The sequence below is a fragment of the Apaloderma vittatum genome, unplaced genomic scaffold (assembly GCF_000703405.1).
Source record: "Apaloderma vittatum isolate BGI_N311 unplaced genomic scaffold, ASM70340v1 scaffold8315, whole genome shotgun sequence".
NCBI lineage: Eukaryota > Metazoa > Chordata > Aves > Trogoniformes > Trogonidae > Apaloderma > Apaloderma vittatum.
Window position 1 is genome coordinate 10,436 of NW_009716459.1, and position 61,794 is coordinate 72,229.

Sequence of the window (61,794 nt, forward strand, 5' to 3'; positions counted from 1 at the left end):
AAAGTATGCACCACAGGTTTTAGATTTTTTCCCCAGCTAAGAACAATCTGAGCACAAAGATTTCAAATGTTACAGTTTTTAGATTTGGAGAGGATTATTGATTTCTATTTAAGTGGGATCTATTCTGTTGGTGTCTGCTTTGAGACTGAAGCAACTATCTTGGCAGGAACTAACATCTTCGTGAACAGCTAATGTGATTTGCTTTGAATAAATCAAATAGATTGAGTTTGCAGCACCTTGACTTTTCCCAGAACCATCAAAATTTTTACTCCCCAAGGATTATAATTACTGCATTAATGCCCTATAGTATGACATTTTAATTAGCCATAACTGCAAAAAACAGCTAGAGAAGATTTGATTGTTTTTGATGTGAGTTTGTTGTTTGGGTTTTTTTTCAAGATAATGCTTCAGAAAAGCGTTGCCAGAGTAGCAACATCACAGACACAGTCCAGAAACATTTTTACATATGCCTGAATTTTGAAAGAAATTCTGTGGATAAGGTATACAGCTGGAAAGCCCAAGAGCTGCTGTATCATACAAGTCTCCTCAGGACATGTGCCAAGTCATTTAGCAGATTTTACAAAAAGACGAGAGAAGTCGACCTCAGGTCTTCTGAGGTTTAAAGGATTGATTTTTGTAGTGCAATATTTTTCTGGATTTACAGGGAATATGTAGCATAAATAACCCCAAAAGACATGACAGCAAAAGAAGAAAAGAGAATAATTCATCCACAAAGTATTTAGTCTTTGTCCTTCCCCCACAACTTAAACAAAACTAAGTAATCTTGTTAGCAGATATTGCTTCATTGATCTTGACTTAGTGACAATCAGGAATACTGTTCTTAGTAAGGAAAGAATTAGAAGAACCAAAGGTTTACCAAGCTGCTTACCCTGCGATAGAGGTTTTTCTCCAGTATTATAAGTTAACACATACATATATTAATTGGATAAATGAGAATTATGTTTGCTGAGAAGAGCTAAGTGCAAGTAAAGGATATTGGAACAATCACAACTTTTAGCGATTCTGTAACGCGGCTTTATAAATTCTCTCCTTTCTCATGCCAACTCAATGGGATTTTCACATTTTCCAAAATTTTGCTGAAAGGACTAAATCATTCAATGGCCATTCATCAACAGACAATGAGTTTGAGTTGCGATGTTACACTGATTGTCAAAACCTGGCTTTAGACACACTTGACAGAACATGGCTTGGGGGAAGGAAGTTTGTCACTACAGAGGGAGTACACGTTTTAAGCGAGAAAATAAGGGGCAGTTTTTCTTTAGCAAGCATGTGTACAAATACATAGCATTCAATCCTATTTATTTATGGCACACTATTATTTTTCATGAAACTGAACTCTTCATGGCCATCAAACTTTCACCAAATTTGTTCCGGTTCTGTGAAAAGGCCAGCTGAAATTGGAGACCTTTTCTGGTTTGTGGGCAGCAGTCCCTTCCCCTCAGACCTGCTACAATAAATGGTGCTTCTGATGGATTTCTGCTTATCTAAAAGATTTTCGTTGTGACCAAGTCATTCAGGAAAAGAACAGCTTAAAAAGAAGCACCTCTTCCTACTTCCCTCAATCCCATATCCAAGTTCTGCCTTGTAAACTTGAGAAATTAATTGCTGGAGGCATATGACTGGCATATGCCAGAATAACTCTGAGACAGAAGCTATGCAGTGAATTTAGCATTACCTTTTTTTTTAATTCCGTTGACATATGACTCTTACCATGAACATCTTGTTCACTCCACAGAAGTTGTAGACATCCTGAGAGGACCCTATATATAATCTAAAAAAAAAAAAGAGAAGTCCTATTTTTTCCTAATCCTTTGCTAAACAGAGTTAAACCTTACATCTAAAAGTCCTACTAGTCCGCCTTACACTCTTACTTCTATATTGATGCAGGAAAATGCAACAGATTAGCAAGATAACTGTCAGCTATTTCCAGGAATCTTTTGAAGAGAAAATGAACAGCTTTCCTAATGCCAGAATAACTCTGAGACAGAAGCTATGCAGTGAATTTAGCATTACCTTTTTTTTTAATTCCGTTGATCCTTGAGCCAACAAATACCCTTGATGTATTATCTTAAAAAAAAAATAGAATAACCAAATTTAAATAAATCCAAAGAAACATATTCTCTCTTAAAAACTTGCAGAAGAAACAGGTGAAAAATGGGAAGGGAGTGAACAAGTATTACATTTCACCTGAATTCAAGACATGACAAATAGAAAAAAATAAAAGTGTGGAAAATATACCACAGCTTCTTCAAAAGGAAAAAGATGATTTAAGAAAGAAATAGTAATAGGAAGAGAAGCAATAAGGCAATAGGAAATAAGGACTCAGAAAAAAACAAATATCTTCAAATAAGTGAAGAGCACAGGGTTACAGAATGGAAACACTTGAAATAACGAAAGCAGTTGGGCAACTAAAACAATCTTACACAGTTCTGCCAATTAATCCCAGTAAGTGCTGCTGTTTAGAAGAGCACAAGCATACAAGGATTAACACATCTTTGCTTTCAAGAGCGAGTTTAACAGAGGGCTAATTTTTAAGCAGTGTCAATGTGGCCAGTACACTTCTGGCATTTCCTGGGTTTGGATGGAGCCAAGCAAGTGTTCCATGGCTTTGATAAATCAGCTTGCTAGTGCAGGAAGCTCTTCAAAATGTGTATTTGTCATAATGCAGTATATATTGATGGTTTGTTGCTTGTGTTTATTTTTTAAATCTTTTTCTTCTCAAATCTTTTTTATGAGGTAGGTGGCCAGGAATTGAAGCCACCAGCATTTCTACCAGAGCTTCTTAACACACCTGAAAGAGTTTTAAGTAAGAATGGTTTAAGCTTTATTTTTACAATATTGCATGGCAGTGGGGAGTCACTCATGCTCCAAAAGAATTGCAGTGAATTGTGGTATTAGAAAATAGTAACTTACCTCAAAATGGTTTAACAAATGAAGCAAGACATGGGTCAGTCTAGGGACAGTTCTCATAATTTACTTTTTTGAAAAAAATGTGGTTTATTTTTTTCTTTTAGGCAATGCCACATTCTTCAATGGAGTCTTTCAAAATGTGGAAAGTGTTGCATTATTTTTTGGTAAGTATGTGTGCCAGTTGTACTCGAACACTGACTAGAAATCCCATGGAGTTTGCTCTTATAGATACTGAAAAGGACATGGATTTCTGAGGCTCTAGATTTCCCCAAAGACTACTATAATTCTAAATACTACTGAATGTCAACCATTGCTCAATATCACTGTGTTGCCTTCTTGTTTAAGCTCTGCGTTCACTTGAAGGTCACCCATGTGTGGTCCACACCTGGTTCACCTCCACTCCCCATGCACTTTACAGCTATTCTCTTTCCAGACTGCCTGGGTTCTCACTTCACCTGGTTACAGTCCATCTTCACCAGTTTCCCTGCCCTGCTCAACTTTGTGAACAAAATGAAGTGTGTTACTGGGTTTTGTCCCCGGGATTTTGAAGACTATGGTTGCTCTTGCCGCTTTGAGATGGAAGGGCTCCCTGTGGATGAAGCTGATGAGTAAGTCATACCCGTGAGATGTCCTCCTCTTCACTGACTGGCCGTCAGTGGCCTCATGCTCTGATGACCCAAAGCATAACACTTGCCTAAACAATTTAAGGACAGTTGTAAAAAAATAGATTTATTCAGAGGGTGAGTAAGTCCTGCACCATCTGGCTCTGTTTAATCTAGTCATTGCTCACTTGCAGCCTAAATATCTGATATGACCTACAAAAGATAACTTTATCTCTGGTTTATCAGCCCTGTTTTGTGTTACTTCTACCTGCAGGTGAGCACCATCTCTTTGCTCAGCCAGCACCCTGTATCTGTTGTCTTAGAGAATGGCTTGGAAACATGTGAAATTGAGGTGGTCTACAGCATGTGATGATCCACTTGCTTCTTGGAGCTCAGTGTCTCTATTTCCCCCCACTTCAATGTAGAGAAATACTCCCAACGTACAGATAAAAGCAGAGTCTCCCACACCTGCATTTCACAGAATCCACAGAATTTAATATAATAGAATTTAATTCCACCAGTGCAGCTCCAGTGACAGAGCTGGTTTAGACTGGTTCCACATAGGGGTAACTAATTCATCAGAATAAGTAAACACTGTACCCATCTCTGTGGACGTACCTTAACCAGAGGTATCTAAATTCTGAACAGATCTTTGTGAATGAAACTTCATTCACTTCTTTGTATTTCAGAATTCTGTCTCATGCTTAAATTGGTGCCAAAAAATGAACAATCTGTTAATAAGGTGAGAGCATTAACCTGAGCAGTTTAGTGGGTTTGCAATCTTACCAGACAGTTGGTATTGAAAGCTGTGCGCTACACCAGTAATGTAAGCTCATAGCGGACTATAATGGAAATTTGGCAACTGAGGGCGATTTTAGCACCAACAGAATCAGGTTACACCTAAGTATGACTTCAAGTGACAGAATGTTAAGTAAATCTTGTCCTGAATATCTGTGTATAGGCAGCGGCATCCAGACACAGAGAATACCAGTGTAGCAGGATAGCTCTTCCCAGTACCAGGAGTAAAACCATCCAAAACCCACCCCGTGCTTTGGAGGGATACTGCCCCAGACCCTGACTGGGCTAGTGAGAAAACTTGCAGTCTCAGGGAAGGACAATCAAATGGTTGTTCACCTATGCTAGCAGAAGGTGTGACAAGAAGTTAAAAGAGAATCAAAATCCATCCGTGTCTAAACAGAAAAAAGGTTATTTCAACAGTGTAATGTAACGTATTGAAACCTTTGGGGAAGACAGCAATGACTCAGAGATGGCTAATGCCTATAGATAGATGAAAATTAATCCACCCACTTTCCAGTATGGGATGGCTGGGAAGATCTAACCCTGCTACTGGAAAAAAAGCCATGGAACTTCTTCTGAAAGGTTTTCTGAACAATTGTGATGACATGCTGAAACCAGAGCTCGAGTCAGTTCAATGGATTGATACCTAAAGAGCTGAGCACCTGGGCTTTTGCTCCACTTAGCTTCATTTGAATGCAGAGCAGCAGAAATACAGAAGCAGCAGAATGATTTTTCAGGAGTTTTGTCCTGAGAAATGTCTACAGAATCATTTTGCTTCTCAGGACCACATCAAGGGCCTCTTTTTCCCTTCTGGTATCTTTTGCATTCTTGTGTAAAAGTGATATGAAAGCATTGCAGTCTAATCTTGATCAGAAACTAAATTGTGCAAACTTTGTGTTATTCCATTTTTAAGCTGCTGTTTCCAGCACCGCAAATGCTATGAGGAAGCAGTGGAGATGGAGTGCACATGGGATCCATCAAAGATTTCCACAGATGTCAGCTGCTTTGCTGAAAACTTGACCTGTGGTAAGGTTAACCTGTTGCAAAAGCAAAATACTGGAGCCTCACCATGACCGAGAAGTTCATTCTGGGCTATCTACCAAAAGTCTTATATAAATTAAGCAAAAACCACCTCCACATGTGGATTTTTAAGGGCTTCAGTGTTCTTCTCTAGCCCAACTAAGCAGGAAAACTGAAGTCCAATAACTAGGAACTTTCCAGGACTCCTCTCACAGGCAGCCTCTTGCTGAAGTTTCCCTGAGTTTGCAGGACCACTAAGCATTGCTTGAGATACCTCCACACATCAGAAATGCATCAGGTGCTGAGGAAAGACCTGAATAACAGTTCGTTTCTGAAGTTTCCAGGCCTGATTTTCATCTAGTTTGAGGTATCAGATTTTTTGTTCACAGAATCGCATACACTCTTCAGCTACAACAGCATCACCAATGAGGGCAGAGATCATGTCATTATAACAGGAGCTACTCCCTGAAATATGGGTACAGTGGGGCTTATTAATTCCTAATTATTTTTAATAAAATTTTTCAGCAAGTAATGGCTCTCAGAAAAGATTATTTACTAGAATATGATTTGAGGATACCAGCAAAGAGAAACAGAATCCCCAGATCAATACATATACAGCTGTTTAAGTATCAGTCTTAGCCAATTTCCTTTTCATGTTTGAAATTAAAACCCTTTTTGCTATTTAGGCCAGACTACAAAGGCTCAGGTGCATTTAAACATGAATAGTGCTTTTTTAGCTCTTTCCAAACTAATAATCATAAAAGTCCCCATCAAAAATATGTAACACAAGTGTAACAGCTCAGAAAGGTCAATGCTTTTTACTTTGAAACCCTGAAAGTTAGGTTTTGAAGTGGGAAAATACTATTTCCTGGGAAACTGTTTCATATTCTTTACAAACAGTAGAACACACCTTACATGAAAGGCTTGGCTTGTGGACTATGACTTCCTGAGGTTAATAGGAGTATTTTAACGAAGTCTGAAATGTCAGTATCGGCTGGTTTAGGTTTTCCCTGGAAAACAACGAGGCAGTAAAGCACTGCTCTGTAGTCCTCACTACTCTGCAGAGTGAACCATCCCAGGCAAGAAGTCTATCGCCAGCCATGCCAGGCTATATTGGATGGCATTTCGAAAGCAAACTCTGCTGGACTATGCAACTTGACTGTGTTAAATGTGAAGTATCACAGTATAAATAGGTTTGCATCAATGAGTTACAGACACAAATCTTATACGGAGGCAAAAGCAGGAGGAGGAAAAAAAGATATTTCAAAGGTGCTTTGTCTGGATTCTTATTTTATCTTCAGAGTCTGAGGATCCCTGTGAACAGTTCCTCTGCAGCTGCGACAAAGATGCCATTGAATGCTTTGGGAAGACACATATTAACTCTTCCTTGAATGGGCTGGATATCTCCTTCTGTCTGTCTCCAGTTACAGGTAATAATAAGGATCTAATCCACTGCCCCATCCTGCCAGTTCTTCTGCTGGCATCAAATTTGACCCAGCAAGAATAAAGCAGTAGCCGGGTGCTTTCCTGCATTAAATCCATCAGTCTGTCCTATTCTCTGATTCACATATCCTTTCCATTTAATGCTACTCAATTGAATACCAAGAGAGAAGAAGAAGATGGACTAATTGCTGTCCTGGAGCAAGTCCAGGAGAGGTTACCAAGTTGGTGAGGGGGCTGGAACACAAGATGAAAGAGAAGGAAGCTCAGGGGAGATGGATCTTTTTGCTGTCCTTAATACCTAGTGAGGTGTACAGAAAAGATGGATCCAGACTCCTCCTGAAGGTGTACAGAGACAGGACCAGAGGCAAGAGACACATTTTCTACAAAGAAATTCCAGTTAGATATGTAGAATTTTAATTTTCAGGAGGCTTCTGCCAAGCCTGTGAGACTCTTGCCAACCTGAACGAATGGGTGATGCTTGGGGTGATTAGTGATCCACTGAGGTCACTGGCAGGAATGCCAAACTAAAAAGAGTGCCAGCACACATCTACCTTTAAATCATGCAAAAACTACCTGGAAAGGCAAAAATAGAGCCCCTCTGCTCTGTTACTTGGTTGCCTTCTCAGAAGGAAAAATCCTCTGTAAGGATTAAGGGGATATTTATTTCCATTCTCATACTCTGTTCTGTGCTCTGTAGCTGAAATTACAGCCTTGTAAGAGTGAATATCTGTCCTATGAGAACGGGGCTGGATTAAAAACTTAATTCATATGGATTGCAATCAGAGCATGGCAGGGGGAGGACCTCTGAACACCCAGGCTGAGACAGACGTGAAAGAGCAGTACTAGTTTTTCTAATCCTTCGGCTCACTGACACAGCACAGTGCTAAGGACAGATACACACATCTGTATCATGCCCTGGATGTGTGCAACCCCTCTTGAACAGGTCAAGGGACAAGAAAACGCCACAGGAAAGCTGGCATCAAAGCCTAAAAATTGTTTCATGTAAGCCAGTAATCTTTCACTGGGATCAGATGGCTCTAATATAATGTACGACAATTCCAACACATTGCAAATAAAGGGGAAATTGTTAGGTGTTAACAGGAAAATCATGCTGGTTTTACCACTGCTGATGAAGATAGACTGCTTCAGTTCCCTGGATACCTCTGCTAATTTTAGGCTCCTGATTATATTTCTTAATGGAAGAAAAATCATTTGAATGAAACATTTTTATTTAGTGTTCACTCATGTTATCTTCTTTCTATATAGCTGTTCTGTCCAGTTCAGGCTTTGAAAAAATAATAATCCTATCTGACAAAATTCTAGGAAAAGGATTTTGGTAGATTCTTTTTTTGTAACAAAGAAAAAAAATGAATGAAATGCAGATCTATTTGCCTAAATCTGAGCTTCAGTAAGAACAAAATAAATGAATTCCTGGCTTATACTATTCAGATTAAATAGTGACAAACCCCCTTCTCACACTTGAGTCTATGAGAAAGATTTCTCCTTTTCAGAAACAACCAGCAAGAGAGAGATGACAGCATTTCACACAGAGGGTATGTCCTTATTTCTGTAATTCTTTGATGAGAGTATATTAAATCAAGACAAATTTATACTCTGAAAAAATATAATTTCTGGAAGTTATGAATTCCTTTTCAAAAAGCAAAGACAAGATTTAGCAAGATATCACAATATGAAAGGTTTTTAAAAAAAAACTCAAAAATCCAAAGCATCATTTTTATGTCAAGCTTTTACACAGGTGCACAGGAACATTTCAGCCAAGTAACTCTTTTTTCTAGAAAGAATAGAGACAAGAACACTGAATCTCATTTAGAAATAATATAAGAAGAAACACACTAAAACCATAAAATATTTTCAGATTAATCCTTTTGTGTCTGCATGCACACTTAAGACCCTCCCTGCTCCAAGAAGGTTCCTAGCCAAAAGCTTGGATTTAAACATTTTTCTGTTTAAGTGTTTAACTCTTACAGAATCATAGAATGGTTTGAACTGGAAGGGACCTTAAAGACCATCTGGTTTCAAGCCTCCTGCCATGGGCAGGGACATCTCTCACTGGCCCAGGTTGCTCCAAGCCCCATCCAGCCTGGCCTTGAACACTTCCAGGGAGGGGGATGCCACAAAAAAAAACAACCTGTGCCAATGCCTCACCATGCTCTTCATACCCTTATCTCACCACCCTTATCTTCATAACTTCACTGTAGGACACATATTGAAGTATCTAATGAAATGGGAATTTAAAGAATGCTGATTGCTATGCTATTTCTCTTGTTTAGGTTGAAACTATGATAGAGACTGATTTATATTTTTTTTATTATATTGTGTGTTGCTGAGTAAAATTTAATATCAGCAGTGAATAAATTATTAAAGCAGGCTTTTAATACTGTTACTGTAATTATCAATAATGAGGATGTTATTTACTATATTTATATAAAGTAATAACTGTACAAAAAACACTACAGTAGTAATTTTTATAAATAAGTTCCATTCTGATGACTCTCATCCTATTCTGCTGAGATCCACTCTAATGAGCATCCTAAGGCATGGCCCTCTGAGGTAAGAATCCTTTTATTTTTGCAGAGTTCCTTCATCACGGGACTGACAAAACACAGGCTGCAACAGCGTCCATGGAAGAAGGTTTGCAACTTACAGTGCAAGAAGCACTGTCTTCCAAAAAAGCTTCCAAAAGCTGAAAGAATAAAATACAAGAATAAGCCACTTGCTTTCTTACTGCCCTTCTAAAAGGACTGGTATAAAAGTAGATATAATGTTTTGGTGGTCCAAGACTGAATGAGAAGGTGCCATTTTTCAATTTGTGTATGTGATCTGCTCAGCTAGTGTTTACAGTAAGTTTCCCAAGGGCTGAGAATGAGCACTCTACGATAAAACCTGTTTTCATCCAAACAGATCCTTTTCTCCCTGGGAACACAGGCTGTAGCAGGTGAGCTGTTTTGCAAACACAGGCTGTGTGGGTGCCAGCCACCGGACCCACAACCAAGTGCACACTTACTATCTTTAAAGAGACATTTAATTATATAGGATCAACAGTGGCATGAGGAAAGGGTGAGCATGGTTTGTTGCAAATGAACCAGCAGTCCGATGGTTTATTTACTTGCAATGTAGAGACCCAGGTTAAATTCCTTTTTGCTCTGGTGCCTCCTGGGAGAGTTCCTAAATCATGAGACCCAATGGTTCTTCTGACAATCTTAATTTTTTTTTCTGCTACAATTGATAACTAACTTATTCAGGAATAGCCGCTTGCCAAACCTCATTGCTGCAGTGTAACTAAACCATTCTCTTTCTGTCTGCGTGGTGTGCACTACAACACAAAAGGCCGTGGGCAGAAGTCATCCAAAGCCCTGAGGGGCTCTGGAAGGGCATAAGTCAGTCATGCAGTAGTGAGACAGAGAGGACCAGTCTTGGACCATCCATTATCCAATTTAGCTGATGCATTCTTGTAATGTGGCCCCATCACAAGCAATGTCAGGTACAGATTCCCCAAATCTGCCAAGTTCACAAGTAATGTGCACTGGATGGGTGCGACCAAGCTGCTGCTCAGCACAGATAAACTTGGGAGTTATTTTGTGGGAGTGGAGATAGGGGGAAAGGTGCACTTTTTGAGAACTGTAGAACCTGGTTTCAAGCCATAGTGTGCTCCTCTGTGTTTCTCAGAAATAAGCCATTGCCCTAAGTGTGATTCTGGAATAACAAAAAAACATATGAAATTTATTTCTTCTCTTTTTTTATTTCCTTCCTTTTTTTTTTTTAAAGAAATAATACTTCAGGTTTTAACAGTGTTTTAAAAAATTTTTAAATTCATATGACATGCACAAGGGTACGTGCGTGACAAGGCTTTGTGGTGAGTGTATGTGATCGTTTATGTTCCGTCATATTTCTGCATTACGAAGGTGTTTGGGGTTTTATTTTACCAGATATTTCTTGTTCTCCTCTAACAGCAGCTCCAATATTGGTTCATGTTTTCTTAGCTGCTTCCGGGAGGCTTGGTAATAGAAAACTGAGAACTCCTGCAGGAGTGAGTGCACCTGCATTTGCACATCTGTAACAATTTTTACTTCCGGAAAAAAACCAACTACTCGCACTCTTCTAAAGAGGCATAGTTCGTCATACGGAATACACCCAAGAGAAAAACCTGTGTTGGGAAGTCTAGAAAGCTGAAAACATATTACAGATAACATACTTGGAGAACCACTTACCATTTAACTTGTGGTCTCCCCATTTAAGCCCAAAGGAAATTCACCATTGACAAGCGAGGGAACTGCGTTAACGCAAAGCTAAGTACCACTCAGAAGCTAATTCAAAGGCAAAGACATTCCTCTTCACATCACAGCATCCTACCAACACACAGAAAGATGCAAAGATGAGTTTTTTGATCATTTGATGGCAATTTGTATAATAGGAGGCAAACACAAGGTGTTCACAAGAAATGCGGCATCCTTCTGTGGGCAATAGTGAGATCTTAGACTTAAGCTTCTTTATTTTATTTGTCTGTCAAATGGATTTAATATTGAGTTTGCCACTTCGGTCACATTTATGCTGGTTCTTTGTTAAAGCACATTATTTGAACGCAGCAATGAGATTATTTTATCAGTATCACTTTGCTGACAACAATCAGTGCACAGTTGATAAAAACAGGCAAATCTCTATAGGCATGAAACGCCGGGGTCTTCCTGCTTTGCTGACAAAGCTCTGCTCAGCAACTTGACTTTTGATAAGTCTGTGCTCGTGACTTGTTTTCTGAGTTTATGTTTTCTGTCCTCAACAGTGGTTTCTTCTGAGCCCAGTGAGATGGTCCTGGGGACTTCCAGAGCCAGAGGTAAGAGTCTGATTTTATGTTTGTTGAAAAATCAGGCCCTCCCGGTGAAGATGGATTTGGGTTAATGAAGCTCTGTGGCATCACAGTCAAAAATCTGCAGCACAGGATTTCTGGGTAATACCTCTAGTTTTTCTGCCAACTTGCACATCCTTCGGCAAAGCACTTTGTTTCTCCTTATTACCCTCTTTATAAAACAAGTCTAACAGTGATGTTTGGTTAAGCTTTATGCTGTTTCCAGTAAAACTCACTCCAGAAATGCATGGCAGAAACACAGCATGACCACGCCGCCTCTGTTCTTTGTCCAGTTACCACAGGGGACCACAGAGGTACAGCTCCTGCTCCCTCAGTCCTCTCGATAAAAGGTCAGTGACTCTCAGCTTTCATTTTTTCTTTGACTGACGTCGCAATACTTCATCTAAAAATATCACAGTTAAAAATCCCTGCATGGTGATGACAAGGCTGCTGAAGAATCAAATTTAGATCAGGGTCAGATAGCAGATACACAAACAACAGAACCAGACTGAGAAGTATTAGCTGTTCGTTGCCTCAAGCCACTCATTTGCACTCCTCAACCAAGTATTTGTGAAAGTCTCTTCACATAAGGTTCTCCGATATATTGGTTGTCTTTTTTTTAAATTACATTCATAGCATGTGCTGCCAGACCAGTTCGTTTTGATTTTGCTTCTCCCTTTATTACACAGAATTTCATGCAATTCTTTCCCAGTCTAAAACCTATTTTAGCTTTTGGATTTTTCACTGCCACACTTCCAGCTTCAGCTGGAAGGGAAGCGCTTTGGTGGACTTGGAAATTTTCAGTGGCCCCTTTTTTGTAGAAAGGATTTTTCAGACAGACTGAAATGGGGACAGAAAAGTGTCAAGGAACACTGAATATAAAGAGTACAAAGGAGCAATTTTTTGACTCTGAGTACGCTGTCAGAACAGTATTCGTGTTGCCCCCCCAATAAAGAAATTCAGCACTGCTGTACTAAGCACTCGTCAAAATGGCTAAACATTCTGCTCCATTAACTTGAATGTATCAGAAAATCTGTGTGCTGTGCTGCAGATCTGCATGGCTCCCAGAAGATTATTTGTAATATGTATTCTTAGCTAAGTGCAGAATTTCCCAAAATCCAGTTTTATATTCTACATCTAGCAGGAATCGTTTTCCTTTCAACACGTCACTGTCAAATGAATTGGCATAAAATGTGCACCTGGCTGAGCTATTAACTTGAGCTTTAATATTGCTTTAATATTTTTTATATTGCTTTAATATTTTAACTTATTTTAACTTTAAACTTACTTTTAACTTTTAACTTATTTTAACTTTTAACTAATTTTAACTTTATTTTATATTTATTTTTTTTTTATATTGCTTTAATATTTTAACTTGAGCTTTAATATTGCTGAGCTATTATCTTGAGGATATGGTGTAGTGGTTAGAGAAATGCTGGGAAAAAGCATGGACTTGATGACCCTGGAGGTCCTTTCCAACCATAATGATTCTGTGATTCTGTGATTCTGTAAAACTAGTGTGTTGCTTGTGATACCTTTCTGCAACCTTTCATGGGTTTCATTCTGTTCTTAGCAGTACTTTCATGTTTTTAATCTATTATCTTATTCTATGGCAGGTTATTTTCAACACATACTAAAACCAGAACATTGGAAGCATAAATTTAATTAATTTGCATTTAGTCCAATTAATAAATTCAGCCACGGAATTAAAAAAGAGAGGCTTTAAAAAGTGAAAACACATGTTCACTAGTATTTTCGGAGTATTTTGTTTCTGAAATGTCATTTTTCATATTGACACTTAGAAAAAATGAAACCATTTCATTTCAATTTCCTAACAATGTTTTCATTTACAAGTTAGCCTATATAAAAAAGGTTAAAGAAAAGAAAGAAAAAAGATGTTAAGTAATCCCCAATTTAAAAATACCACAAAAAGCTCAAAAATAAGCTTCAGATAATCTAAAAATAAATACCAATTTAAATTTTAGGATAAAGAATCTCCTTAAAATTATGTTTTTATTCAGCCTGAATTTATTTTCCCCTTCATAGGTCCTTGTGGTTACAACATGGTAAATCCTTCAGTTTCGCAGCTCTACATCAGTCAAACAACTTTCTGCCTTTACTAAAGTTGCTCTCAGGTTTTGTACCCTCACACAAATTGACACTTTTTAAAAGCAATTTACTCAGAAAATGACATCTCGTGACACCTCACCTGTACTTCATCTCTCAGAATGCCTGACTAACCAGAAACCCATATTATTTTCAGCAACAGGCACAGCTCTTCACCTCAGCATGCAACATGCAAAATTAAAAAAAAATAAATCAGTATTTAAACTGGTCATATTTAACCAGCATGTTTTATTCTGAAAAGCAAAAGATGTGAGGAAATAATCAGTGTGGATACTCTTTGCTTACCCAGTTTTTGTCTTGGGTGTTTTTTCTCTATGATCACCAAGTCACACCAGTTCTGCCTAAAGATATTACTCTGGCTGGCTATCTAAAATTAAAATCTTGCTGTTTTTTTTCCATGTCTTCATCTGCTTTCTTCTTTCTGCTTATTTAGAAGAAGATGGATTTATGGAAGCTGTGGTCCTAGTGGAAGAGATAACCACCTCCCCACCCTCATTCCCAAGAGATATTAACTCAATGCAAATTAAAACTCTTCCCACAGAAAAGATTCCTGCAGGCACATCTGCAAGGATGAAGGAAAAAGGCAAGTAAACACTGAATTACACCTATTCTAATTCACAGCAGTCCCCTATTCCCTGTCACAGCTATATGAGGATCCAGTATGTTTCCTAGATATGGAGAAAAACATTATTTTCTCCCTAAATCTGGGTAGATCACATAGAATATAGGGAACACAGCACTGATTGCACGGGAGAGGGTAGATCACTGTCAAATACAGACCAGGAAACCTTAACTGTTAATGAACAGTCTTCCAACTATGAATTCAACAAATGCGACAAGACTGACAATTCAGCGAAGTTTTGGGCGCATTACTGAAAGGATATTTTATTCCACCTTTGAAAATCTAATCCATGCACATGTCATCTCCAGAGACAAGCCCTGCAAGGAGTGACCAGAGCACAGCTTCTCCTGGAACGGCTGTGGAACTGGTACTGTCTGACAGGGGACCCAATGAGCCTGAAGGAAAAGGTAAATGAACCTTTCTTTCCCCCAGTTATATCTAATGAAAGATGAATCTACTTCTACATTAAATAATATTTAAAGGTAGGTGTATATTACATAAAAAGTTAAGACAGGCACATGTGTATTGGCATTTATAAAACAACAGGAGATGCAAGTCATCTGCAAAAGCTTCCAACAGTTTAACCTCTTCCACCCATGTGCTACCATTAATACTTAGAAAAATTATTTATGATTAGGTTATAAGTACATTTTTCATACAGTACATGATCCTAAATGAAGTCTTCCTCTCGATTTTGTTTTTTGGCAGTAATTTAATCACATATTTGAGTTACTTTATTTTACAAGCAGCAGAAGCAACAAGTTTCTTCCCCTGCTCCTCACTCTGATATCTTGCCAAGGTTTTGCCAGAGTAGGCCTTTTTCTCACCAGTTCTGATTCTGTTCCCACTCGTGCTCAGAGTCCACAGAGATCTCAAGACACTTTGGACCTGTTGTTGCTGTAAATCCACACTCATGGGCTGTCCCATCCATCTTGTTAGGATTCCCAGTGGAGAGAAGCGGTCCCAGAACTGGAAAGGAGCAGCCATGAAGAAGCTCCCGAGCCTTCCACCAAACTGAAAAATAAAGGACTGTGAAATAACAACTTTTAGACAGTGCACATCAACCCGGGGCTCATTCTTAGTGAATTAACATGAATGAGCAAAGACCCAAGCAGGCACATGGGCAGAATTCTTGTCGCAGAGAGCAATCCAGGGCTGTCCCTGGAAGAAGCTGCAGAAGGGAAGATGGGATTACTCACAGGTGCAAGGAAGAGGCACAGGGAACAGAAGTAATCCAACCACCAGCCCCTACAAGTCCTTTCTTTGGCAAAGTCCCAGAAGAGGCCCCCTTGACATCTTGTTTCCTGATATGGAACACACTCTGCTCTCAAATCTTAGGGATAACTCTCACAATATCAGTTCTTCCTGGGTGAGGGAAGCCACAGAAGCGTTACAGTTGGGACATGGGGATACAAAACCACAGCAGCACCACAACCATTATGACAGATTAGTCCTGCATTTGGACTAGGGGCATCACACTTCAGATTGAACTATTTTTTTTTTTTTTTGTTCCTCGACCACCATAGTCATTGCCTAGCTACGGCTGTGCAAGCATGAGGTTAAGACCAAATTAGCCTAAACAGAAGTAACTGAATACTCAGTTACGTTGGAATAGTCTAGAAGAAAAAATTAACTGTAAAGGATTGCAAGGGATTGCAAAGCACTCATATTGCAATCCAATTTGATTTGTAATTTATATCTTCACAGGGATCTCTCTACCCTTCAAGTATCTCCTCCCCCACTTCTGCTGTCTTGTTCAGTTGTATTGTAAGAGATACAGTTCATGGACTAGAGCAATAATGTGGAAATAGTAAATGTTTCTGATAGTTCTGAAAACACTTCTATCATCACAAGAGAGCCCCCAACCAGTGAAAACATGATGTGACACATAAAATCTTTTTGCTTTACAGTATGTGAGCGATTAACCTTTCTGCAAGACAGAGGAAATGGGAGAGTGAAGAGGGAGCTGCCCCAGCTAGGAGAAATGCTGTTCTGTTTAACTGAGCGATGCCCAGAGGAATTTGAGTCTTACGGTTGCTACTGTGGCCAAGAAGGAAGAGGTTACCCTACTGATGCACTGGACAGGTATTATTGGGGTGACTACAGACCAATAAAGATACCTCTTGTTGGGTTTTGTATAGCTACATGTCCGTAGTCAGGCCACAGTTTGAAAAAAAAAAAAATTCCACTTAAATACATAAAATATGAGGCACTCCAAAGACACTAAGACACATTCTAGTATTTTATTAATGTTTTGGATAGGACTAACTCAATTAAAATAAGAAAGGAAAATGATGGAAGGTAAGTAGAGCAGATGGAAGGATGTATCATAAGAGATGAGGATAAGGGTTGCCATGAAACTTGAGTAAGAGCTTGTTTGGAAGATGGTTTATGACAAGAAGAGTTAACGTGCATCCATGCCAACACTGTCCTTCAGAAGAGAGTAGATCTCGAGTGAAGTACGGCCTGAGCTGCAGCCAAGAGACCTGCCACAGCCAAATGTGCTGTCACGGCATGGATGACGAAGAGGAGGAATTCTGGAGTAATGCAGAGAATTCAATCAAAGTAAAGAAATCTCCTCTGGGACTGTTGCATTTACAATTAAAAACCTCTCTCTGTGTGGAAGCTCATGACAATTAGGGCCACATCCAGCACTTAGTACACAGCACACACAGTTTTCCTACACTTCAAGACAAGTAAGACAGCCTACACATGGTAGACTAGACGAAGGCCAGTCAAGGCTCTGGCAATCATGATGCAGCTTTCAGGTTTTCAGCCGTCAGTACTGAACACTTGAAGACACTTCTCACAGCGGACTGGATCACAGTTACAACTGGAATTTCACATCTTAAAACAAAATCCCCCTAAAAAACTGCAGCACTGTTAAACATACAGTAGCAAAGGAAGGAGGTAGTGAAACTAGGAACAGGGATAGGAGGACAGTAGGAAAAGTTTGGATTGTTTTTCTTCTTCTTTATGGAAAATATTTTTCCATGATATGAAAACTTTTATCAGTTTTAATGGGCATTGAAAATAAAAGAGATAAAGTAATTGTGCGTACTCTGTGATGGAGGAAGAGTATTTTTCATTTACATCTACTGTTTATTATAGGTGCTGTTTCTCTCATCACTGTTGTATGGAACAAGCCAAGAAACTTGGATGTCACGCAGAAAGAAGTTCAAGATCTGAAGTTGTATGTTTGGATCATAAGCCAGAATGTAAGTTTTTCTTGGAGGAAATTTCTCATGTCCTGATGAGTGTTACAGACTGAAGGCCACCATGCCTGTGAGCTGCTCAAGCTGAGTATGGAGACAGAAAAATGTGTTTTACAAAGCATTAGCAATGCTTACTATAAACCCAAGCTTTTTTCCTAGTTTAGATAAAGGTTATTACACCACTGTGCATGATGTGAACAGGTCAGGCTGGGAAAATTACATTCAGACATTTTCTGATTAAAGTCAGCTGCTGGTGTTTGCATTCACAAATTCAGCTAAAGCCAGGTGGACCTTCCGCTGCCCAGCCCCTTGGTGTCAGGCTTATATTTAGATGATTAAAGACGAATTTGAAGAATAAAATTCAATGAAGATTTGAAAATTTTACTTTCAAAAGCTTATCTCCCATAGCAAATTACACATTGACTAACTTTAACTGCTTTCAAATGTTATTTTTTTAAACTTCTTCTTAAGGTATTGGTTGGAGCATCTGTGAGAAACTGCTCTGTGCTTGCGATAAGACAGCAGCTGAGTGCATGGCTTCTGCCTTCTTCAACGAAAGCCTGAAGTTTCCACACATGCAAGAGTGCCAAGAGAATAAAGTCGTGTGCGGAAGAGACCCTTACGAAAGACCTTCAGCTGGCACAGAAGTAGGCACAGGGATTTCCAGCTCTGAGGAGAGCAGTGAGGAGGAAGGTCCTCTGTGGAGCGTATTAAGAAGGACAAAGAGAGAGACACAACCTCCTGCTGGAAACTCCAGAAGTGTACAGCCGGAGGGCAGATAACCAACCGCTGCCGCATGCTTGAGAAATGGCACGAAGACCTGTGGAGTCAGCCATTGCGTACCTTATTCCTTCTTACCACTCTGCAGGCTGCTTTGCACTTTCCAGCACATAAATGACATAATCGTAGACTAGGAGTTAAATGCTAGGCTGTGTAACTCCTTACCATAGTCAAGTTGGCACTATGGATCATCTATTTAGGTCAGATATTACTGTAAATCATTCTTGGACAGTATTTTGTATAATGCATAATTTCATTCGATTTCTGTGTAAAAACTGTCCTGATCAAAGACTGATTTTTGTTAACTGTGTAGTTGGTTCAGACTGGATCTTGCTGATGGTGGCTAAGTATTTCAAGTTTTTAATTAAACCAATCTGCAACTATTGCAACTCCTTTTGCAGACATTCTTCCTTTACTGAAGGTTAGTACAAAATAGCCAAAAGAAAAGCTAAGGTAATTACATGAAAATGAGCTCTTTCTTCCCTTCTTATCTAATCACATTTTTCAACCCACAGAGTTTCTGCTGGTCAGGCAGATCATGATAGCACAATCTCAGCCCCAAAGCTGTGTGCTATGCATAGTTATCTCCAGTTCTGAGAGATTTCAGGATGCTGAAGGGAATAATTATAAAGGTTCTTCTTCTTGAAATCAACTAGAACTAAGGGATTCTGAAGCATGCAACGTAAAGCTGGAATAATGCTTTTTGATTTCTACTGAACCTAAGTTTGTTTGCTCCCCCTTCCTCACCCCCTGGCCCCCCCAAACTCACCACTCAAAATGTTCACCAGTTATCAGACGGTAGCAGTGTAATAGGATCATAGAATGGTTTGGGTTGAAAGGGATCTTAAAGATCATTTAACCCCTCTGCCATGGGCAGAGACACCTCCCACTAGACCACGTAGCTCAAAGTCCCACCTAGCCCGGTCTTGAACACCCCCAGGGAGGGGACATCCATGTCACTGGGAAAGCTGTTCCAGTGTCTGACCATCCTCACAGAAACGAATTTCTTCCTCATAACTAATCTAAATCTACTCTCTTTCAATTTAAAATCGTTATCCCTCATCCTACCACAACACTCCCTGATGATGAGTCCCTTCCCTTCTTTCCGGTAGCCCCCTTTAAGCAGCAGAAGGCTACTACAAGACCTCCCCAAAGTATTCTCCAGGCTGAGCAACCCCTTATTTTCTACATTAAAATTGCAAAGGCTTAGAGCAGTGCAGAAAAAAGGAAAAATACCAAATCCCCCAAAACAGAAACAAACCCAAAAGGTAAGCCACATGAATCCCACTGCCTACAGTGAGATTGATCACTTGAAGATAGATCTATCACTTGAAGACAGATCCCAAAGACAGATCATTTGAACCGATGAAAGTAACGGAGAAACTATAATATAAATAAGTTGTTTCTTGGGCAATGTTGTCATTATTTCCTTCAGGCTTTTTTTCCAGTATCTCTTACTTCAGGAAAAATTTAACACCAGCGTTGTTCTGCAGATTAATTACTACCATATGAACTATGCTGATAAAGAGAAGTCTTAAATAATCTAGCTATAATCAGCTCTATTTATTCATTCTCAGAGATAAGTCCTAAAATACTAAATAAAATGAGAGCAGAACAAGGTGAGACATTTAACATAGCATTTTTCTTTCTTCTGTTATTCTCACAGTTGCTTTACATATTTTTCAAAGATTTGGGGCATAGCTGGCCAAAACCTAGTTGCTTCCCCAAAGTGAACACCTAATCCATTAATTACTAATCTAAAATGATTTCCTACTTCATTAGATACTGATTTACTTGCTTTAGCTTTCCAAGAACTTATTCTTTATCTTTAAGCTGATACAGTATTAAAGATTTGGGGGCTGGTTAGCTCAGTCGGTTGGAGCATGGTGCTGATAACACCAAGGTCGCGGATTTGATCCCTGTTTGGTCCCCATGTGTTGCCTGATCTAGTTGAGAGGCGTCCCTGCCCATGACAGGGAGGTTGGATTAAATGATCTCTAAGGTCCCTTCCAGCCCAGGCCATCCTATGATTCTGTGATGATTTGGGGATATGATTTCATAAACAACTTGATACAATTTAGGAAGACACAAACTCCAGAAACCAGATTCAGTTGTACTGGTCACCTTGATCACAGTATTTTTAAAACTGTAAGCAATGAATGAGTAAAGTCTTTCGAATAAAGGCAACACTTAAGTAAAAAAGACAGAGACTCTAGTAACCAGAAAGTATCTCTTAACAACTGCTCACCTGTTTTGTCTTAGAGTGGTTCCCACATTTTTCCCCTCCTTCTCTGGTCCCATGTCACAGGGTGACAGAATCTTTTGTTCACCTGGACACCTCTTTAGACATGATACAAAATAATCTCCCAAGCGTGGCTAGTGTTTTCTCCCTGGATTGTTTTGAGGTATCCATCATCAAAACCCTGCTCAGACCAACGGGAGCAACAAAAGAAGCTGATGACCATGTCTCTTAATAGAAAGTTCTGAGATACATGGTAAGTCATAGATTATAGCAGAAGACGCCTGTCCTCTTTTTTTCATAAAAAGATATTTTCCTAAATATACACAAAGTTTAACTAATCTCTGCAAAAAAAATATGAACTGAGGAACAAGGGAAAAAAAGACAATATAATTCTCTCTCTGTTAGAATGTATCTCACATCAACTAGAGAATTTCCTGACTTTCTTAAAACAGAAAAAAAGAATTGCTCTTTCCACTTCTCTCAGGGTGCACTACTAAAACCATTTAAATAAATGAATGTTACCAAAAAAAAGAGAGCAAAAAACAAGAGCATAACACTCAGCCCCATTAGATGGCATGACTCTGAGAAATGCCACATGTGGGTGAGCTGTACACGGATCTTCAGACTCACAACTTTATCACTTGAAATCAATACAACAAAACCAACACATTTTCTAACCAGGGAAGCAAGCCTGAAAAGCATAGCTTATTCATCTTTTGAAGTTTATTTGCCATTAGGAAATTATTTTTGTGTTGTTGCATTCACAAATTGTAGTGGTCTTAGTAATAGTAATAGTAATAGTTTAATAATAAATAAAAGTACTAGTTTAGTAATGCTGCAATGCGTTGTAAAATGAGGTCTATTTGACATTTTAATTGTGAGCAATAAAATTAACTGACACCTCAAAAAAGATTAAATTTTGGTTTATTTTATTGCTTAAATATAGATTGCACAGTGTGTTCTTACATTTATTGAAACTGATTCATTACATACAGTACAGAATATATGACCATCAGAATAACAGATGAATTAGCCCTACTCTGATTTTGGACAACAGGCTAGTTCTATCTTTTGAAATTAACACGGATTTAATTTTCTTTAAAGTGACCCACTATCAAAAGCTGTATTTTTACTTTTTTTTCAAAATGACATAATGGGAAAGAGAACCCAAAGCAAAAGCTGGAATACATTTGAACAGCTGGATACCAATTTATACAGTTGTGTAACACAGGGCCGGATGCATCTGGAGCTTTTAGGTTCTGCAACTTGTTTTAAGAACACACAAGAGATAAGTGAAACAAAGCAGCTTTATACTGTACAACAGCATTCTTAATTCATTTGGTTTCATTCATTAGCTACATATAACAATAGCTACTAAACCAAAACATTTTACAGTCACTCCCATTTCCCAGCTGTCTAGAAAGGCCAGAAGTGAACCAATTATCAACTTACATACTCCCTGAATTTCCAGAAAGGAAGAGATTAAATATCACGTCAACATACAGGGCGTTACAAGCTCTTCACTCCCTGCACAATACCTGCACAACACCTGCATTTCCCCTCAGAAAAGCTCCATTGAAAACATGGAAACCAACCATTAGCATAAATGAAAACTACTTCCTAAACAGAAGAGAAAATGAAATACTGAATCTAATTATTTTCACATGCAGCATTCATGCAAGAGAATTCAATCACAGAAACAATCCTGTATTTACAGCACAGTCTCCATACTGCAAGAGTGCAAACAAAGTACATTATTTATTTCTTAGACACCTGATTTTCTTTTTGTACAAAAGTGCACAGTGTTATTCTTAAAAAATGACAGAGTGGACAAGTGTTTTACATTGTATCCCTAGGTTAGATTCAATATTTAAAAAAATTACACTCTTCATATAGGCCAAAAAACTATTATGTCTTACCTTAAAAAAACCCAAAAAGTGAAAACTAAAAGCTAGAGTCCTATTTATGTGTAGACTGTGGTCTGATCAGGCTGATAACGCTGCAGCAGTAAAAATCACAACGGAATGCTGTAGATAAGGGGCTGTTTCGTCATCCACTAACAGCTGTGATTGCACTGTTAAACTGAAAAGAAGGTCTCAATTACCTTTTGAGTTTTGTGAATGCTTTCCCAAAGTCTCAGCATGTTATCTCATAGGTTTAAGTAGCTGATATTTCTCTGATGTTATGTCACGTCCAGCTTTTAGAAGCAGTTCAGTGGAATACTGTACTACAGTTCAAAAAAGTTTTTATCTTTTTAGAGTGGGTTTGCAAATGCTCAAAACAGCCAGTACATGAGCTGGCCTGGCAGCCATTCAGATCTTGGAACCATGCTACCACGGGTTAATTTAGGCTGGGACTTCGCAATGTCACCGAAACCACCCTCCTGCTCAAAGCAGAGCTAAGCCAAGTTAGATCACTTTGTTCATGGCCTGATCGCTGTTTTTCTAAACCTTCAGTGTCGTAGGGTTTTTACAGATATTTGAGAAAAGTCATTCATGTTTGTGCTGCTTCAGTCAGATTTGCATAGATTAAGGGACTTTGAATTTACTATTCATGGCATCAATGAAAGCTGACTTTTCTTTTTGCCTGCTGAATTTAGTGAGTCATAAAGACAGCCTTGATAGTTATCACCAAAAAGTCAGTGATTTACTATACTGGTTTTACTTTATTTACATTTGAATAGTATACTCAGATACATAAACCTATGAAAGTTACCGTATTTCCTCATTTCTAGAAAGGACTGAGAAATGAAACAAAAACAAACACAGAGATGCATCTCTAAAAATGCTTTTGCTTGAAAACATTTAATAAACTCTTGGCCTTTAAATGGTTTCAGCCATTTTTCTTTCAATTTCTAAAATACCATTAAAAAGCTGTAATAAACTACAGAGAAATACCTCGTAGAATATATTTCTAATTTCTGTGTTTATGATTTAAACGCCCTCAGTTTATTTTCTGCTATACTAAATATATCTCTCATGTATTTATTATAAAGCAGACAGTAAAATACTACTGCATTTTCAAAAGTACAGTCTGTAAACCATACATCTTAAGACATGAAAAATATTGCACAATTCAGTGCTCCAGGAGATTTCTCCTCTCTTACGCAAAGCAGTTAACTTTTAGCAAGAAATACAGGACATATACCTGGCATATATACCTAAAAATCATGTTATGTGATGCATCAGAAAAATACTTAACACTGTCCTGGGTTTAGCTAAAAACCCGGTTCTGTTTAGTGACTTTTACTTTCCAGTTTAGTCTTTTCTAAAAGGCTCCTCTGCAGCCTTTAAGATTGCTATTGGGTGATTGCTATCGAGGGAGGGAGTCGGGCTACTACCTATAGGTGTATATAGTTGTTTACTTTTATCATTTCACCATTATTTCCATTATTTCATTAAAGCTGTTTTAGTTTTTCTTCTCTAACCCGTAAGTCTCTCTGCCTCATTCCCTTTTCCTTCCCGTTTTGGGGGGGAAGAGGGGGTTAGAGAGTGTCTGTCCATGTTAGTGGCCGGCCCAGCCTCAACCCGCGACAAACACGTGGCCATTAATTCATTTACTGTACTTGAACATATGTAAGATGCTGGTTTTTTCCCCATATATTCCAAAATAAACAAGGTGACTGCCTACGACAGCATGAACAAAAGGGAGCTAAGGTAATGCTCCACTGGTTACATTTCATAAGATGAAGCAAGCCAAAAGCATTCTAGTTCAATATATAATTGAGGTGGAAGAAAAACAAACAAACAAACAAATGAAACAGTAAAAAAGAATGAAAAAAAGCTGTAACAGGTTCTTCAGTTACAATGCCTCAAATTAAAGGAATTTACGGAAATATAAATTCCTAGAGTAAATGAAACATTCATCTATACGGCAAGACAAATTAAATCTGACTTTTACATGTACTCAAATATGAAAATGAAGAAACACGATATATGAATATCCTAACTTCATATATATTACAGAAGAAAACAAGTCAAGATAGTCTCACAAGTTTGTCTAAAGCAATCTGTATTTGGCTCAAGTACATCATTATTTTAAAGATACTTTAGATAAAATAAACAACAAAATTTGAAAACTCATCTTATTCTCTCTATTGTACTCTACTCTAAATAATGTCCAGCAGACTTCAGAAGACACTTAATACACACAAAGGTCTGGAAACTTCATCTCATAGACTGGAACAGATTGGTAATGAGCATGTCCAGCAGTAATGGTCATCGTTCCTGAAGGGCTAGGTGGAGGTCTGTGGGAGAAGAACAATCAGTATATATAATTCATAACTATATGGATTTTTTAAAATAACTTTATATACTAATAGCTGAGAAATAAGAGTAAACACGCCCTCTTCCCCCAAACCATCAGTACTTTTTCCTATTCCTGAAATTCTAATAAAATTATCATGAGGTTTTTTGGGGTACTCTGGTCTAAATTATCAACTTCACTGATGTTAGAGAACTATGAAAATGCATTTTATTACTAACAAATACCACTTACACTGCACAATGATTTGAGTGTTCAGTATCTAATTAAGGACAGACACAACAATGGCAAAATAACAAGATTCCTCAATATTACCAATATACATAGAAATAGCATAAGAATATAAGTACACTATGACTATAGGTATACTATGGCTTCTGGATATTGTCCACTATATAAAAGATTCAAAATATTAGCAAGAAAATCAAAGTCTCTGTTCTAGATGAAGACTTCTACTCTCCAGTGTACTAGTTTTGGCTGGGATAGAGTTAAATTTCTTCATAGCAGCTCGCATGGGGCTGTGTTTTGGATTTGTCGTGAAACTAGTGTTGGTAAGACAGGGATCATTTAGTTATTGCTGAGCAATGCTTACAGAGTCAAGACCTTTTCTTCTTCTCGCCCCACCCCACCAGCGAGGAGGCTGGGAGGGGACAGTCGGAACACATGACCCCAAACTGACCAAAGGGATATTGCAGACCGTATAGCGTCATGCTCAGCAACAATAACTTCAAGGGAAGAAGTAGGAAGGGAGGACATTTGGAGTTACGGCATTTGTCTTCCCAAGTAAATGTTAGGCAGGATACCTCTCTGCTTTCCTGTAAGTGGCTAAACACCTACCTGATGATGGGGAGTGGGGAAGGAATTTCTGACTTTGCTTTGTTTGTGTGCATGGCTTTTGTTTTACCTGTTACGTTGTTACCCATGTGTTTTTTTACTGTCACCCTTCCCATTCTCTTCCCCATCCCACTGAGAGGAGAGTGGCTGTGTGGGGCTGAAATGCCTACCAGAGTTAAACCATAACTTTCAGTTAAGTCAATTATTTTCTCCCTATTATACATGTTTAAGAACATGATGACATGAGTATCTGAAAGTAGTCACAATGGCTTTATAATTCATTTTTCATTCCTCACATTCTTCTTGCATAAAGCCTTACCGAATGGTGAGTTCCAGTATCTGTGCAAGTCTATCATGAAGCAAGTTTGCCTAGGAGAAAAAGAAAAAATTGCATTATTAACAACTATATATTAAACTGAGCTAAAATGACTGTACAAGACCACACTTGGTGAGCGTGTTCTGCATCATCACACAGCAAACCCAGGCAGCATTTCCTGTATCGATTTCTTTTCTCCTTGCTTGCAAGGATTCTTGAGCCTCGAAGACGTATGTCAGATTAAGTGACCCTGTCTTAGAGTGCAAGGAGTTATACAGCAAATTTTGATGTTGCAGACAGCAGTTTAACAAACCTGAAATACACTTAGTTGTTCAAAATACATAATGGGGTAAATACTGCACCAGTTATCCCAGGAGGAGTGGACAGTGAATCTGGATTTCAAAGACAGCAGGGAAAACATTAGGATGAAGAGTGTATGACATTTCCATTCCTTTTCAAATGGTTGAGAAACAATCAAAAGCACACTTTAAATAACTGGAATCTACCAACATTGATAACAGGGGACACAGTAACCAAACACAAAGAAAGCAGCTTTAGAAGTAACAGCAGCAGCGACATGATAACATAAATCACGTTCAGCCAGCACAGCCCCGTTAATGCTTATACTAATATCTCCAACACTGTATGACATTTTTCAGAAACTCACTTTGGTTTCACATTGTGCTGCAATTTCTTCAAATGGTGCTTTTTGGAACTTTTCAATCACAAGACGTCTTTTTTCTTTTTCCTGTTCTTCAAGTCCATTGTTATCTAAAAAAAAAAAAAAAGACAAATGTAATCTTTGCCTATTAAATATAAATGATATAAACCTTCAAATGTGCCCTGCAGAAGCAAACAAGAACTGTATTTGAAGTGATGCAACCATACTCAAATACGTCATTGCTTCAAACGCAAAATGCAGATGCAATTTCAGGGATCTAGTTTGTGCACCCCAGTTTTGCCCCTTTCTTATTACACACTTAATTACGAGTACATCCAGGCTTCCTTTGCTTTACTATCTGGACTCAAAATTGCACAGAGGCTCCGTTTCAGAAGAAAAGAAGTGAGTATCCTCCTTCCCAGCATCATGCAGACAGGTGGGCAGTTTTCTATCAGAATTTGGGAAAAGCAAGTTCAATTTCCATGGGCTGAGTGAACCTAGAGCCAGCCAGAATTTTCCAGCATGTAACGAATTTAAGTACCTCTTGGAAAACTGTCAGATTAAATTACTATTTAAAATGTCAGTGTCTATTGTTATAAAAACATCAATGTTTAATCCATACTAGGACAGGATTTTGGTGGACCAGACAGCAGCAATTAGTGATTACTTATAGTGATATGAAATAAGGAACCTGGATAATTCTGAGTTCTGGTAGCTCAGTCACTTGTCAGAAAAATATTCTTTTAGAAAACTGAGTGTTTCTGAAGTCCACAACATGTACCTTACAACGTATTTTTTGAATGCACTGAAGACCTAAAATTTTAATATATAAACAAATACTTAAGTTGCTTTATGAATAATAATCAACTTCAAAATCTCACATTATTTATAGCTTGGCCTATAAGGGCAAATTCAATAGATGATAGCCATTTACCCGTTTTTCATTCTGATACATTATCTTCAGAAAATGAATTCACTGAAATTATCGAGATATCATTTCAGAGATTTAGAAATAAACAACTGAAGTTTTGAATGAATTTACTAGCTGAAGAGAATCAACCGTAATATTCTGATTACATTAGCCTGGCTACACTTTTTTCTCTAGCAATTCCACAATAATCTAGAACTGTGTTGCATAAACAGAATTGAAATAAATCTTACCAATTGCTTTCTTCAAGGCTTCAAAGGTGATTTCTTCAGTATTATCAACCTAAACAAAAAGAAACAAATCCCCTCAAACCTCACATATAAGCTTCTAAAAAATCAGGAATGTGATAAACAGAGAAGGCTGAAATAGCCACTTTATAAGTTTCTAATGTCTTTATCTGGAGTTTCCATGACAGCCAACAGATCACTAATTGATATTTCTTAGCCACTGCAATTAGTGAGGAAATTTTTGTAAAATGAGACCAAGGCGAACTTTGAAAATTCTAGTCAAGACACTCTATGTCAACAATACTTTGGAAAATTACTTGAATTTTGGCAGAACACTCCTTTGAGAGTCAGTAATATGCTGTGGAATATGCCGTTCAGCCTCTGCGCCAGTTCTCAGACGGCTGTTGTAAATAACAGCAACTGCTTCCCGAGACTGGCCGAGTTACCAAGAACATGATATTAAAATAAGAGATGGCAGTGGAGGGTAGCATGGAAAACGGTTATAGATTTAGGCTATCTTCTTGTCATTATGGGCTCCAAATAATTTGGTGCTTATGTCATAAACACTGGAACTAAAGGGCTCTTCATAACAAGCCATGTCTGACGCACTAGAGAAAATGTGTTCATTTAGTGATATGAATATTCATTTGCTGATGCAAATGTACTTCATCAGGAACTGCTTGGGGCTGTAAAATTACAAAAGATGCACGAACATTTCTCCAAAGAGCTCCAGCTCATGGACCTTTGTGTTCCCATTCCTTATAGACCTGTATTAGTAAGTATATTTAAAGTGAAACTACAGTGATAGTATTTAGGGGTGTATGTTTAGAGGGCAGAACAGTGCTCACCTGAATACGACACGGTTTCTTGGCTTGGACTATCTTGCTTTAATCCATCAAAACTAACTACATGCAGCATTTCTGTTTCTCCTTGTAAACATTAACTGTTTAGAATAATCTAATATGATTTATTAGATCTTTTAAAAAGATCTTCAAGGTAGCAAAAAGTACTTTCACTCAATTCAGGCGACTCTGAATTCTTTCAATTTTTTACTTCATTGACTTGATCTACTGTAAATGGAGAAGCCAGAAGAAGAAGCTGATTCATTTTTAAATCAGTGATATTTCAGGACATGGAGCTGTAAATAATACTTCTCTAACAAATTTTACTACATTAGCATTTTATTCTCTACTTCTGAATATACAAAAGGTTCATAAACAAACAGATAAACACCCTTTGCATCAAGTATTTGTGTATATAGCTTGAGATAAAGAGTATTCAGGTTTTGAATCACCTTTCATATAATTCCTATTTGGTAAATATTATTTGTAAATTATACTCAGATTTCTAATTCACATCTGCAGTAGCTGCTGATATTAGCCAGCATTATAGTTGGTTATTAATATCACAGAAGCACTAGTTGTTTTTACAAGTGCTTTCATCTTACAGAGATAACTATGGAATAAAAAACCTTCTGAACAGGATTCACTAACAGACTTGACACAAGAAAAAACTCTGATTGTGCTGACAAAGGTATTGCTGTATACTGTAGCGTATACAGTAACAGGTATTTTATGGATAAATAGTTATCTACCTCAGCTAGTGCAGAAGTGATACCATACATCACTAATGCCAAAACTTCATTAATTAACCAGTTTATCATCTCAATCATAAAGCATTATGCTCTTCTGCTTGTAGTTTAATTCTGCTGACAGTTATGGATTATGTTAGACTTACTAATCTACACAGCAAGAGAACTAGATTTAATATCCTTGTGGACTTTTTTTTAAATTTTCCTCCTCTTGAGTTACACCATCTTACGTAATATCACTTGGTAGTGCTAACGTAATGGTTGGACGTGATGATCTTAAGTGTCTTTTCCAACCTAAGTGATTCCATGATGGATATATTGCAAGAGCGCCATAGTGGACCTTCACCATGACCAAGACTTTTGTCCTAGTTTATCAGTTGCTCATGATATAGGCATTAAGGTTCAGTCAGTAAACCAGAAAATACTGGGCTTCCCTTTGCATTTTAAACAAACACTGTAAAGTAGTTAAATGAGGACGACTTTGTTTCATGTGTTTCTGCCTAATAAAATTCTTGTTTTTAAGTGAGACAAACCGTAATTCATCATCCAAGACACTGCAGCACATTAAACTGAGAGCCCACACAAAGATTTATCTACAACTCTTCAAAAATGTCTGCATATCACTGCTTAACATAACATCAGCGTAATTGTTTGAAATCTGAGATGAAAACTTCTCTCAATTAATTCTACTTTCAAGAGAGATGTTCAATCACCTATAATACATGATTTTTAAAAAGGATACTAAAGACAAACACTCCCATTCCTATTAGGAGCATTTACTTTCTTCGCAAAGCTAAAGATTGTGACAATTTGGTTTATTTTTCAAACATTTTTTTCTTTGTTCCCTTAAACTTTTACCTAGTTTACCTGTATCCTTGCTAAAGCACAATAACAAGAAGTGAACACAAAATACCATTTGAAGTATCACCAGCACAAAGCAGAAAGGAATAATAATGATGCAAAACACAATCTCATAAATCAGTAAGTTCTAAAATTAAGCTTTCTCCTTTGCAATAGCTTAATATTTCATTTTTTTAGATAATATTCAACGTGACTTTATCTGTTTCATGTCCCCAGCTGGTTTGTGCACAGGGATGCTAAAGGCAGAATTCATTCGCAGGTACAAGCATCTCAATTTCAACAGCTAATCTCCACTGCAGCCAGAAGAAATCTGGTTAATGAAAATCAGCAGAACCTTGAAAAAGATTCAGCAGAAATAGAAATTTATTTTAAGAAACACTTCAAATGAAGTGTCAAAAGATGTGGAATAATTTTAATTATAATGCGCTACTCCAAAGGGATAATTAGCTACGTCTCCATATGCTACATATGAACTTTTTGTTGCTACCTTATCCTTAGTGTGACTTTAAACCACTGTGCACTAAACTCTTCTGGAAGGGAAGAGTGACACTGTAACACCAGGGTGGTACGTAACCTGCCTAGTCTTTACCTGTCCCTCTCAAACACAGCAGGTCTCCCACTAGTCTTTTATCTGTCAGCCCCACATTGATGAACGAGACTCTCACATACTTCAAATGATTCAGGAATTTATTTGATCCCTCAAAATTTCAAGAAAATATTTTAGAATATTTACTTATAAAATATTAGTTATTAGGTACATGTATGCATTTCTGCCCCATACTCTGCAGTACTATCTGTGAAAACTATAGTGACAAAATACTCCACATTTTGATACCACAAGATTCAGTATCAGTGTCTTTGACAAGACATTTCTACTAACACAGGAGTTTAAAAAAAAAATCCAAGCCTCAAAGCATTTAACATTCCAGTAACAATTAGATATTAGACTTTCTGGGAAAACTTCACTAGCATCGCCTCCATGCTGCTGCTGCTTTAAAATACCCTGTGATTTTCATACCTTATCATCTGTGTTGTTGCCAGGCAGAATATCAACCTGAATAGATACTGTGTCCACAATGCTCTTCCTCCTGGAGAGTCTGTCCTCATCTAGAAGAAACAGAACTTATCTCGCTTTCTGTGTAACAGCTGAAACATGATCCATCAAATTCCTGCACATCAGATGCAGATTTGTTTCTGCATGCCTGTTTAACCCAAGATAATCTATTTTATCATTTGGATCGTTGCAAAAAATGATGAGTTGCTGCTTTAAATTATTAAATATCAAGGAAAATAACCTTTTTATCATCTCTTCTCCTTCTCATCCCAAATCTTGGCAATCATCCCTTGAAAGCCCAGAATTTTCAAAAAATTAAATGAGATCTTACTCAAATGCATAATAACTAACACAGCACATGATGATATATTGCTGCAGAGTAACTCACAAAAGTTTACAGAATTGAACTTAAGTTTTTTGGTTGTGAAATTGAAACACTAAGGTCTTAATCTGAAGGTATTTGGAAACAGAAATGGGCTTACTGGAAGATGACTCACTGACAGAAAAGAAATACAGATTATTGAATGGAAATGAACAACAGTCTTTCCTTATTCTTGTTGCTACAAGTACCATATTCAGCGAGTCTAAAAATCGACATGGTAAAATAAAAATATCTCCATTCCTAACTTCCTAAAAACATTCTGGTAAATACAGCTGGCCTAAAAAGTTGTCAGGATAAGACCAACTGTGCTAATACTAAAAGAAGCACAACAATTTCAGCAATGCATAAGCAGATTATGATCAAATGATCCATCAGCTGATGGATTTTCCTTTTGTGACTGCACTCCTGAGATAATACACCAATAATCTTTTCTCATTTTTGACATTTAACATGTTAGTACAAAAGTTCAACAAACAATAAGAATACCTTTACAATTCTATCATGAGGAACCTCCAACAAATGGAGACTTGAGCAGCCTGAGTTCCCTATATTTCATTTCGGAAACCAAGAACTGCAATATCATGTTTCAGATTTTAGCCAAAATCAAGCCACTTGGATCTGGCCTTTATTATTTGATGACCTGCACAGCACACGGTTAGAAGCACCTACAGGCACTTGATACCATAAGGAGAACAACTATAAAACTCCCTCCCAACAAAGCGGTTTATGTCGGTTCTCCTGAAAGCTTTGCTTAAACCACTTCTAGCAAAGCACTTTTGTAGTGCAAATCTTGAGCATTAACAAGGAGAATTCATTCCAGCGGAGCTGAATGCACCCAGCTTTTAAAAATCAAGAAATAACTTTTCAGAAGTCATGTAAATGAAATGCCATTTTAAGATCAGGAGGCAGTGGAAGAACAAGATTAGCAAAAACCACCTGAATTCTAGCCATCTTTGCCAGGTTCTCAGGGATCCTGAGCATTTCAAGTGGCATTTTGAAGGATTTACTTAATTTTTAAGCCCCCACGGCTCACTGGTACGTGACCCAATACACATAGAGTCCGAGGAAAGCGCCTTAGCCCTCAAGAGCAAACACAAGAGAAAACTACATCTTTGCTGCCATCTTGCTGCTCTCTCTGTAACTGACAGGCAGACACCACAAGATACTTTCCTCCATAGAATTCATTCTCGTAATGGATGCCTCAAGATACTTGTCTAATAAAAAAATGCCCATTCCTCTCTAATTTCACCACAATAAATGGGGAAAAAATCGGAAAATTGCCATTTTTTTCTTGCTATATGATATAAAGCTTGCCTACACACACAAAGAAACCAAGAGGCAGTGGTGCAGCCCCAATAACCACTGCCTGGACCCTGCCAGGGCTGTCCCAGGAGCTCTGGCCCCATGGTCCCGGGGGTGGCACCCACCCCATGGGACAATGGGATCAGCTCCGTGGGCCACCTTGCTGACCGAGGCAGGATCTGTGACTGGGGTGTGGGACACATTGTGAGATGCAGGGGAACAGCACCTTGGGATTGCACAGGGTTTAGCACAGGATGTTTACAGGGGAGGAAGCAGGGTGAGGAAAAGGAGGTTTGAGACGGTTTGAGAAGAAGCAACCTGGTGTGGTGGGAGGTGTGACCCTGCCCATGGCAGGGGTTGGAACTAGATGATCTTTAAAGGTCCCTTCCAACTCAAACCATTCTATGATTCTATGAAAACAGAGGGGTAAGGGGATAAAGGCTTCAGTCGCATGTAAATTGGTCGCTGATCAGTACATGCATCTGGCCATGGCCTGAGTCTCATCAGTGCAGCCTGTCCCAACTTCTGATTAAATCCCATTTTCCTGGATGAAGGGCTCTGTCATTTGTGCAGGTGTGTGCATGAGGGTCTGAGTGTAGCAACTGCAGCCAGATCACACGTCGGCAAGCCTGTGTGTCTGACGCACGGCATCAGGAGTGTGATCACCAGGCGTGTGATCAAGCTGGACCTCCCTGCGGAGGAGGCACCTGGAGAGACCAGGAGGCCCCAGCCAACTGTCAGAAAGACCAAGGAGCCTGGGGAAAGGGCTTTGACTGAGACAGAATCACAGAATGTTCGGGGTTGGAAGGGACCTCTGGAGATCATCTAGTCCAGCCCTCCTGCCAGAGCAGGATCACCTAGGGCAGGTGGCACAGGTTTTGAATGTTTCCGGAGATGGAGACTCCACCACCTCTCTGGGCAGCCTGTTCCAGTGCTCTGCCACACTCAAAGTAAGGAAGTTCTTCCTCATGTTCAGATGGAACTTCCTATGTTCCAATCTGTGTCCATTACCTCTTCTCCTGTCACTGGGCACCACTGAGAAAAGACTGGCCCCATCCTTCTGACATCCACCCTTTAAGTATTTATAAGCATGGATAAGATCCCCCTCAGTCTTCTCCAGACTAAAAAACCCAAAGTCCCTCAGCTTTTCCTCCTAAGAGAGATGTTCTAGTCCCCTAATCATCTTCGTAGCCCTTTGCTGCACCCTCTGCAGCCGTTCCCCGTCCTTCTTGAACTGAAGGGCCCAGAACTGGACACAGCACTCCACATGTGGCCTCACCAGGGCAGAGAAGAGGGGGAGGATGACCTCCCTCGACCTGTTGGTCATACTCGATGCACCCCAGGATGCCATTGGCCTTCTTGGCCACCAGGGCACAGTGCTGGCTCATGCGTCACTGTGCACAAGGGGGATCTGCACCAGCAGCTCGACTGGGGCTGTGGGCCTTGGGGATGCACATGCTCAGGTGCCCGAGACTGTGGACTGGGAACCAGGAGACAGGGGGTGGGCAGAGATTGTCTGAGCTCAGCTACTGGGGGATGCACACAGAACATACACGTGTATATGTGTCCCACTAACAGACCTCTATCCTGACCAGCCAGAGGAAAGTTAATTATTGTTCTGTAAACAGTTGAGAGCTTCTTCCAACTTTCTACCAAGTTCCCGTAATGTAACTTGAAGGGGTAATTAGTACTGTCACAAAAATGACAGCTATAACCCTACTACCTGCTCAGGAAACAAGATAGAAGCTCCCACATCATAGAGTTCCAAATAAAGAGTAAACACAAAGGCAAACCTTGCAGGAGATAACATTGCTACAGGCATATCGAAGAAATAAAAAAAAAAGCAGAAGGAAACACTAAATACACTAAGTACAACACAATTTCCGGCCTAACGGCCTTCTAAAAGCAATTTTTTTTATTGTGCACACCCTAGGGCACATCACATCTAGCAGGAGAGCAGGCTGACCTACAGCTCATTTTTACCTTTTGACTTGTGTCTGCATTTATGAGGTTTTTTCCCTGATGGAAATAGAGCTAAATTTAAAAAAAAATATGTACAGACAAAAAATTATTACATTTACATTTAAACTATCAGCTTCCCCCCTCTTCCCCTTAGTAAGAAAGAGAACAAGGTACAAAGTTGTAAACGGGAATGTTTTTCAAACTGGTAAGAAGTATCAAAAGCTGAAACAGAGACAAGATGATTTGATGTCTGTTAAGTCATTGTTAAGCATTATAGCACTGATATTCAGAAACACTAGAAATAATTAGGATAAAATCGCTACTGGCTTTTTGGGCTCAATCATCACTTTCACAGGAATATACAAAAAATGGATTAATCTTTTACTAAAATTAAAGATGTATTTTGAAACACTGTATTCTAGCATTACAATAGCAAAAATGAAACATTTAATTGAAGTAAAAAATAAGAAATCTCAGAACTCCAATATATTCACTTTGGTCCTGGTTCAGTTAAATGAAAACCTTGGAAGCTCAAAATTCCACAGGATCAGAGATTAATGATCCTAATTAGATATGGTAACAGCCATGGTACTGGTTTTGGTTACTGCTCTTTACAAAAAGATCACAGAAAACTCCATCGGATTCACATGCATTAAGATTTACCATTAAATAGGGATATTTATCATCACCTGAAGAGGTAGTTCATCACATAGCTGTATCACTTAACCTGGATGTCAGAATTTACATATCTTCCTGTGCAGGAATGCATTCTTATCAAGGTATCCATGAAAACCCTACCAAGGTGATTTGGGTACAAATATATCTTAATTTCTAGAAGAGGCTTAACATAAATTTCAAACCAAGATATCCTTCTCATTCCATTCTCATTCACTCAAAGACAGTAAAAATTTCAAAACATAACATTTCCTTACTAGCTATCTACATTGTCTGCCATCACTATAATATAATGTTAACTGGGGGTTTTTTTTCTGATGTCAGAAGAAATAATTGGTCAAGTATAGCAACTTTTTCCTTTGTAGAAGACAACCAGCACCAGAAAGCACGGACATTGTGGCTGTGTCAGAATGTATCACTGGTTTTGCTGCTAGCACTTGGGACAAAACCCCATCTTGCTGTTCTGGATAATGCATTCCCTGCCACTGCAGGTATCCAAAGGAGCTTATTGAAGAAGAGGCAGCAATGTCTCTGAATCACCTTGCAAGTGTGACAGATCTGGCATTCACTGTCCGTATGTAGCATGTTTATTTCTACACATGAAATACAAAACACAGAAATCACATTTTCCTGCTAGGCACTTTTATTTCACCAAAAGGGGACACCTCAGAATGGGATGTCTCTTAGTTTATTACAATAGCGAACAGTTATGCAGAGCCACGGAAAACATATGGTTAATAAAACAAATTCTTCAAACATTTTTTTCCCATAAACTGCCCAATCAGCTGTTGAAAATGTATTAAAAGATGAAAACACACAATGTCACATGCTAGCTTGTCATTCACACACCATTTGTGTACCCTGGGCAGCATGAACTCTCACAAATCTTGCCCAGGCACACTTTATTTTCATCATGTTACCTGATGCTAAGCTAGGTATCTAATGGAGGAAAACATAACATTTTGGATTAAATTAACCTCTGCTCACTAAGAATTTGACTAAGGCCAATAACTCAAGTCAGCAAAAGGTGACACTGCAAAAGGATGGAATACATTCCATCCAGCGTTTACATAAAAAGGACAAAATATGCTGATTTGTACAATCCTTCCCCATCTGCTAACTCAAGTTAATACAGAAAAGAAGTAATAATCACTACTGTCTTCTTAGACATTCTTTTGAAAGCAGAGATCTAACTAAAAAAAGCTGAAGTGCGTTCAAGAATTTTCTGCCCCACTTTCTGAAATTAAGGGAAAATCCTAAAAGGACGAAGCAAAATTTTACGAGGATTAATTTTTGTTGCCACGTAGTCACGTTACAGTTCACTGGCACACAATGCATTAAGAGATCATTCTTGATGACTTGTACTTAGTAGTTTTGCCACTAATCACCACTTACCTGTTACCTGGGGTACGTATGGAACTGACAATCTTTCCACACTGTATCCACTGCCTCCTAATGATTCCACAATCTTGTTCGTCAGGAAAAATAAATTTTTTTCATCCTTCTCTAGGGATTTTGGAAGACTGCCAAAATACATATTTGAAGTTACTATCTAACAAGAGAGATTTGCTCATTAAGTAAAATAGTTCCCCAAAGCAAACAAAAAGGGTCAATGGTAATGACCTGATGGAAATACCATTTCCTCATTTTTTTAAGAATTAGTACATGCCCCAATATACACCTCTGCAGTATATTAAATTACCTTAACTCTTCTTGGTTATCTGAAATGTATGTTCCTCACCTATTCTGCCACCCCTTGAGAGAAGATGGTCTCTCAGGACTTATTTTAGAGAGTCCAATAAAGAGCCACTGAAGTGGATTAAGGGATTGAAGCATCTCTCCAGTGAAGAAAGAGAGGGAGCTGAGACAATTCAGCATGGAGGAAAGAAGGTGGAACTTACTGATGTGTAAAACTACCTTAACGGAGGGAGGGAGGGTTGGAAAGACAATAGAGCCAGGTTCTCTTCAGTAGTGCCCAGTGATGGGACCAGAGGCAACGGGCACAGACCGAAACACAGAAGGTTCCCTCTGAACATTAGGAAATACTATTTTACTCTGAGAGTGACTAAACACTGGCCCAGGTTGCCCTGAAATATTGTGGAGTCTCCATACTTGGAGATATTCCAAATCCAAATGGATGTGGTCCTGCTCTAGGTGACCCTGCTTGAGCAAGGGTGTTGGAAAGATGATCTCCGGAGGTCCTTTCCAACCTCGTCCATTCTGTCACTCAGTGACCATACATTTTGCTGTTTTAGCACTTAACCAACCACCATATTGTGCAGATGTGTCTCTGACTACAACATAAAGTGTCTGAAAACCACATTTTTTCATTTATGCATATATGCTTTTAATGCTTGGTTTTCTTCTGCCTATCCGGTACGTTATTAAATCTTTACATTATTTTCACATATGCAACATATTTCAGTGATGTGTTGTTTTTAATACTAAAACAGGTACTTCACTGTTCAATAATTCATATTCTATACTGACTTACTTGCACTTGTCTTTGAAAATTGTTTCTGGTAGGAAATAAGATGCTTCCACACTTCTCGTTTCGATGACCTGAAAAACACCCACAAGACAAACACTACAAATGGAGCAGTTCCATCGCTATTTCCTCCAATGATCAAGTTGCTTAAAGAGGTTCTATTGTAGACTACCAATCCTTCAATAACATCTACCTCAGCACTAATGAGGCATTAGAATTTCTTTTATCCAGAGAACAGAGCTTGTGGTACTCACCCTTCAGACTAAAAATACAGTTCTCATGGTCTTGTGCATGTCAGTACTATTTTACCAAAGCCAGTGTGGCTGTGAAGTCTTATACCAGATGGGAATTTAGCCCTTTATATGGCACCATAAACAAAATAAAAATGCTGTACCTTGAGAGAGTAATATTCTGTGCTTAACCGTAAGAGTCAGCAAGTAATGCCACTGGAGACCAAAGACAAATAGCAATGTTGGTAGACACAAATATAGAAGATCAACATCACAAGCAATTACTGGACAGAAGTTATTTACCAGTTTTACAACAGACTGGGTACTGTTCTAAATTACTTAGATTACTTAATTATGTGTTACCTTGCTGACATGTTGACAAAAGGCAGGAACTGCAATCATCTGACTCAGAAAATTTAGATATGCTGCAACCAATGCCATGACACCACAGCGATTAAACATTGGCAGACTATCCTCATTGATGATGGCAATGTCCTGAAATACAGCGTATAGCATTATATTCTCCAAAGTTAACAGACTGTCCCGAATACACAGAAGTCAAAATTAGGAATATTAACACCAGCTGATAAATGAGGACTATCTGGTATTACTTAACATTTAATACCTCTCACCTTAAAAATCCTAGTCTTTTAGCTCACTCCTGAACTAGGTATATATTTATCTGAAATTAGAGAGCTTGAAAGATCCAACCTCTACGAAGAGAAACAAATATACTTAAATAGACTAAAGCTAGAGATGGATTGGTTCAGATTGGAAGTTAGGAAAAAGCTCTTCCCCATGAGGGTGGTGAGACACTGGCACAGGCTGCCCAGAGAGGGGGTGGAAGCCCCATCCCTGGAAGTTTTTAAGGCCAGGCTGGATGGGGCTCTGGGCAGCCTGATCTAGTGGGGATGTCCCTGCCCCATGGCAGCAGGGGTTGGAACTAGATGATCTTTAAGGTCCCTTCCAACCCTGACAATTCTGTGATTCTAACTCAAACATCTGTTTCTCAGAAAGAGCAGACGGGTTAATGACTGGCTGTCTCTTGTTCTTATCACCTGGTGATCATAATTTTTTTTCAGAAAAACTAGAAACAGTAGCTTAAAAATAAAAACCATTCTTGTGAATCACACATACTGTACCATAATGGGAGTTATTTAATGCTTATTAGCATTTCTATGTTTATTCAGATTGTATTACTTTTTTTTTAGTAAAACTCTTAACATCATTTTCATCAAGTAAGGATTTGGTTCAGAGACATTTTAAAATGAAGGATGCACTCTGCATTTCAGCAGTTTCATAGCGCAGCTGCACACTGTGGAATAAAGCTAATGGCAGAGAGTGAACTGGGTATACAGGACACAATTTCATCACATTTCCATGGCACAAGCTAGCATTTTTTCTTTTTTTGAATGCTTTAATTTCAACACAGATAAACCTATCAAGTTATATAGTTTCACTGAGGACTGTATGCAAGTATGCAATAATGTCTGATCCTGTAAAGGAAATATTAAGACGTAAAGTCTGTCAACACACTAACTGAATTTTACTCTAAGGTAAAATTAAATAGGCTGGTTTGACAAATATTCCCAACCAATCAATTAACCAAAAGCTTTCTTCCAAGGTGAAGAACAACGACACAAGGTCTCAAGGTTGTAAGAACACCTTGTCAATCTGCTAATGAATATATTGGTGATTCTAGGGAATGTTTCAACAAAGCTCTACATCTGCTGTGTTTCCTGAAGAGAACATGCTATCAAAGTTTGTAAAAAATCCGATTGGTTGAAGCTTCCCTATTAAAAAGTGGTATGCACAAAGGGCACTTCCTTAATGTAACTGATCTAATTTGGACTGAACAATGTGACTTCCAATTTGGAGACAAACATGCAAATGAAAATGTTATCCACATCTCCAATTACAAATATAAATTATCAAGCAACAAATCCAACACTGATTCAGACTCTCACCTGCAAGGCAATAGCTAATCGAATGAGGTCAATAACCACTTCTTCATTGGCTAGTTCAATTGTGATAAGAGCTAGAGATGTAAACAGGAGTTCAAAATTTTTTTGGACGTTGTCTTCCTCTTTGCAGCCTAAGTAGATGTGTCTGTACAACTGCTGACCATGCTATAAAAGACAAAAGAGGGAAAATGAGTATCAAAATCACAGGATAATTTAGGGTGGAAGGGATAAAGGTCCTCTACTCCAACTTCCAACTTCAAGAAGGGCCAAATCTGATGTTACATCATTTTATATAGAAAATTAAAAAAATAAAGAAGGATAAACCACATGTATACACATAAGACATACACACGTATACACACAGACAAACCAAGTACATGATTACTCAAGACCATCAGTTTATAGAAGCGGCTTCTTTATAAATACAGTGCTGTTCCATTTTATGGAGAAGTGTACAGATAGGGACAAGGATGCAGAGAACTGCACTGTGTGTCAGACACAGGCATTCACTTCCTACTGAATATATATATATCCAGAAATAAAAAAGCCGATTTATGAAACGGAGAAAACAAAGAGTAGATCTTGAAACATTCTCAAGAATGTTCAAGTAACTGAGGAGCTTCAAGGGTTATCCTTGTGAAGACTCAGACTTGTTCATTAAGAAAGTCTCCCTGAATAGCAAATGGAAAAAATATTCTTCTAGAGGATGTTTCAGAAGATGAGTGGGGCTTTATCACCAGTGTGTGGAGGGAGGCTCTAGATCTAGTGAAGAACATCAATTATCTAAGGAAAGACCCTCAACTTCAAAAGTGTCTTTTCTTTCCTCAAAACACTGTGTTTAACAAAATCTTCGTAAAGAAACTATTATCTCAACACACAAAAAAAGAAAAAAAGGGCAGGATAAGAAGCAGGTTTTGCATGCAACACACAACTCAGCGTCACCCCAGCATTCTTAATGCAGTCTTAATTTAGTCTTAATTTGAATCAAAATCACTTGATAGTGATCTTTGCAACAGAGTTGTAGAAGAAAAGCAACGTAACTCATTCAGTTAATTTATCTTCCTTCTAGATAGAAAAGGGAACTTTTTCTTTCTATTACCTTTTTCATGAAGCTCACGTCTTGCCTTGAAATTTTGTCTCGTTTTATCTTTAGATCTGAAACATCTGGTATTATTCTACAAAGGGAATAAAAATGTTGGTTTAGCAAAAAGAAGTTGAAAGGGTAGAGGATGTGAAATATATGAACTTTCCAAACAAATCTTGAAGTAACTTCCATTTTAATTATATCCATGTTTAACAATGACATTCAAAATTCAGATGAACAGAAAGAACCATAAACAGAATTATGACAATCACGTATTACTTTTTTCTCTACCTAAAATACCACATTCTGTCTTCCACAGTTAACCAGCAGATATTTGGAATTGTCATTTAAGGTACCATGTTCTGAGGCTCACCTGTAAAATTCTTGCCATCAATAAATGGAGCACTGTGCATTTATGAAAACAGTGCATTACCATTTCAAAATAGGGAAAATGTTTAAAACTCAACAGTGCTTATCATTCAGATATTAAACTAGAATTTCAAGCAGGGCAAAACAAACAAAATGAACTACCGTATCCCTCTGAGCTTTGCTCTGTTGTCGTGCCGATCAATAAGATTATGCAGGACTTCCAAGACCAGCTGCCTCAGCTCAGAGTCCTCCATGAGTGATGGAGACAGTAACGGGTCCAGAAAAGGGGGAGGAAGCGCATTCGTTATCGTTGTCGCTTTGTATCCTGAAGTCACCTGTTCATTGTTGGAAGTAAAATTAATGTGTGTCATTACTGCACTGTAAGAATTATTTGCAGCTGTCACTCTGCGTGAGAGAGTCCAGTGCAGCCCCAAAGATGATGAAGGGAATGGAACATCTCCCTTCTGAGGAAAGGCTGAAGGAGCTGGGTCTCTCTAGCTTGGAGAAGACGGGGCTGAGGGGTGACCTCATTAATGTTTATAAATATGTAAAGGGAGAGTGTCAGGAGGACGCAGCCAGGCTCTTCTCAGGGATGTCCAGTGACAGGACAAGGGGCAATGGGTGCAAGTTGGAGCACAGGAGGTTCCACAAAAACAAGGGGAAAAGGTTTTTCCCTGTGAGGGTGACAGAGCCCTAGAACAGGCTGCCCAGGGAGGTTGTGGAGTCTCCTTCTCTGGAGACTTTCAAAATCCGTCTGGACGCGTTCCTGTGTGACCTACTGTAGGTGACCCTGCTGGACAAGGGGAGATGGATTTAAGTTGTGCCAGGGGAGGTTCAGATTAGGTATCAGGATAAATTTCTTTACTGAGAGGGTTGTCAGCCTTTGGAACAGGCTGCCCAGGGAGGTGGCTGAGTCACTGTCACTGGGGGTGTTTAAGAGAAGGGTTGATGTTGTGTTGAGGGACATGGTTTAATGGTGTTGATAGGGCTCGGAAAAGTTTGGACTCAATGATGTTGAAGGTCTGTTCCAGTCGAAAATGTTCTATGATTCTATGGTTCTAAGGCCTTTTCTGCTCCTCACCCCAGCAGTGAGGAGGCTGGGGGTGCACAAGCAGTTGGGAAGGGAAAGCCTACCCGAGCGACGTTCCAGACCGCATGGCGTCACGCACAGCAATAAAACATGAGGCAGTTTGCACAGGGTCTGGCTTTGCAAGGGGTATCAGTTAGCTGGTGGTGAGCAACTGGGTTTTTTGTTTTGAGGGTGGAGGTTTTAATTGATTTAGGTTCTTTTTTATCATTTGTTTTTGTTTTTCCTTAGTTTTGCTTTTCTTTGTTTCCTTTTTTACTTAGTAAACTGTCTTCATGTCAATTCACTTCTCTCACTTGTACCCTTCAGTTTCTCTCCCCCACCCCAGCAGTGAAGAATAAGCAAGGGACTGGGTGGTGCTTTGCTGCTTGCTCAGTTAAACCACAACACATGAACAAGTTTTATTCCTGCAGCATAACTGAAAGGAAACTGGTTGGAAGAGGAGCATGAGGTTACAAGAAGGTCTATAACCAATCATTCTGACAATGAAAAATTACTAATATTATAGGCAATAAGGCTGAAAATGAAAATGCCTACTTTTAATTAAATGCCAGGTTTTAATTGCCAAGATGTCTGCCTGTGTGTATGCAAGACAATGGACTAATTATGCTATGAAGAATTATTCTTTTTTAAAGAATACATGATGTACATGAAATAGGGAAGATTCTGTAGATTTTAGTTCTTTATCATGTGTGCAGACTACACCTTATATACCACAACAAAAGCTTTGCTCTGATCACAAATTCCTTCCCATGTTTTTCCCCAATATTTACCAATATCTGAGCAATTCATTAAGCATCAAAATATTCAGTTTCACGTCTTTGCGCCACGATGGGATTTTACTTCATTATTCTAAATGAGGATCCAATCCAAAATTCAATGTCAAAAATATTAAATTCCTTCCATGTGCACAATCTGAATCACTTAAAGCACACTTACAGACGATGCGGCACCCTGAATAATTAGAACAATTCTTAGCAACTTAAACGGAAAATTTTTAAGACAAGTGAGATAAATATTGTCAAGAACAGTTTAGGCATAGCTGAGTCTATCTTTAATGAAGACAATGTGCAAAATGACCCTCTGAGGTCCTAACACATTTTTTATCCTTAAATTGCAACTGTGAATACTCAGCTCTCCTGCAAGCCAGAATCTAGGATTTCATATTCTGACAAGTGAAAAATAGCGTAACTGATTTGTCTAACACCACACAAGTTTCATGTCAAAGCAGGGACAGAAACACATTTTCCAGGAAAGCATTCTTCTGCTTTAGTCATGAAATAATTCTTTATGCTACTTCCCCTACTTTAGTCGCTACACAGCTTTCAGCTTCTGCAACAAAATAGGCCAGGATTCTATAGCTCTACTACCCACTTGCGATTCCTACCATCAGGATGTATTTCCAGAAATATTCTTTGAAGGTTTACGGATAAAAAATGTATTTGTGATAAAATATCTAATCATACCTTACAATAAACTTGTAAAATACTGGGAAGAAAGGAATACTTGTACCTGGGGCTCTAAGGGCTTGGAGACAGGCATCCATTCCTACAGTTTTAACAGCATTAGCCATTCTACTAATTATGCCTTTTCCGGTTTCAGAGACAAAAGTGATCTCACTTTGATGTAGTCAGTCTTGCGGGCAGAACTTAACTCAGCCTGGCAGAACTTAACTATGATGTTCTTTTAGATCTGCAGATCCAATTATAACCGATGTCACTTATAGTGCTCTAAGAGATGGAGGAGTATTTCTTGAGCTACTTGTAATATCGGTTGTGAAAACACCATCAGAATTTTACCCAGTAGAACTACAGATCTATGTACTATGAAGGTATGTTTAATTTCATAATACAGTGTTGTAATACTGTATTTATATGCATAAACATATACATATCATGAAACACTGTGTGCTTATAATATACTGAACACAGAAGGCTTACCATAAGTAAAGATCTCAATAACATGATTTGAATCCTCCTAGTTCCCAAATCTCTGCAATTGGAAAAAAGGTAAAAATTAGTTTCTCTGCATATCTTCAAAATATTCTACTTCAGATGTCATTCTAACAACTGCGGTTTTTGAAAAGTGGATATGGTAGTCTTGGAAGGGATGGTCCATCACCACAAATACAGGGCAAATATTGCCAAACGAGGTGCAATAATGTAATGTTTTTGAAAGGGACATTTATACAAAGGTTTAAGAAATGAAGCACATATAATTGAAAAAACAGTTTTATATGTGAAGCAGATCTAAATCTTCACATTTCATTCAGAAATCTCTTTAACTAAAATGTTCAACTGCTACATGCTTGACTCGGTTTTCACAAGCATCAGCACTCAGAATTTTCTTCTGAATTAAAATGTAATTGAGTCTTTTAAGAAACTAGGACACTTCTTGTTTAAGTCAGACTCCAAATAAGACTGAAAAAAAAGTTATTTGCCAAGTCAGCAGGAGAAGCTGAAAGAACCTTCAGTTTAAAGATCGCAGGAAAGTACAGGGACCATTTAATCTGTTCTTCATCTGTTCTAATTTTCCATCTGCTGGCACTAAAAGTTAAATATCTATTTGTATACAGTCACATATGCACTGTTTTTGCACGATCTTACAAGATAAATGTGCACCTGGAATAAATTGCTTCATTCAAAGAGGTCCTTTCAAGAAAGTAAAAAAGGTAAAAACCCTTTTATCCAGCAAAGAGCTAAAGAAAGAGCAAGGCTCTTCACAAAACTTGGCCCCTACGTAACAGCGGAAAGTTCTGCCTTCACAGGCTCTCAGCCTGGCTATGTCCAGTTGGCAATATTATTCAAAAGCCTTGTGTAGCAGAGACGAAAATTTCACGTAAGTAATGCAGGACAGTATCAGCAGCCAAAAGGCCTGATTTATGCAGAATGACATATGTGCTTCATACTGACACACTACTCAACCCCACGTCTACACAGAATCCCATAAAGGAAAACTGGATAGTTAAAAACCAAACAAACAAGAAAAAGACTCCACACTGACCAGTAATCCAAGTACAGAATTCTAAATGGATTCGTATTTCAAATACCTTCTTAATGAGCGATAACTGCCTGGCATGGATAGATTTCTATCTTCCATGGAATGGTGTCCCATACTGCCAGGCTACAATACTATATGAAAATCTACTAAGAAGCCAGGAGAATGACAAGGACTTCCTACCTGGGATCAGACATATGTGGTACACAGTATCCATGCATACCTGGAAAGAATAGCTGCAACCTTGTCAGTGACTATCTCCATACTGAGTAAAAGCAGTTTTTAAACATAATTAGTCATTATACAAGGGAAAATGTTATGTCAGCATATGGCTTTTTTTTTTCTAAATTATAGATTTATTACAGGAGCCGGTTCACCTATAGCTTTTCCTATTTCTAAATAAATAGGGAAAAACTAAACCAAAACAAATTCAGAAGAATTTGCAGTATTTCTTAATCTGAAGTCAGCTTGTACAAAATGAAGAAAAATGAAAAATATTTGTAAATTATTCAGCTATTTGAAAAAATGTAGTCATAGTTCAATCTTCCTCATTCACAATACACATTTAAGAAGTTATGGAATTAACCACCATTAGGCAGATAATTTCAGAAACCTCTGTAGTGAGGCAGAGAGAATAAATGCTTTAGTGCAAAAAAAAGCTGCATTCCAATCAGATATTTTCTATCAGTAACACGTGCTTGTCTTGATTCTGCACAGCATTTAATGTAGCCCCTAATGAGTGAGAATCTGCATTTCAGTTTTTCTCATGTTTTTCACTTCTTAATTTATCACAATTCTAAAATATAAATCTTTATTTAGAAAGTAAAGAAAAAGTAGGATATACAAACCCAAGGTGAGTGGTATCCAGTGATTGTGAGGTTGTCCCCAGAACAGGTACTTTTCCCATAATGAACATCATGATCTCTGATCTCTGGTAATCTGGGAGATTGCTTCCAAAAAATCCTAAATAAAAATGGAATGAAATCACAGAATAAAAGATATATAAGGTCCTTCTCTTTGTAAGAAAAGCCTTGTAAATACAAGTCAAATAGATGAAGAGCTGTTTACAAGGTTAAAACAGATCAAGAAGCAGACTCATGTTGATTTCTGCTGAATGGCTTTGCAGTCTTTTCATGACACTGGCTTTCTTCTTAGGATCCTAAAACTTCCTAATTTTATCCTCCTTTAAACATACTGTTTAAAATTAAACATGTGACATCGGCTAATTTTTAACTACTGAGGAACTGGAACTGTTTCTCATGGAACACGTTGTTTTTACTTTTGTCTGTTCTTAAGTCACCATTAAATATTGCATGGGAACAGAAAGTACTATACGACCGCTACGTCGAGACTGCTGAGGCAAGAGGCTCTAGTGCTGGCACAAGCAGCTGCATCAGGGCGTATGCGTGGGGTTCCCAAACTGGGGGAATCTCCGGGGAGTGGAGACACCTGTCTGGCACCTCATGTGACATCTGACAAGACCTGTGTAGGGGCAGGAGTAACAGAAACAAGCCCCAAAAATAAGGCCCTGGGGAGTGCTAGAAACCAGAAGTGGCACGGCAGCTGGTGTGCCAGGAAGGCACAGCTCTGCCAGCTCAGCCAGGAAGCAATGGCATCACCCAGCGAAGGCCACGGCCTCTCTGAGCTCTGCACCCACCACCACTGATGCAGCTGCCCAGGCAGAGCTCTGGGGAGAACCCGCTCCCACCCGGTGTCCAGGTGCAGGGTGAGCCCTGCTCTCGCCCAGCGCCGGCCACCCGCATGAGCGGAGCTGTGGGAGATGTGCCCAGGGGGAGGAACTCTGTTCAGCGGGATGAGGTGAGGAGGCTGAGGAGTATCAAGGGGTCTGAGAGGGAGACAGTGTACTGGAACCACATCCCACCTTCCTGGGACAGGTCTGTCACACAGACAGGACACATGATATGGAGGATTCTCGATCCTCTCTCAGGCAGAATGGGGTGACTGAAGGGACAGGGGACAACGGTGACAAGCTCCTGTCCAGCACAGCAAGCACATCTCCCCCACACTCCAGGCACCCTCACACAAAAGGTATGAGGCTCTGCAAGTGGAACCCAACAGTGACAAGGACGAAGGCTCATCCAGCTTGGAGGTGTCACTGACATCAGCCTATGTCCTGCATTAACACCACTTCCGTAAAGAGAAAAAGATGGTCATTGTCATGTGAGACTCTCTTCTGAGAGGAACAGAAGGCCCAGTATTTTAACCTGACCCACTTCTTAGGGAAGTCTACTGCCTCCCTGGGGCCTGGGTTAAAGATGGGAAGAGAAAGCTTCCTATCATGGTATGGCCCTCGGATTTTTAACTCTTACTGCTTTTTCATATAGGCAACAATGAAGTTGCAACAAGAAGTCCAAGGGTGATCACAAGAAATTCCAGAGCCTTGGCATGAGAAGTTAAAGGGTGGGCGAAGTGGGAGGGTGCCACTGTAAGTAAAAGAGGGGTTGGATTGTATGGTGTTTACAGCTGGCATTGACACTGTTAGGGGCCTCTGGCTAAGGACGAAGGGGAAAGAAATTAATGTGGATGTAGTTGTTGCAGTCTATTATAGACCACCCAGTCAGATGTCATTACACCGATGAATTGTTCTACAGGAAGTAAGCGATACCTCTAGAACAACTGCCCTTGTGTTTAAGGTGTGATTTTAATTTCCCAGATATCCACTAGAAATATCATACAGTGAACACAAACAAGTCCAGGAAATTTTTGAAGCACGTTGAAGATAACTCCTTGGTGGCAGGTACTAAGGGAAGGTGCCCTCTTGGATTTGTTGTTTGTAAACAAAGAGGGACTCATGAGCGAATCGGTGAGCAGTGGATGTCTGTGTCACAGTGACCACGAAGCAGCTGAATTTCATATCGTTGGCTGGAGAAAAACTGCCAGTAAAACTTTGACCCTCCATACAGGGAGACCAGACTTTGGGTTGCTGAAGGAGCTAGTTAGTGAGCCCCCCTGGGAATCTGCTTTTGAAGGTACAGGAGTCCATGAATGCTGGTCACTTTTTAAGAGCCATCCTTTAAGAGTGCAGAAGCAGGCAATTCCAAAGTGGTGGAAGCAACCAATGGAAAGCAATTCCAAAGCTGGAAGCAAGCAGGGCAGAAGGATGGCTTGGCTGAGCAGGGATCTTCTCCTAGAACTTCGCCAGAAAAGGAAAGTGTATGGACACTGGAAACAAGGACAGATGACACAGCAGGACCACAGAGATTCTGTTTCACAACTTCAGGGAGAAAATTGTGTGGCCAAAGATCAATTAGAGTTCAAGATGGCCAGCAGTGTGAAGGACAACAAAAAGGGCTTTTTAAAACATGCTAACAGCAAAAGGAGGAGATAACATTGGTTCATTGCTTGATGAGGTATGCAGTTTTGGATGTCTTAATATAAGAAGGACATCAAACTGTTAGTGTGTGCAATGGAGGCTGACCGAGACAGTGAAAGGCCTCAAGCACAAGACATAGGAGGAACAGCTGATGTCACTTGGCTTCTTCAGTTTGGAGACGAGAAGGCTGAGGGTGACCTCACTGCAGTCTACAACTTCCAGGGGGACAGCAGAGAGGGAGGTGATGACAGGACATGAGAAAATAGAATGAAGCTGTGTCAGGCTAAGTTCAGATGGGACATTAGGAAAAGGTTCTTCACTTGAGAGGGTGGTTGGTCACCGGAACAGGTTCCCCAGGGAAGTGGTCACAGCACCAAGCCTGTCTAAGTTCAGGGACTTAATGATCCTGATGGGTCCCTTCCATCTGTTCTATTCTATTCTGTTGCTGTGCAATAGTATAAATGTATCTTTAACAGAAAGAATTATTTTGTAAGGTTGGGTTTGGGGGATTTTTTTTTTTTTTTGCCGAAGGTGTTAGTATTTTAACTTGGATTTTTACTGTAATGGTAATAAATAGTCTATCATATATTTACTATTGCTCTAGAAAGCTTCAAAACATAAACGTTCAGTGAACTGTACATTCAGTGAACAACATTTAAGTTACACTCCTCCATGTTCGTTAAGTAAAGGAATGCACATCAAAAATGCACTACAATATTTAGCATCACTACCATGGAGAGAAAATCTGAAAAAAAAGGAGAGGCTATTTTAATGAAATCATTCACAAAAAGCGTCACTCTCACTTTCAGTATTGTGCTTAAAAGTACTTCAGTCAAGTAACGGTAGCACAACTGGCCATTAGGTGTCATTGTTGCCATTATGCTTAATATTGGTCTCCACAAATTTTCAAGTTAATACCTACTAAAATACATTATTGTATATGATTGCTTCCAGTATGATTTTTGTAAAAGGACTAATATTACTAAGAGTAGAGAACGTCTATATTTCAAGGTCCCTATAATGGTACAACCAACAAACTAGCAGTGTTTTTAACTTTCAATGAGTGTTTTGGATATCTGCTCAGTTAACGACTAAAAGAACAGTCTTTCAGAAGTCAAATACGTGAAGTGAGCCTGAGATTTAGAGGAAGGGGGCAAAGAAGAGGAATTTTAAGTAACCCTATGTTACTTTCTCTACTCACCAATTGTTTGAATAATAGCATTCTGGACAATCCTCTCATCACTCTCCTTGGAGCTTGTGCTGAAAGTGGTACTTCAAAGCCTATCACCCAGCTCAAAGTCAACACTGATGCGCAAGTGCTTCAACAAAGTATTAAAAACTTCCAGAACTGTTGGACCTGGAAACAACATATAAGAATGATTGAACCTGTCAAGGGAAAGATGCCTTCAGAAAAAGAAAACTAAGTTTCAATCCCTTTTCAGGAAAAATCAGATTAAGCTGAAAAGAACAAGTGAAATTCACTGTTTCAGGGATATGGTTTAGCAATAACTCTTCAAGTGTGCCTACACTTTGGTATTTTAGAAATTATTTTGGAACTGGGAAATGCAATCAGGTAATGCACAATCCATTACTACCAAGTTGTACTGGGTCTGGCTGAGTCTGTGTGTTGCTGTGCTTTGGATCTGTGAACGAGATAGCACTGAAAACACATCTGTGTTTTGGCTGCTGCTGCACTGCGCTAAAAAGTGTCAAGGCTTTTTCTTTTCCCCACTCTTGCCCTCTAGAGTAGGCTGGGGCGTGCTAGGAACTGGGAGGAGACACAGACTGGGCCAATCCACCCAAACTGACCAAAAGGCTACACTATATGATACCACGTCACACCCAGCAGTAAAATTTCAAGGGAAGGAGGAGGAAGGCATGTTTGAACATCTGCCTGTCAATGGGAAGTATTGGATAAATTCCCTTGTCTTCCCTGTGCACAGCTTTTGCTTCACCCATTAAATGTCTTCATCTTGATCCATGAGACTTCTAACTTTCTACCTTCTCCCCGGCCTGTGGGAAATGGCAGTGAGCAAAACTGCTGCCTAAAGTCAAGATTTAAGAAAGTTTTATGTAAAAAATAAGTGGTTGCTGAAACATCAACAATGGGTTAAACTGCAGGTACTTGCAGTTTAATTTCAGTTATTTGAAAACCTGCTACTAAAATCCAGTTCTACATACTAGATCAAACAATGAACTCCTCTCATAATATAGTAATAGACCACACAATTCTCAAAGATCATTTCACTCGAGTCCCACATTACTGGTCATCTCGTTGCAGCTGTACAACAAAGCGACTGCGCTCTGCATGTTTTGTACAGTGACTGTCAGACTGTGTGACTTCTCCTCAAACAGGAATTCCTGCCTTTCACAAGGCTGTAAAATACATCTGCTCATTTTTCAAATGCAAAGGATTATAAAAAAGTCAAATGCCCACGTAAGTACGTTTGAGTAATTGCAAACTGAGTAAGATTTCAAGCATGTTATCAGCACAAAGGAGAACGTTATGAATACAAAATCTTCTTAAAACACATGCTTTCATCCAGTCCGAAAATAAAGGAAAAATGAGCACCACCCTTCAAAGCTACCCTATGACCTGATGCCTTTAAGACAACTTACCTATTGATCCTTTAGCTGCTATTGCAACTGCTTCCAAAAGAACCTGAATAATGCCAGCGCGAACTCGAGGTGAGTCCCTTTTGCGAATATCAAGGTGTCCAAGAATTTCTTGTATTACATGATGGGAGTATTGTGCCTATTAAAAAACAAACAAATAATAAGAAAGGCTTCATTTGCAACTTTAATAAGAATAAACTCATGCACCATTCAGCTATAGTCAAAACCGTGTTTCTATTCTGTAAAATTCTTACTCATAAATTTATCTAAGTTTCACTCAACTCATGATTAAATCCAGATTTAAAAAGACCTACAAAAACTACCATGACAGATGAAGACACACAGGTCCATCCAGCCCAGTATATAAAAGTTTAGAGCATTAAAATAGCCCAGAACACCTACAAGCACAGAGGAAGCGTGAAGTGGTACTTCAGTCAGCTATCTGCAGTTCAAGGACTTCAGCCAGTCTTACAAAAAAGCACCACTGATACAAACACCAAGAAAACTCAGTTTTCCTCTAGAAAGCTGGAATTATATTACTTCATCTTTTGCATGTCTGTGCTTGACACAATTCAAGAATTAGACTTTGATCACATTTACAATAGACAATAGAGACCGCCCATTAGTAAAAGTTAATTAGCACGACACAGTTCCACGTGAAGTTGGTTTCTTAGGTAGTAAAAGCAGTACAGTGTACTGGCATGAAGAAATGACCAACTTAGGAGAGACTGGGCACAACATCAGGTCAGTAGGACTATCCTGCTCCTTGTTCAGAAACTTGCTGAGGGACCTCTGCACTACCTTCTACTGAGAATTCCCAAATATCTTTTGTTCTTCTGCAAGTGGACATTAATTAAAAGTAAACCAGGTAACTTCTCTTCACAAACAATGATTAGTTTACCAGCTGAAAAGTTTAAAGAGTAAGGCTAAAGAACAATGGAAAGAAAACTTCTGGATTCTTTGACTTCAAGGGCTGTCTACTACTATCATGGTGAGGTGAGCACTTAATTCTGTCTCACGTGCTTGAAACATGTATGCAAGGAAAATAAATCCTGGAGAAAATCCTACCTGTATAGAATACATGATGATTTTGAAGCAGGAAACAGCAAATTCATTGGGATCCCATAGCCTATGATGGTCTAAATGCCTGTAACCAAAAATTAAGGGGTCTGAAATAATGACATTCCACAGATGTAACAAGTGGCACTTTATAGTTTTCTCAAAATTCACCTCAAAGGAATTATTTCCTTACATAAAGTTTCTAAACAATGGCTTAAGACCTAGATCAGAAAACTAAAACTTCCGAAAAGCATTTGCTTTCAAGATTTAGGATGTGATCACAAAACATTTCTGTTGCAACACAATTTTCCATCTTCTAGTTTCAGGATTTTAAGGAATCTAGTCATACCAAAGGTACACAGATAAGAAATGCACTGTTTCCATACAAAGTGCATACAAAAAAATTGCTGTGACATTATACTCTTATTTACATGAAAGAGACAAAATGAAGAGGAGGGTTATAAAACCATGACAGACTTTTACTCTAAATAAGGTACAGAGCTGGTTTTGAATTGGGAGTTACAGGACAATTAAGGTTGAATGCTATATCCAGAATACATACTCATTTTCACAGTAGTTTCGTGAGTAATATATATGGAAACCAAAAATGAGCTACTCTTTGCGTCTATACTCCTTTATCGCTCTGAAGCATTTCAACACTTCCTTTAAGAAATATCAAAATGAAATCAGAACAGATCCAAGCCAATGCATTCTATGAGTCTATGCATCAGTTTCTCTTCAAATAGGATGGGGACAACCAGTGAAAAATTCTGTCAGAGTTTCAAGCAAAGACAGGAATTTCTGCCTATCCCTGTGCTGAAAGCTATGAATAGCGCACACATCAAATTCTCCAAAAAGGAAATCTGAGCACCTTGAAACTAAGTGCATTTTTAAATCTAGAACGCTGAAAAAAAATTATTTGGGATGTCTTCTTAATTGGAATGATTTAGGTTTAAAAAAAAAAAAAGTAAACCTCATAAACCAACAACCAAAAAAAAAATCCCATAAAATCCCCTAAAAATAAAACAAGTTTTCTACAGAAACTGAATTTAATAAACAAAAAGAATAGGCAGGAATATGTTTAGGGGAAATGCGCATGAAATTACTATATGAAAAGCTGTGATATTGTAAAAGGAAATGGTAGGGAGGTAAAGTATTAATGAGTTTAAGACCTAGTACCAAAATGAAGTAGGAGATTCATCCCTTTATATCCCAAAATGTTCCTTGGTTTTCTTTACTCTGTTGTAGGAAGTAGTGTCACTACCAGACCCGGGCTGGGATAAAAGCCCAAACAATGGGATGCAAGGATGAGAGAGGGACTGTGAGAAAGAGTTGGTGGCATGATGAAACACAGAATCATAGAATTGCCTGGACTGGAAAAGAGCTTTAAGATCATCAAGTCCAATCATTAACCTAACGAATTTAAGTAGTGTTTTTAAATAAGTATCCCAGCTACAGAATCACTTTGGTCTGCCCTTGCTCAAAGAATGTGATAAGCATCTACAGACGGTTCAAATAATAAACCTGAAAGCACAGAGGGGAAAGGGGGCAGGACACTCTGAACACCAGAGGACTGACTGAATGCTTTAACCTCCTTTGTCTAGGATCTGGAGGTCTCAGTTAACTCCCCGGCCAGCTGCTGCCAGCCTAGTGACCCAGCTGAGTACACAGGTCTCCTTCAAGGCTCATTAAACCAGCTGGCACAAAAGTACCCTCCCCTGTGCCCTGAACTACCTTGCAGTCCATTGCAGAGCTAAGAAAATGTACTGCAATTTTGACACATGACACACCTATAACAGAAATCTGTTTCAGGAATTTTAAAGGCGTAAATTTGTCTGCCAAGATAACAGCGTATTTGCATTAGTAAGTATTAAACTGGACTACCTGTTGGGGACAGCTGCCTTTCTTGAGCGAATTTCAAACATGCAGCTATATTTAATCCTGCCTTGGGGTAGAAAGACAAGCAAAATAACCTCTTTAAATCCTTGAAGGCTTAGCAGCTCGTAACATATTTATTCATGTCATCTTTCTCTGATATTATGCCAGCTGAGTCCATCATTTCTTGCACATGATAGCTATTTACACCACAGCTAATCTATCTTCTTTTTGTCCCCAAAAATACAAAGTTATACTCCCTGCTATCTTCTCCTGGTTGGAACCGATCCTTTAATGTTTCAGACTAGCATGCGTTCTTTGTTACATTTCGACAGTTCCTCTTCAACTGCCCCAGAGATTCATTCAGGCAGATTACAGTCAACTACATTTTATATTGAGGTTTTTTTAAAAAAAAGCTTTCCTCTCAAAAAAGACAGTTTTATTTTTCCAGAAGGGCCAAGTATTAGCTTTTCAGATAGCTGAAATGATGGGAAGACAGCAGGGGGAAAAATGACATCCCAGGTTAATGTTTTGTGCAATAGCTCAATGGGCAGCATACTTCGTATACTGAAATTTTCCTAAGAAAAAGAACATTAGATTACCATAGATGATATATTTCATTTGTCATAGTGCAGGCAGTGTATCCAATGTAGTTTTGTTATTTGTAAAAGATGGTAAATGGTATTTTCAGCATGGTGCATTTAGTTTAGGTAAAATCAAGTCACACTCTTATCCTTTTCTCAATTACTTTTTGTTTAATTAAAAAATATTTAAGTAAGACTGCAAAATATTTTATTGCTGGATTAACAAATGCCAACCTCGGTCTTCCATTAATATCTGCTGCATATATACAGCCAATGTGCACCAGTAGGTTTCTCAAATTAAAGGAAGCAGCAGAACCAATGGTACAAATTACTAATTTATGGAGTAAGAGACATTAATGGTCCCTGCATTCACTCATATTATCACGTATGTAAGCAATCCTTACAGTACAAAATGATACACTGATACCAACGTTTAGAAAGCAGAACTGAGGAATGTATGGAAATACACCAAATAATCTTCTTGCACATCATGTTTGCTGAAAGAATATTAAATGACAGACTTCTGATACTCAAACTCCTTGCACAGATCATGTGATAACTCACATGAATGGAAATACAGTGAGATGAACTGGGTTTAACTTGTTATACTTGGGAAGTTTTTTATATTTGCTAGATTTCTAATTTATTCATCACTGCAAATTTATGCTAAGTAAACCTAAACAGCTTCTAACTGTTGATGCAATTTTTTTTCATATCAAATTGATATAATTCTTTTATTTTCATTATGCAGTTTGCCAGATTGATCTGTCAGGTTTCATTAAAAATGAGAATTTAAGAGTTTCTAGCTAATACATGCAGACATGTAAAACCACAGAGATTTTCTGCCAAATGCAAGGAAAATTAAGGTCAACCCAAATCCATACCAGGAGGCCAAATTCAGATTTCAACGATCTTCATTATATTTAAATCCCTGAATCTCTGAATGTACTCAGCCTCAGCAAGAAGCACTATTCTCTTGGTTCTGCAGGGAAGCGATGGCATGGTGCCTGATATTCCAAAGCCACGTGAAGCAAGCCTTCAAGTGGGGAACTGAACCTGCATCTTCAGCACTAGCATGCAATAGGCAGCCTTATCTTTGTTTCCAGAGCTTTCTTAAAACCCGTGAAATTGTTGAACATTGTTAGGAAAAATTGTTTTCTAATCAAGTATAGATAAACTAAGTCAGGTTTTTCAATCAAAGTCACCTTTTTTTTAGGAAAAACAGCTTGGACATCACGTATTCTGTATCTCTTCTTCTTCGAAAATATTAAAGCTTTACAACAGTTATTTATAAAAAGATACATTTATTTGGCAAGTCTTCCTCAAAATGAAACACAAAAATGGTGACACAAAAATGGTCATGTAAGAGATAACATATTTTGAGTGACTGTTCTTTATCTACTCATTTCAGCACACAAATGTATCATGTGGCACGTAGAGATGCACAAAGAATCAAGCAGTTCCTTAGGATTATAGTGAGTAAGAAAAGAACAAACTAGAAACAACACTTTGAGTACATAAAGCCTTGGATTTGCCTCAGGCAATGCAGGTGGGACACCTTCTCAAATCCCAAATCAAGCACTAACTCTAGTCTAGGGAACCGGGAATTATTTGTGGGAAACTTCCCTGATGCTGAAATGACTGAAAAGACTGAACGAACTGCACATGCTGATAAAGTTTTAGGATAAGCCCATAAAAGTAACTTGAAAGTAATAAACAGCTGCAGTAAGGTTCCAAAAAGCCCACCCAGACTGTTTAGTATCTAAACGCTCTCTCTAGTGGCATGCATTTTGAAAGAAAGCAAATTTTAAATTTAGGATAAAATTAAAATCTTTTTAACAAAATCCTCAACTTTGTAACAATTAAAACCCCCTAACAGACTGTTATAATAAGAAAGCAGGATAATACCATAGTTCTTTGCATTTAATGCTTCTGGGTGAAAAACAAAGGGCTACTAAAGTTTTCTCCTCTCCATACCTACCCTGCCTTCTTTTCGCATTTCTGTTTTTACTTAACAGTAGTAACTTGAAAACGGCTTTCGGTAACTTGAAAGTTCTTCACTGTGTGAATGGAATATTTAGTATTTGTGGGAAAAACTAAGTCATCTAAGAGAAGATATTCCCATAACAGGTGAGTATCTTGAAAATCTACACCAAGGAGAAAGCAGCTTATCACCAGGAAAAGCCAAGGTTTTAAAGTAGTATCACTGAGTTTAGAGCTTCCTGCAAAGATTTCTCCTCAGAATGTGGAAGTGAAAGAAGCAGATTTAAGTAATCTCAGTGCCTGTAGGTGTTTTCACATTGTATTTTTCAAGGTAACAACTGAGGCAACGCACAGAACTGAAAAATGATGGATTTCATAGTTAATACATCAGCTGAAATTTGCTCTGTGTGCCTTTGTGCATAATGTGTGTACTGTGTGCACATCTGCAATCCACTAATAAATGAGCTGCTAAATACATTTCTCACAGAATATCAAAATAGGTCTTGGAAGAAAATGGCAAGAAAGTAGAAATCTTAACATTATGTGTTCATCTGGGCACAGCACTCTTTCGTGTTACTTGTATTTCACTTGGCTTGTCTCTTCACTGACTACAACAGTTATCTATAGGACATTAATATCTGGAATAAACAGTTTCACAGTCAAAAGAAAGGCCAGCTCAGGTAACAACCCATCCAAGTCGTTATGTTGAACTTCTAAAATCAGTAAAATGGGACACACATTTCACAACTATCTTCAAGTTAACATATAGGGAACAAAGAGGTGAGATTAAAAGAGGGTCAATTTCTTAAAGAAACATGAATGGAATTCCTCAGGTTGCAAAGGAGGAAGGAATTTAATGTGACGTAATTAGAGGATGAAATACAACAGAAAAATCTCTTAAGAGAAGACCTTCTATGAATTTTCAACTTACGCAAAAACTGGTCTGACTGCATTATTCATATTTCCATAAGTTGCTCGTCCTAGTAATTCCCTGAAACAGTTTTCGGCCAGCAGAGCAGGATTTTCTTCCTTCTCTCCTCCTGCAGGAGAGGATGGAGGGCCTATTCTGCTGAAATAAGACAAAATTACATTTATTTTACTACTGATTAATATTCATGTTCTTCACTGTACCCTTACCTGTGGTTCTACAACGTTCATGAGTCACTCTCTTGATCTAGGTAAGAATCATATCTCACATATGCGTCAAACCAGAAACCTGAATAAAACATTTTATTATCTTATAGCAGGACTATACGTCATCCTCTGTTCATTCAATAGTGACCACTGTATTAGCAAATATTTATAAGGTAAAAAAATGGCTGTTAGTATCAGTTAGTATAGTTTAACTGCATTTTGACAAAAGACTACTCATTGCTAACAATGAAGGCTGTGAAACCATGCGAAAACTGAGGCAGAACCTTAGTCATTTTGTTCAGACTAATGATCTCAGTCATCTGCCCCCTGCTGAATCCACACTGTGTGGGTGAGTGTAAAATAAAACTCCAATATTTCTGTGGAAACAGATGGCTTGTCAGTTGGGGAAAAAAAAAGTCTGATTGAACTAATTGGAACATTATCACCCACATAGTTACCTCTAACTAGCTAGTGTACAGGTTAGTCACCTTCTAACCCACTGTCTCCCAACAATATTATGGAGAGGATTCTACTGAGAGGATTTGACACGGTGTCTGTGCCCAGGTGCTGGCAGTGGGGCTGCCTGTCCATATCCATCTGGTGGCAACTGCAGGTTTGGGAAAGGTCCAAAGGCCTCGGGGAGGGCCCCAGGCACAGTGGAGGGATATTTCCTGCAGGAATTGCGGCTGCGGAGAGCCCAGGTGGAGCAGGTTGTCCCTGAAGGATGGCAGTCCAGGGAAGTGGCGACACTGGAGCAGGGAGATGGGGCAGGAGGGAGGAACAACCAGGAGAGAGGGGCTGGGGCGGGCTGTGCCTCTCAGAGGGAGAGGAGGAGGGAAGGGGTGAAGGAAGAAGCTGGGAATGGAGGAAGGTTGGGAGAGGTGTTTTTGTCTATGCTTCTCACTACTCACATCTATTTTTGGCAACTGGCAATATGTTAAATTAATTTTCCTCCAGCTGAGTCTGCTTTGCCTGTACAGTAACTGGTGAGTGATGTCCCCACCTTCATCTCAGTTCATGAGCTGCTTCATCCTATTTTCTCCTTTGTCCTGCAGGGTGGCAGAGGCACAGTGAAAAAAATCACAGAACAGTTTTGGTTGGAAAAGACCTTCAAGATCATTGAGTCCAACCTTTGTCCTAGCCCTATCACCACCACTAAACCAAGTCCGTAAGCACAACATGTACCTGTCTCTTAATCACCAGGTGGGAGTCTGGCATTTAGCCAGTGCTAATCCACTGCAAGGAATGAAAATGTAAACATAATATCTATTATAATGTCTGCATTAGTACATACAAACCTCTGATTTTTTTACCTTATTAAAATATCACTGTCTGTCAAGTTGTTTTTTGCCATGGAGTACCCTTCACCTCCCTGATACCACTAGACAACTGGATACCCATATTTTTCACGTTTTATTACTACTAACTTTGAGGTTACAAAAACCCCAAACAACACCTTTCACATTTGGAAATATATGATGTTAATTTCCCCATACTACATTTATAAAGGTGGCCCTTGCTGGAGGATTTTTCTTTCCCACTTTCCCTAAAAGCATTCCTCTGAAAAAGAAACATAGCAACTGATGTCTTCAGTCAGAAGATAGTAACAACAAAACAATACAGCCTGTCAAAATCTGCATCAGATAAATACAATGTGAGAAGTGTTAAACTGCCTAAGTTTTACTGAGAAATTTGTCCTTAAACAAGAAGATTGCAGTTATTTCAATCATAGAAATGTACTACTGATAGGAAAACTTCTCTTTTCCAGGCTCAACAACCCCAGCTTTCAGCCTTTCCTCAAACAAGAGATGTTCCATCCCTCCGATCACTTCTGTGGCCCTCCCATGGACTTGCTCCAACAGGTCCATGTCTTTTTCTGTGCTGAGTGTGAATCTACCCTCTTTTAGTTTGAAACCATTCCCCTCTGTCCTGTTGACACAGACACCAAATATAAGTTTGTCCCCATCTTTCTTATAAGCCCTCGTACGGCCATAATAAGTTCGGGAAATGGACACAGCATGGCAGGTGGGGTCTCACTGGAGCAGAGCAGACGGGCAGAGTGACCTCCCTTGACCTGAAGCCACACTGCTTTTGACGTAGTCCTGGACACGGTTGGCCTTCTGGGCTGCAAACGCACACGTTGGCTCATGTCCAGCTTTTCCCTCACCAGTATCCTCAAGTCCTTCTTCGTGGGGCTGCCCTCAATCCCTTCACCCCCCAGCCTGTATTGGTACCCGGGATTATGCTGACCGAGGTGCAGGACCTTGCACTGGGCCCTGTTAAGCCTCATGGGGTCCACAAGGGCACACTTCTCAAGCTGGTCCAGGTCCCTCTGAACGGTACCCCAGCCCCCAGGCATGTCACCCACACCGCTCAGCTTGGTGCCACCTGCAAATCCGCTGAGGGTGCACTCAATCCTGCTGCCAAAAATATTAAACAATAGCTTGGTCCCAATACAGAGCAGAGGGACACCGCTCATCACTGATCTCCATGTGGACACTGAGCCGTTGATCACTAGTCTATGGATGCAAACACCCAGTCAATTCCTTACACACTGAATAGTGCATCCATCAAATCCATCTCTTTCCAATTTAGAGACAAAGATGTTGTGGCGACCCGTGACATCCCTCTCCATTCACAAACAGCAAGTCCAGGAGGGCATCTTTCCAGTTGGCTCACTGAGTACTTGTGACAAGAAGTTAATTTTCACAAATTTCAAGTATTTCCCTGACCTGCTTGTCATAGTAGTATGATACTCCCAGCTTGATGTCTAGGAAGTTGAAATTTGCCAAAACAACAAGGGTTACTCATCCAGAGGTTTCTCCTAATTCCCTAGAGAACAAGTCCTCAGCGCTAGCATCCTGGATGGGTGATCATTAGCAGACGCTCACTACTACATCTCCTTTGTTTTCCCTCCCCCTAATCCTCATCCAGAAGTTCTGAACCACATCTTCACTAACTGTGAGGGCTTTACAACCAAACCTCTCCCTTACGTACAGGGCAACACCTCCACCTCACCTCCTCTTGCCTACACCCCTCCTGAAGAGCCTGTAACCCTCCAGCCCATCACTCCACTCGTGGGACTCCTTCCACCGAGTCTCACTGACACCAGCAGCTCTGGGAACTGACCAAGGCTTCCAGCAGAAGGCATCTGCAACCACAGGCCCCGATATTCCCCCCTTAATCCCTTCCCATGAGGCACTGGAGAGGCTGCTGGGGGTGGGGTGGAACACTGGGAGCCCCAACATTCCCTCCCGGGACACCCCCCAAACAGGCCAGAGCCCAGGCCTGAG

The 61,794-nt window shown here is 39.1% G+C and overlaps 2 protein-coding genes across 2 annotated transcripts in view; one reads left to right on the forward strand and one right to left on the reverse strand.

The window, feature by feature from the left end:
• OC90 (otoconin 90) overlaps nucleotides 1-18,401 on the forward strand; it is a 19,317-nt gene extending 916 nt beyond the window's left edge. Inside the window, exons 2-14 of the mRNA XM_009869538.1 lie at nucleotides 2,762-2,827; nucleotides 3,036-3,095; nucleotides 3,365-3,539; nucleotides 5,245-5,357; nucleotides 6,653-6,781; nucleotides 9,390-9,446; nucleotides 11,593-11,643; nucleotides 11,949-12,005; nucleotides 14,216-14,365; nucleotides 14,713-14,811; nucleotides 16,315-16,489; nucleotides 17,516-17,622; nucleotides 18,091-18,401. Of these exons, the coding sequence (XP_009867840.1) occupies nucleotides 2,762-2,827; nucleotides 3,036-3,095; nucleotides 3,365-3,539; nucleotides 5,245-5,357; nucleotides 6,653-6,781; nucleotides 9,390-9,446; nucleotides 11,593-11,643; nucleotides 11,949-12,005; nucleotides 14,216-14,365; nucleotides 14,713-14,811; nucleotides 16,315-16,489; nucleotides 17,516-17,622; nucleotides 18,091-18,401 (1,550 nt within the window). The remainder of the gene's footprint in view (nucleotides 1-2,761; nucleotides 2,828-3,035; nucleotides 3,096-3,364; nucleotides 3,540-5,244; nucleotides 5,358-6,652; nucleotides 6,782-9,389; nucleotides 9,447-11,592; nucleotides 11,644-11,948; nucleotides 12,006-14,215; nucleotides 14,366-14,712; nucleotides 14,812-16,314; nucleotides 16,490-17,515; nucleotides 17,623-18,090) is intronic.
• Nucleotides 18,402-24,707: 6,306 nt separating this feature from the next.
• Nucleotides 24,708-59,855, reverse strand: EFR3A (EFR3 homolog A (S. cerevisiae)). Its single transcript, XM_009869539.1, is given in 18 exon segments — nucleotides 24,708-24,887; nucleotides 26,058-26,107; nucleotides 26,722-26,825; nucleotides 27,877-27,925; nucleotides 31,341-31,429; nucleotides 37,093-37,220; nucleotides 38,192-38,259; nucleotides 38,779-38,910; nucleotides 40,383-40,544; nucleotides 41,479-41,554; nucleotides 41,995-42,167; nucleotides 44,860-44,911; nucleotides 46,765-46,879; nucleotides 50,452-50,607; nucleotides 51,870-52,005; nucleotides 52,935-53,013; nucleotides 58,299-58,436; nucleotides 59,815-59,855. Coding segments are annotated over 18 exon segments (1,854 nt in total). The 3' UTR covers nucleotides 24,708-24,781.
• Between the last annotated feature and the right edge of the window lie 1,939 nt (nucleotides 59,856-61,794).